Here is a 72,089-nt window from a genome sequence, read left to right on the forward strand (position 1 = left end):
AAGAAAGTAGGGTCCTTCTCTGTGAGGATTTATCCCTTCACTGATGGCTACAGACCCTGGACTAGAAAGACAGTGGATAGTTTGAGGAGACAGGTATTACTTTCTCAGGGTCCTGAGCTATCTCCATGGAAATATAAGGGTAGACAATAGTAGAAGTAATAGTCATGGTTTGATGAGCCTGACACTTGATATCTCTCATCTCTCCTTTAGATATCTCACTATTTCAACTAAACTGGTTTATCTGCCCCAGAAGCAGCAGTTTATAGGCAGTTGGTGAGAATGATTGATTTCTTTTCCTCAGGCTTTACTTTCCTAGATAATGATTAGGGGGACTGGGCTAACATGATCAGTGCTGCTACTCCATAATTCTTTGATCTAGTTGTCCGTTGGTGTCAATTAATTAGAATTGGACTTTGATGGTAATGAAGAAGATAAGTCTACATTCTATAGTGATTAATCTCCTTGACACTGGCTGAGGGTTTAGACTAAAAGTAGGGTCAATAGTCTGGAGGACATTTCTATTCCCCAGGCTCTTCTATTCAAAACCATAGGCTATTGCCACTGGGGTCTAAAGGGAAATGTGGTTACAATAATGATGGTAACTCTACTTGCTTGGTTTATCTATCATACAGGGGGCAACGGGTTGTTCTTACCGTATCATTCCAATAAATGCCTTTGCTTTGAGTTAATTTTGTCTACTGGCTGACAATTAAAAGTAAATCGCTAGTAGGGTATCATGAGCCAAAAATATTAGCTCTGTGGAACCATAGAGTACATTGAACCTAGTGTAATTGCTCCCCTGGTAACCAAACATTTGGTTGGGAGGTAGAAGGCAGCCCCACAGGAGATGCTATGTTTAAATTCAGATTACAGTGACTAGAGACTCATTGAGCAGTTGTTCTCTGTCCTAGTTGAAGGCAGGATGCCAAAAACTTCATTTGTAGCATGAGAAGTTCAGATTAGACACCAGGGAAATATTCCTATGAGGCAAGGTTGGTATAGGCAAGATAGAATAGTATAGCAGAAAAGAACCTTAAATTTGAAATCAGTAGACCTATGTTCTAATACTTGCTCTGTTGGTATTCCATTTCATGCTATTCATTCTATAAAAATTTATTAAGTTCCTATCATATGCAAATAACTGTGTGGAAGGCAGGGATGCAAAGATGAAAACCAAGAGTCTCTTCCTTCAAGTGTTTTACATTTTACTAAAATGCCCTCTTTGCCTCTTGTCTTCTTATTCTAGTATTAAAATCCATGATTAAAGTGAAAAAAAAGTTCTCTCTGTGTGACTTGGGTAAAAGCACTTTCTATTTCTGGTCCTCAGTTTCTTTGTCCATAAAACAAAAGGATGGAACTAAATGATTTCTAAAATGCCTCTCAACTCTTGAGTCCTATCAGCCTATAAAACTCTTCCTTGGATATTCCACCTGCCCTTAGGAGAGACCCATTCTCTAACTGGGCTGACCTAGAAGAAGATGCAGTGGCTCTGAGCATAGAGACTCAAGTAGCTGCTTTTTCCCCCCCTTCTGGTCTCCTGTACTGGGACAAAGGATGTGGCAGGGTAGGGGAAGTGGGGTCTGTGAGCAAATATGTGTATGACTGCTCTCATTTCCGCTTCCCCTTCTCAGTGGCACTAGTGACAGCTGCTGAATGAGGACAGAAAGACTGATACAACACATACCATGACCTTCAGCTGCTGTCTTGAACCCTGCACCTACCCTGAAGAAGGTGTGGGATCTTTTTTCCCAGATCCTCTTCTCTCTAGATCCTCTTCTCTCTGATCAACTTCCCTCCCAGAGGACAGGTGAGTTCCATATATTTTGTACAGATGTTTTATCCATGCTGAGTTGGGGAAAGTCGATTCTGGAGGGAGAAAGGAACTGATTTTTAAGGCATTCTTGAGGAAAGGGGAAGGTCGAGATAAAGAACCCTATTCTATATTTTACCTCGTAAGTCATCTAGACAGATAGGTGGCTCAATGGATAGAACACTGGTCATAAAATCATGAAGACCCGAATTCAAATCTGACCTCAGATGCTTGTTATCTATGTGACTCTAGACAAGGCACTTTAACTTCTGTTCAACCTCTATTAACTTTCAAAATTGTTTTGAGAATATGACAATATTTGTAAAGTGCTTTACAAAGCTTAAAGCACGTATAAATCCTAGCTATTATTATTACCATGATACTTAAAACTGATAAGGAATCTTGAAATGCCATTTTATTTATTCCCCTTTCTCTGAGAAAGACTATCACTAGTAGAAAATGATTTCTCTGATTCTTCAAGATCTTTAAGAAGTAAACAATGAATAAGCATTTATATGGCACCTACTATGTGCCAGATACTGTGCTAAGTGCTTTCTTTTTTAAAAACAGATATCTCATTTGAACCTCACAACTCTGCAGGGGGTTATAATGCCCACTTTACAGTTGAGGAAACTGAGGCAAACAAAAGAATCACACATATAGTAAATGACCAAGGCTGGATTTAAATTCAGGTTTTCCTGACTCCAGGCCCAATACTCTATCTGCCGTACCACTGGCATTTAACACTTCTCCTGGCTGATTGTTTCATTGAATCTGGCCATTTATAGTCTTTGTTCATTACCTCTGAGGGGTACAGATTCCCAAATTTGACCTCTAAGCTCCTAGAAAAACAAGTTTCCTTTTGTTTCAGAATCATCTAAATTATTCATTCTGAAATGATTTCGGAGAGATGCTGAGAATAATAAGTCCCATTCCAACTGTCACTATAAGGTTTATGAAATATTCTGTTTGCAAAAATCCAGGGGGGTCAATATTATATGCACTGTTGTCTACATTTATATATATATTGGAAAGTAGAGAACTGTGCCTTGGAGTGGTAAAGTGATTGTGTATGATTACACAATTAGTGAGCCCCAGATTTGAGAATGATTGCAAATGAGACAAAACAAGAGATTTTGGAGTTTTCTCTTAGGGAGGATGTGGGGAAGACTACAATATAGAATAAGTTGCAGAAAGGTCTAAGAAGACCTAAAGTTCTCTTGTCCCAGTTGTGAGCACTTTAGCTTAGAGGTGGGGGTCAGGAGTAGAGATTGGGGAGGTGAAAAGATCTGCCCACTAAAGTTTCCCAGAGCTATGATTTCTCAATAGTGACACTGGGGATCGAGGAAAATTAACTTCCTCCCAGGAGGGGACATGATAAAGGACCAGGGAAATCCTTAGGGGGAAGCTTAAAGAGTTTGTGGGCACAGAGAGGAGACCCTAGAAAGCCCTACTTGCCTCTGCTTAACAGATGTGTCTCCTCATAGTTAGAGAAGGAGTTGCCTCCTTGTGCTAGAGAAGGTGTCCCTCTACAAAAGAGTGACTGAGATGGAAGTCTGCTGGCATCTGTTATGAGGGTATATGCTTTGTTCCTCCCATTCCAGCCTACTTGAGGATCTTCAGCTCCAGCCAGAACTGCCTGGAGAATCCTAATATTTAAAATTAGTTCATTTACTCTTCTTTCCTGCTTCATTTTGGAGATGAGGATTCTCCTCCAAAGTAGGTAACTATAGGATATAGCCTTTCTTCTCCCCGGAGCAACAGAAACAAAATCTTGGCAGGAAGTAATATCTGCTTCTCAGAGTTACCTTCAAGGTCAATCAAATTGAAAATGGAGAGGAAGACAAGCTATCTTGGCGGGAGTTGTGGAGGGTGGGAGACCTGCTTCTATTCAGAAACTTGGCTTCCCATTCAGGAAACAGGCCCCTACAGTGGGATTTTCAACCACCTCTTTATCTACTTTGCACCTATCCACATAAAGTAGAATGGCCCTGGAGACACTGGGTCTTCCATTCAGCAAGATTGAACCAAGGAAAGAAATGATCTAGGGATAATTAGAAAGAAGGGAAAGGGAGTGGGAAAAGGAGAATAAAAAAAGAAGGAAATGAAAATGGAGGGAAGAAGTCTAAAGTGGCCAGCATTTCAATAAATGCGAGACAGATCTTAGATTAATAGATGTATGAAGGGGATGGATATTTGGGTTGGGAAGGAATGGATTGGGGATCCATTCCTTAGTCTTTAGACAGATAAGCAGGTCTCAGTTTTCCTCTCAAGACACAAAGACCTCATAGAACCTACTTTGAGAACTTTCTCCTCATTTTCCATTTATAATAAATCTTCAATACTTTGGACAAATCATTTAAACTATTTGTCTCAGTTTCCTCAACTGTAAAATGAGAATGCTAATAGCACCTACCTTTCAGGATTATTGTGAGAATCAAATAATGTAATTTTTGAAAAGCATTTAGCAATGCCTGGCATTTAATAAGTAAGATATAAATGCTAGTTGTTATTTCTATTATTGTTATTATTATTAATGTTATTTGACAGACAGCATGGTAGACTATTAGATGCTAGGAAGAATCCCTTTGTTTCTAAGGATTGTGAGAGTCCTGCCATGTTGGTGACCAAAGGAAGCCATGGACTCTTCATTGCTAGAAACTTCTGAGAACAGAAGTTAAATAGTCAGCCTGCTCCAGGGTAAGGGGCCTACCAACCCTGAAGTAGGGGAAGGAATAGCAAATTTTGAATATACTGAGCATTTTCCAGGTGTCATGGGATTGTGAAGTGGATGAGGAGGAAGAAGGTGTGGTTCAGGCCCTGGTAGCCAACCCATCATGGAAACCCAGTTTCCTGTTGTTATACTCCCACACTTTCTCACTCCTCATTTTCAACCCAATTTGAGAACTCTGGTGACATGGTTTTGGTGGCTGTCCCTTCCCCTATCAGAGTCCATGCCCTAGAGAAAGACCCAAGGAACAGAAGATCCAGAGTTGTGTCAAACAAAATAAACAAAAAAGACATGGAAACAGAAAGGAACAGAGACAGACAAGGAAACACAGAGACAGAAACAGAGAAAAATGTTCACAGATAGAGGGACCTACAGAGAGATAGACAGACAGAAGCAGAGAGAGAAAGAAAAAAAAACAGGCAGAGACAGACAGAGATAGAAACAGAGACAGAGAAAGAGACTGACAGAGTGACAAATAGAGACACAGAGAGAAAGACAAAAAGCAGAGATAGAGATTGGAAACAGATACAGACAGAGATAGAGATAGAAAAAGAGACAGAGACAGAAAGAAAAAGTGACAGAAAAATAGAGACAGAGAGACAGATAGACAGAGACAGAAACAGAGAGGCAGGCAGGCAGAGACAAAGAAACAGAGACAGAGAGACAAACAGACAGAGAGACAGAGACAAAGAGACAGAGACAGCACCCTCTTGCCTAGAAGTCTGTGTGGTGACCTATATATTCTGTATTATTAGTCACTGGCATCCATCCTGCTAACACTTTGCCTCCCTCCTCCACAATGTCCCTCACGAACACCCTAACCATCTAATTTCCACCTACCTACTCCATACTCTAACAGAGCCTTAACTTTTTTCTTTTCTTTCCTTTTTTTCCATCTCACAGGAAATGGGAGCAAGGTAACTCTCCATCCACTTATAACATTTTAACTGCTATTGGCTCTGGGTCAGCCAATCTATGGGGGTCACACTGGGTGTTTGATGATCAATTGTTCTCTTGCTATATTATCTATGGAGAGTCTTTAATCCCAGAATGCCTTCTTTTGTGCCATCCTTCATGCACCTGGGCACCTTTCCATCCAAATTACTTACTGCATGATTAGCACGATTTTGTACATAGTAGGTAATTAACATGTTTGTTGCATTAGATTGAAAGCTCAGGGAATGCAAAATCATTTTAACATTCAATCATGACAAAAATTGATCAAGTGTTTATGTGAAGTTGCATCAACTCTGTGTGTGTGTGTGAGAGAGAGAGAGAGAGAGAGAGAGAGAGAGAGAGAGAGAGAGAGAGAGGAGCTCCTTTGACAGTCTGGGAAAGCCTATGGACTCTCTCAGAATCATGTTTTTAAATGCAGAAGATAAAATGCTGAAGATTACAAAGAAAGCTAATTATAATTAAAAAACAGCTTATCAAAATATTTAAACAAACAAAAAAAGGACTCTAAATTAAGAAGATCTAGTCTAAACATAGTCTATTTAAGTTGAAAGATATCTTATGGAACATCCAATTTGCTTTTAGAGAAAAGGAAACTGAGGCCCAGGAAGATAAAGTGACTTTTGTCACACATTTAATAAACAAAAGAATTCAAATCTTCAGAAACCAACTTCAATAGTACACTAAGGCTGCCTTTGACTTCAGCTAAAGCAAAATACAAATAAAATAAAACTCTATTTAATAATTGTATTAATAATAAAATGGTTTCTATATTTCCTTCTAATCTGAATTATCTATGCAGCCTTTTCTCTTTCATTAGTGTGGGAGCTGAGAGTGACAGTAACCACTTCTCCTTTCTCCTCAACCCAAATTTTGTTTTTCTCTGATGGAGAGAGCTAAAATTAGTTCTTCTCTGGTTTTGTATTGTCTTTTAAATTTTTTATATGTTTATGTTTATTATTTATGTTTGTTATTGATATGTTTTTATACTATCTTCTCTCTGCCTCTTCATGTTCTGTCTTAAAAAGTTCCCAGATGGCACTGGATGCAGCATCTAGAATGACATTCTGAAAAACTCGATGTAGAATATTGGTCTTAATTCTGAAGACCACAATTTTAGGAAGGTTGATGAACTTGATGAAAGTTAATAAAGCATGTTCAGAAGAATCCTGTGAGGAAGTCTCATTTTGTGAGACTGGCAAGAAAACAAAAAAAATTGCTCAAATAAAGTAAAAATAAGAAAAGAATTAGGGAACCATGAAAGTAGTTTCAAGTATAGAAAGTGATGCCTTATGAAAAAGAATTAGATTCACGCCCTCTTCATCCCAAAAGGTAGAAAACAAGTTTTAGAGTGGTGGGTTGGATCTGAACTTAAGGAAAACTTTGCTGAGAATTTGAAATATTCCAAAATGAAATGGGGTGCTTTGAGAAATATTGGGTTACTCATGATTAGAGTCTTCTCCTGGAAACTAAAATAACTATTTGGAAAGGTTGTTCAGTGATTCCTGCTCAAATCAGTTCTGCATTCTTCTTACTCTCTGAAAGTACAGATTAAGGGAGAAAACACCTAAAAATGGAGTCATAAGACAATTTCAGCCTCAGCTCATTCAATCAATAAACATTAATTATGTACATACTATATACCAGGGACAGTGTCAAGTGTTGGGATACAAAGTAAGGCAAAACACTTTGCACAACTCCACCTCACTTAAATCCAATTCATGCACAAGTTAAGACACAATTCTTATGATATCAATGATCATCTTCAAGAATGAACAACAGTAAGGCAAATGACATTAGAAGCATTAAAGTTGCTTACAGTCTGATACAGGAGATAACATGCAAACAGTTATGTACAAAGAAGTCACATATGGAATAAATGAAGATGATTGAGAGAGAGAGAGAGGACATGAGAACCAGGGAAATCAAGGAAAGGTTTCAAGTCGAGCACAGGGTTTTAGCTGGGACGTGATGGGAGCTGGAAAACCAAGAGAGCAACTAGGATAGAAAATACTCCAGGAATGAGGGACAGTCATTGGAAATGCCAGGAGCTGAGAAATGGTGTTTCCTTATTTGAGCAACTGTAAAAAAGTCCATATCACTGGATTATAGAGTACCTGGGGGGTTAAGGCAGAGGTTGCAACATGGAAGAAGATCAGACATTATGGGAGAGGGGAAAAGACATGAAGAACTTTGAACATCAAATAGAAGGCTTTATAAATGTTCTTGGGAGTAATAGGGAGTTATTGGAATTTATTATGGCGGGGAGGAAAAAGGGATGACAATGTCAAACTTGTGTTATTTGTTTAGTGACAGTTATCTCTAAGGCAAGAATGGGATGGGGTGGGATAAAGATAGGGAAGAAAAAACAAAAGAGAATAAAAGAAATTTACATTATAACTATTATATATTTTAAAGGAATAGCAAGTTATACATAATAGATTTATAGTTTCATGTGCAATTATCTTTTTATATGTTATGGAAATTCTTATTTATTCCATAAATTATATATAGATGCATATATATTACTTAAAAATTTTAAACTAAAAAAAAAATCACTTCTAACAACTGAGTAGAAGAAGGATTGGAATGAAAAGAAACTTATGGCAGAAAGAACTAACTAGCAGACCTAGACATAGAGATAGACTACTTAAAATAAAGTGTATGAAATGCTACATTCTTTAATTTTCTTTATGACATGAAAGGTACAGAGGCATATGATAAGTAAATCATCCTGAGGAAAGCTAGGAGAAATCAGGGAGTTGTTGAGATGTTTGAGGATCATTTATTTTGATATCTACATGTATGTTTTTACCAAGCAGTACAATAATATATTATTGTTAAAAATATATTGCAAGAAATATTCCATTAAGGACCAGGTTTGGTCCCAGGATGCTTAACATTTTTATCAGAAGATTGGGTAAAAAATAATTGGTATACTAAGAAAATCTGTAAAACACACACACACAGAGATATGGATTAAATGGATAATTAACATGGTAGATGACAGTTACTACACCAAAACATCTGGACAGGATGAAATCATTTGGGGTATGAAGAAGCATAGATTCAAGGTTTTAAAGTTAAGTTTAAAACTCCAACATTGCCAGAAACAAAGCTTTTAAGACCACTTAATACCAGAATTGAAAAAGGACCTCAGAGGCCGTTCAATCCTGAAATAGAATCCCCTCTACAATATACTTGACTAAGGAATGGAGAACTCTGGTGAGGCGGAAATTATTTCCTTAATTGCAAAAATGGGGATGATAATAATAGCACCTATCTTGCAGGGTTGTTGTGAGGATCTAAAGAGATCTTTGTAAAATGTGTGGTACATAGTAGATCCTTAATAAATAATTATTTCATTCCTTTCTTCCTGTAGGAGTTCAGAGAGTAACTCTGTAGATAAAGGTTATCAGGGTAAGAGTTATAAAAGAAGTAGGTCCCAAGATAAATTTTGAAGGATGAGAGGAATTGGTTAAGCAAAGATGGGGATAAACAACAGGATAGAACATACCAGTTAGATAGAATAACATGAATAAATATTGAGCTCTGAAAACTCAAGATATATAGTTAGGATTGGCAAGGGAAGAGATTCCTTTAATTTTTTTATTTTTCTATTTCTTTACCTTCCTTAGCTTCACAATTTTTGATAACCCCAATGGGTATAGCTCAAAAGGAAAGTCTTCAGAACCAATATGAAAGTAAAAGGACATATCATTGGTCTTAAAAGAAAAGACACATCTCTCTATGGTCTGGGGTAATGAGTAGGCATGGATAATCTGGTCCAAAAACACTCTTCCAACTAGGGAAAGAGAATATTTGGCATGGGTCATTTGAAAATGTCTAGTGGTAATCGAAGTGGCTTAGTGGCATAGAATTCAGAATAGAAAAAAACACTAGAAGCCATCTAATTTGATCTCATTTTACAGATAAGAGAAAGGTGGCCTAGCAAGAGAAAATTACTTTCTTTTACATTTTTTACTTTTATTTTTAATAATAACATTGTATTTTTTAAATATATGCAAAGATAGTTTTCAACATTCACTCTTGCAAAATCTTGTGTCCCACATTTTTCTCCTTACCTTCCCCCCCCTTCTTCCCTAGACAGCAAGTAATCCTATATATGTTAAACATGTGCAATAAGTATGTTTCCATATTTATCATGCTACACAAGAAAAATCAGATCAAGAAGGGGAAAAATTAGGGAAAAAAAAGCAAACAACAACAGAAAAGGTGAAAATTCTACATTGTGGTCCACACAAGTCCTCTCTCTGGATGCAGATGGCTCTCTCCATCACAAGTCTATTGAAATTGGCCTGAACCACCCCATGTTAAAAAGAGCCAAGTACATCACAGTTGATCATCATATAATATTGTTGTTGCGTACAATGTTTTCTTGGTTCTACTCATTTAACATTAGTTCTTGTAAATCTTTCTGGGCCTTTCTGAAATCATCCTGCTGATCATTTCTTATAGAACAATAATATTTCATAACAATTCATATACCATAACTTATTTAGCCATTCTCCAATTGATGGACAGCCACTCAGTTTTTAGTTTCTTATCACAAAAGAAGGGCTTCCACACAGAAAATTATTTTCTTAAAGACAAAATATATTAATGACAAAACCAAGGGTCCTGATTTCTAATTCCATTGGGAATTTCCAAGCCTATTTTTTGGAGACACCAGAGGCCACCAGGTTTTTAATAGGTTTCATATTGAATTTTTAGCTTCATTTTACTAAGTTCTTCTCCCCCCTCCCTCCACCCGACAGCTCCTGTCTCCAATTTTTTAGTCAGATAACTATTTACCGCTTCCTCAAGAAAAGGCATCTAATATCTTATCTCCATGAAGCACAGCTTCCTCCTGCTACTACTGAGCCATCTTTACATGTGATGTTCCTTCCAAAGTTGTCCTATCAACTTGCCCCTGCTTTCAGACATAACTGAACTGAAAACATCCCAGTATGTTCCCTAACTAGATATTCATAATCGAAGTAGAGAAGGAATGGAAGCAGTTATGCAATAATTCCAGTCTTTAAATCCCCATACTCAATAGCCTTCATATGGAAAAATCCTCAATAATTATTATAGTAACAAAAATAATAATTCACATTTCTAGAGAGATTTATCTATATAAATTCACACTACAGATTCACAAAACATTTTTCCTCCCATTAATTCTGTAGTTAGATAGTGACTGTCATTGAGCCTAATAGAAAACTTAATACTTGTTGAACTAAATTGAAAAATCCTTATTAAATGTGCCATTATGTTTGGGATTATGTTGTTTGCTATGTGGTAGAAATTCAGAGACCCAACCTATCTCTCTTTCCTTGGAGAAAGCTGAGAGGGGCCATTCAAGCCAGAAAATTCATTTATACCGTGTACTATTCAGCAAATATTTATCATGTTCATTATGTGCTATATCAAAAACAGCCAGAAAGAAAAAATGCTGCAAGTAATTTATAGAAGTTTTCTGTTCTGTGGTAAATTGCCTTTTATTCAACATTCAACAAATGTATTAAGCACTTAATATGTATACAACATCTTGCTTATATACAACACAATACAGTTAACCCACCTACCTAGATTACCATGCTATTCCCCACTCTAGAACATATATTCCCAAAACAGAAACCAAAGGGAACTCTGGTTTCGTAATTCAATCATGGTGCAAGATAAAATCTGGTCTCACAGACAATCATCACTCACTCCCCAGAGATGGGGGACACTTGGAAACAGGTGAACACTGACTCTTATATAAGATTTTCTCACACCTAGTCCCTGTGTACAATGCCCTCACTATTTCCAGTGAAAGAAGAGAAGCTAGGAGGCAGAGGTGAGGAGAAAGCATTTCAGGCATCTAGGACAACCAGTCAAAGGATACTAGTTTTTGCTGGTACAAAAGAAAAAAATCTAGAGAATAGCGAGCAGACAATCATAGCTGAATTATAGAGGGAAGAAGAGTATAAGAAGACTGGAAAGGTATGAAGAGATTTAAATGTTAGAGGAATTTATATTTGATCCTAAAAATCTTAGAGAAGCAATGGAATTTATTATCTTGTCCAATTTCACACAGTGAGTTAATAGTAGAGTATAATTCAAACCCAGATCTTCTGAATTCTAGCCCACTGTTTTTCCCATCCATTGGATGAATTTCATTCTAATGTTTGCTCTAAAAGTTAAGAAATTCTTCTCTCAAAAACTAGAAGTCACAATAGCCAATTCTATTATGGTTCACAGAATGCTTTATTCCATTGTCTTATCTAAGTCTCACAAACATATTTCTAAAGTATTATAATATTGTTGTCCCTAATTTGTAGATGAGGAAACTAAGCATCAGAACACTTGTCTTGTCTAAAGTCACAAAAATGGTAGAAATGGGACTAAAATGGCATTATCATTTAAATTCATTCCTATTTAACATTATACAATATGAAGCCAGAATAAATAATCTCCTCAACTTCCTGTCCCATTTAAAGATGAGGAAACAAAGATTTTCTAACTCCAAATCCAAAACTTTTTCTATCTCATAGCACCATTTCTTTTCATTTCTTCTTCTTCCTTTTTCCCCCTTATGACAATTGGGGTTAAGTGACTTGCCCAGGGTCACACAGCTAGGAAGTGTTAAGTGTCTGAGAGCAGATTTGAACTCAGGTCCTCCTGACTTTAGGGCTGATGCTCTATCCACTGTACCAACCAGCTGTTCCCCACAGCACTATTTTTTGACAAATGGACACATAAGCTGTCATATGGACATCATATCTCCTAGTACATTGAAACAGTTCATGTTGACAAGAAGAATCCATATTAATTAAAATCATGTCTGTTTTCCATATACTATCCCAGATCTTTGACTTTAAACCCTCTGTAACCCCACTGAAATCCCAGTTACTTCCTTAGTACTTTCTCCATCCATAATCCTCATACTTTAAAGATTCCTGAAAATACTTCCCCTTACTGTTTTTGATTTTAGAACCTCTTAAAGGCTGAAATTGAACACAGAGAAAAAAGTGCACATTGTCTTTGATATTTCATGAGTTTAGAGAACATTAAAAATTCAAAAATGGAGAAACATTGAGAAGTCATTCTTTAGCCCTTCCTCCTTAAATCTAGTCACAATCTATTAGAGGCAAAGGGGAGGACAGTGAGATGCAGACAGAGAGAAAGACAGACAGGGAGAGAGAGACAGAAAGAGAGAGAGAGAAACAGAGAGAGAGAAAGAGACAGACAGACAGACAGAGAGAAACAGAGACAGAGAGACAGACAGACAGAGACAGAGAGACAGAGAAACAGAGACAAAGAGAGAGACAGAGAAAGAAACAGAGAGACAGAGAGAAAGACAGAGAGACAGAGAAACAGAGAGAATGAGAAGAGAGAGAGAGGAGAAAGAGAGAGAGAAAGAGAGAGAGAGAGAGAGAGAGAGAGAGAGAGAGAGTTTCCAATCCCTCCCTGACCATTTTATCAAATCTTTATCACCTTGAATCGTTCCAATAACAGAAAACAAGTTTTCCATGCATACCCACTTCTCATCACCAACAGTCCTCATTCAGATCCATTTATAGATTATTACTGAAGTCACATTTATGCCTACCCCAAAAGTAACAAATGAGAAAACTGCACAAAGAGGAGTCACAAAGAACTAAATCTAAATCTGATACAAGAAAAACTTCTTAATTTTAGCTGTCCAAAATGGACTGACTCTGGGTAGGAAGGGGTGAGTTCTACTTCCTTGGAAGTATTTAAGGAAAGATTAGATCACCATTCATTCAGTGTATAATAATAGAGATTCTTTTCATATGCAATTTAAACTAGAAGGCTACTGTTTAGCCTTTTAAACTTTTAACCTCTTTAAACCTCGAATTTGGTCTTTCTATGGAATCTTACAGAATAGAGGAATCAAGAATCACAGAATCTTAGAGCTTGAAAAGACCCAATTCTACCTAAACAGAAAATCCCTCTACATCATTTCTGGAATGAATGTACACCCTCTCCTTGAAGACCTCAAGTGATAGAGAAACTTCTTATGCATCTCATTCCACTTGGGGAAAGTTCTAATTATTAAAAGGTTCCTCTTTTCATGGAACTGAAATCTTTCTTTCTATAATGTTCATTCACTGTTCCTCATTCTTGCCAAACAAAGCAGAGCAATTTGAAGATTGTACTCATCTCTTTCTCTAAATTAGGAGTTCTTCAGCAGAGGGCCTGAGAATTGTTTTTTTAAAAAACATTTTGGTCACTGTATCTCCACATAACTAATTTCTTTTTCTCTTGTTCAGTCATTTCAGTTGTTTCCAATTCTTCATGACCTCTTTCGGGAATTTCTTAGCAAAAATACTGGAGCCATTTTCCATTTCTTTGTCCAGCTCATTTTATAGATGAGGAAACTGAGGGAAACAAAGTCACAGAGTGAGTAAATTATTTGAAGGCAGATTTTGAACCTCAAATAATGAATCTTCCTGACTCAAGGCCTAGAATTCTGTGCAATAATGGTACCATCTAGCTGCCCCAGTTTTCTTTGTAGTCCTTTTAATTTTTATAATAACTTTTTATTTTCCAAATACATGCAAAGACAATTTTCAATATTTACCTTTGGAAAACCTTGTACTCCAAATTTTTCTCTTTCCCTCCCTCCTCCCCTCTTCCCTAGATAACAAGTAATCTAATATAAGTTAAATATGCACAGTTCTTCTAAATATATTCCCATACTCATTATGCTGTGCAAGAAAAGTCAGATCAAAAAAGGAGAAAGAAAAAGAAAAGTAAGCAAACAACAATAAAAAGATGAAAATACTCTATTGTGATCCACATTCAGTCCCATGCATGCAGATGACTCTCTCTATCACATGTCTGTTGGAATTGGCCTGAATCACCTCATTGTTGAAAAGAGCCAAGTCCATCACAGTTGATCATGTAAGTCTCTCCAGGGCTCTCTGAAATCATCCTATTCATCATTTCTTAAAGAATAATAATATTCCATAATATTCATATACCATAACTTATTCAGACATTTTCCAACTGATGGTCATCCACTCAGTTTCCAGTTTCTTGCCACTACAAAAGGGTAGCTACAAACATTTTTTGCACATGTGGGTCCTTTTCTCTCTTTGGAGATCTTTTTGGAATACAGACTTATAGAGACATTGATGGATCAAAAAGTATTTTTTAGAACCTTGGGCATAGTTTCAAATTGCTCTCCAGAATGGTTGAATCACTTTATAACTCCACCAATAATATCTCAGTTTTCCTACATTCCCTCCAACATTTGTCATTATCTTTTTCCTGTCATGTTAGCCAATCTGACAGGTTTATCGTGGTATCTCAAAGTTGTCTTAATTTAGAGCATTTTTCTTTGAATTTTATTTTATGCAATAAGAATTATATTCTGAGAAGAATTCATAGGATCCCACAAACTATGGCCAAAAAAGTCCTGAGTATAAGAAAAAAAATTGAGAACTACTTGACATATAAAGCTCTTCTTTTTGAAGCTAAATACCCCAGTTCCATCTTACTACAGGATGAATGGATTCAACACAGTCTTACTCCAAGAAGTTCAATAAGAACAGAGTGATCTTTAAAGCTAATGTCAGAGATTAGGTGCCCTCCCGTCTCAAAGCCAATAATATCCTGTCTGACTTTGTCAGCACGAAATGAAGTTATTTGCATCTATAACAAGTCTATGTGATATGAGCTGTGGCCCAGCTGGCTTTTTCTGTGTTTATTGAGCCCATGGGGTACAAAGCAATGTCCTACTACTCAGGCAACAGAATAAAGAATTAAAGCATGTCCCTGATGCTCAGAAAACTAACTATTTACCAGGGGAGCTAATTACTACAATAAGTATATAGTCAATAAAGGAATGTGATTATAAAATTCTCAAATATAACAATAATTTTGGTTGTTCATTCATTTTAGTCATGTCTGACTCGTCATGACCCAATTTGGGGTTTTCTTGGCAAAGACAGTAGAGTGGTTTGCCATTTTTTTTTCTCTATCCCATTTTATAGATGGGAACTGAAGCAAACAGGGTTAAGTGACTTGCCCAGGATCACACAGCTAATAAGAGTCTGAGGCCAGATTCAAATTCATCATCATGAATGAATACTCCTGACTTCAAGCCCAGTGCTGAGGTTCATTGTGCCGCTTAACTGCCTGTAAATAAAAATAGCTAATATTAATATATAGCATTTAAAAATCATTTTTGTATTTTATTAATGGTAATTTTGTTTTTTAATAGATTTTTATTTACAAAATCGATGCAAAGATAGTTTTCAACATTTACTCTTACAAAACCTTACTTTCCAAAATTTTTCCCTCCCTTCTCCCAACCCCTCCCCAAGACAGCAAGTAATCTTATATTGTGCAATTCTTCTATATATTAATATATAGAATTAATATAACAAATATTACTTCATTTTATCCTCACAACAATCCTGGGAAGTAGGTGCTATTGTTAACCACATTTTATAGATGAGGAAACTCAGAAAGGCAGAAATTCTAGTTCGGGATCACATAACTAATATCTGAGGGTGGATCTGAATTCAGGTCTTTCCTGACTCTATCCATTGAGCTGCCTAATTGCTCTTAATGAAATTTGAACTTAAGTTAATATGCTAATTCTAATGGGTACATTTAAACATTAAGCTAATGGCAATTTTGTTTTTCTTCTTAGAAATGAGGGAGTCATTTTTATAGCTTAGATCTCTTATGAATACTGTCCTATGAAAGATCAAAATGAAGTCTTTGCCTTTCAGTAAATATCCTCAGTTGTCAGCTGGGAGATTAAACACAAATCCATTGACCTATAGCTGCAGCAAAAATTGAGATCCCTTTTTCAAAAACAGAAACCACAATAAGGACTTTCATGCTGAGAGTTTGAATGGGAAGTGTCTCTGGAACCTGATTAATTTAATCTGAACATTTATGAAGCATACTTCATAAATGTATCTGCCATTTATAAGTAAACTATGCTAGATCCTGGTCCTCTTGGTCATTTTTCTTTCCCTCTTTTTCTTATCTTCCTCTCTAATTTCCTTCTAATAGCAGCCCCTACCTCAAGCCCACCAATAATAAGGGCAACTGTGGAAAGAAAAGATGCTTTTAAATGGTAGTCTCTAAAAAGATGGCATAAAAAAAGAGATTGACAGTCCTTTCCATTTTCCTTGTCATTGGCAGGGAGGCAGACTTATAAAACAATGGACTGATTGTGCATGCAGGAGTTTTTAGCTGTGCTTAGCTGACTTGCTACAGCTCCTCCTTCCTCTCCAGGTATCTCCTTGCCAGGGACCAGCAACAAAGGTCTGGAAGCAGAAAGCTTCAAATAAATAAGCAAAGACAGCCAAAAGTGAACTCTAAGTGTTTACTGGGCAGTATTGTGTGAACAGCAGGAGAAAGGCAAGACTTAGGAAAAGAGTAAAGATTTACTTATTGGTAAATCTAGGAAGCTTTCCTGAAGTAATCTTGATTGGCGTCTGAGAGGAATGAGGGGAATACTGCCAAAGATCGAGAAGGAGGCTATTCTAACTAAGCATGGAGACAGAAAGATGGATGAGATCTAATGGCTCAGACTAAATAAAGCATGCAGAGGGAGTCAAAATCCATAATCCAGAAATCATCTCTACTTGTTTGGAAAATGTATTAGAGGATTTTTATTTTATTTTATTATTTTTATTTATTTTGTCATAGCTTTTTATTTACAAAACATATGCATGGGTAATTTTTCGACATTGATCCTTGCAAAACCTTCTGTTCCAAATTTTTCCCTCCTTCCCCCACTCCCTCCCCTAAAAGGCAGGTAGTCCAATACATGTGAAATATGTTAAAATATATGTTAAATCCAATATATGTATACATACATATATATACACAGTTATCTTACTGAACAAGAAAAATCTGAACTAGAAAGAAAAAAAAGAGAAGGAAAACAAAAATGTAGACAAACAATAAGAAAAAGAGTGAAAATGATATGTTATGGTCCATACTCAATTCCCATACTCCTCTCTCTGGGTAGCTTTCTTCATTACTGAACAATTGGAACTGAGTTGAATCATATCATTGTTGAAGAGAGCCATGTCTGTTAGAATTGATCATTATATAATCTTGTTGTTGCTGTGTATAAGTATCTCCTGGTTTTGCGCATTTCATTTAGCATTAATTCATGTAGGTCTCTCCAGGCTTCTCTGAAATCATCCTGCTGGTCATTTCTTACAGAACAATAATATTTCATAACATTTATATACCATAATTTATTCAGCCATTCTCCAATTGATGGGCATCCACTCAGTTTCCAGTTTTAAGCCACTACAAAAAGGGATGCCACAAACATTTTTTGCACATGTGGGTCCCTTTCCTAGAGGATTTTTAAAAATCTGATTTGCCTTATTGAATTTTAGAATCTAAAGTGGGAAGAGATCTGGAGGCATTCTGATTCTTCTCTTCCTTTACATTTTATAGATGAGGAAAACAAGGATCAGAAATATGAATGAATTTGCCTAAGGTTGTAGTGAGTACCAGAGACAAGATTAAAACCCACATTTTCTGACTCAAAATTCAGTTCATATTATCCTTCTTATATATGAATTCAGAGACTGTTATTCCAAGTAGGAAAGCCTTGGAACTCCTATACCTATACTAACTAAGGGTGAAGAAATGGACTGGAGAATGGGAGGAGTGGAGACTGATAAAAACTTAAGCATTATCTGTGGAAATTCCCCTGTTGTCAGCCTTCTCCATCTAAAACGAGCCTTTAATCTCTTTTGCCACACATCCTTTTGCCAGTCTGGGGAAACCTACAGACTTCTTAGAATGCTATTTTTAAGTGCTTAAAATAAATATGCTTATGAAAGAAAACCAATTACAATTGAAATACAGGTAGCAGGAGAGTTAAGATTGCCCTCTAACTATAAAGGACTGAAAAATTCTAGTGTCTTTCACCTCCTGTCTCTGATGTTTGAAAATTGTTCTGTCAGATGCCTCCCTCCAAAAAAAAAAAAGAAACTCTTCTGCAATCACAAAAAGTTTATGTGAAAGATTTCTTGGGAATTGTTTATCCATGCAAACTTGCAACCTTACAGCATTTGCAAAGTACATACCTAAATACTCAAATCAATACTTGTGGTGAAGAAGTTTCAAACATTTGGAAGCCTAAGCCAGATTAAAATGCAATTGGGAGGTATTTAACAAAATAAATAAAAATAGAATAGAACATAGATATTGTTAATATGTGATTTCCTTAGTCAATAAATGGCTGGTAAGAATCCTTTTCATCTTGCCCAAGTCACTTAATTAATTCAGTTTCTTCATCTGCAAAATGAGCTGGAAAAGAATATGGCAAACCATTCCAATAAAACCCCAGATGGGGCCACAAGAAGTCAAACATGACTTAACAGAGATCCTGTTTGAGTTGTCCATTGTGGTATCGTTTTCTCTGAAATGCTGTGAGATGATTCCAGAATGTTGCCATGACTTAAGTGATATACTCCTCATTCTCCTAGCACCCAGCCAATTCTTCTTCCGAAAAACTCATAAAAGGGAAAGGAAAGGGCTGAGTTCCTTGGGAACTGCAATGAAAGCCTTTTTTCCCCATCTGTTAATGAAGATATACAAGATTTAAATATTAGTTTTGATAAGGTTTAATGGAAGTGGTCCTCAATTTAACTCTGTAGCTTGTTGCTAATACCACAAATATCTCCATCTCAAGATCTGGCCAGCTTTCTAGTGCTATCTCCTCCCTTTCACCCAGTTCTGGCTTGTTTTTTTTTACTCCCATAAGCTCTTACTCTCAGCTGTTCTTATGAAATATCTGATAAGGAAAAGCTATTCTGTGCTGTTCAATCTTTTTATCTAGCACTTAGATGAAGGCATAAATACCATGCTTATCAAATTTGTAGATGACATGAAACTACAGCAGACTGTTAATACATTCAGTGATAGAATCAAGATTCAAAAGAATGCTGACAGACAGAAACCATGGGTGGAACCAAATAAGATAAAACTTAATAGACAGAAATGGAAGATCGCACAGTAATAGGTTTACATACAGGATGGGAAAAACACGACAGATTCTGAGAATTCCATGAATTGCCCACTCAAGATGGGTCATGAGTGTGATGCTATAGCCAAAAGTACACCTTCACTCTTAGGCTTCATTATTCAAATTATTGGATCCAGTTTTAAATATATCACAGCTTAGAAAGAATATTGATAAGCTGGATCCAGTATGGAAGAGCATCAGCTTTGTACAAGAATAATGGAGGGCAATGGACTAAGATTCAAGAGATTTAAATTTGAATTCTGGTTCTTCCACTAAATAGTATATAGTCTTGGGCAAAATGAGAACCATCCCTATGTTTCCATTTCCCATCTCATGGAGTAGACGATCAGAAGTAGTGTTTTGGCTTGGAGTTTGAAGGACCTGGATTCCTAATCTGCTTTGGATAATTACTGTGACAGAAACTTAACTCCTTAAAACTTCAATTTCCTCATTTATAAAATTAGGTCATCATCTAATGTCTCTTCCAACTCTCAATGTATGATCCTATAACTCAGAGTTTCTATCCAGTTCTTATCATTTGTGAAGTTATGTCCAAAAGCAAGTAAGTTGGTGAAGTGACTCAGAATTGTGAGAGTGTTCAAAGTCTGTTGAAAAAACTAAAAATTTTTACTTGGAGAAAAGACCTAGAGGCACAAGAGGAGATTTGAAAGCCTGTCAAGTGGAAGAGGGAATGTACTTGTCCAATTAGGCAAAAGAATTGGGATCAATGGGTAAAATTTGCCAAGAGGCATATTTGGCTCAATCTCAGGAAAATCTTCTAGATAGTTAGAGATGTCCACAAGCAGAATGGGCTGCCTCAAGGAAGAGTTGGTTCACCATCACCAGATAGTGACAAAGGGATAATGTACAGGAACAACTAGAAGATCTCTCTCCTGAGCAGTTTGCTTTCATTTTTTAAAGCTTTTTTTATTTTGAAAATATATGTATAGATAGTTTTCAACATTCACCCTTGCAAAACCTTGTGTTCCAAATTTTTTCTCCCTTCCTTCCTCCAACATCCTCCCTTAGATAGCAAGTAATGCAATATATGTTAAACATGTGCAATTCATATATATATATATTTCCACAATTATCATGCTGAACAAGAAAAATCAGATCAAAAGGAGAAAAAATAGAAAGAAAACAGAAAGCAAGCTAACAAGAACCAAAAAAAAGTGAAAATACTGTGTTGTGATCTACACTCATTCCACACAGTCCTCTCTCTGGATGCAGATAACTCCCTCATCACCAGCCCATTGGAACTGGCCTGAATCATCTCGCTGTTGAAAAGGGCCATGCCCATCAGAACTGATCATCGAATAATCTTGTCATTGCTGTGCACAATGTTCTTTTGGTTCTGCTCGCTTCACTCAGCTCAGTTCATGTAAGTCTCTCCAAGCCTTTCTGAAGTGATCTGAGTAGTTTACTTTTACCAAAGAATTATTCTGTCTGTCTATCTGTCTGTGTCTCTCTCTCTCTGCCTCTCTCTCTGTCTCTGTCTTTTTCTCTTTCTCTGTCTTTTTCTTTGTCTGTCTTTTTCACTGCTTCTTTCCCTCCCCCATCCTCTCTATTTCTTTGTCTCTACTCTCTTTCTGTCACTCTCTCTTTCTCCTCCTCCTTCTCCTCCTTTTCCTCTGCTTCTTTGTCTTTCTATCTCTCTCTCTTTGTCTCTGTATGTCTCTTTTTCTCCCTCCCTCTCTTTCTCTCTCTCCCTCCTTCTCTCTCTCCCTCTCTCTCTTTCTCTCTCTCTCTCTGTCTCTGTCTCTCTCTCTCTGTCTATCTATCTCTGTCTCTTTCTCTGTCTCTCTGTCTCTATCCCTCCTTTTCTCTCTTTCTCTCCCTGTCTCTCTCCCTCTTCTCTTTCTTTCTTTCTTTCCCTCTCTCTCTCTGCCTCTCTCTCTGTGTGTCTCTCTATCTGTCTCTGTCTGTCTCTATCTGTCTGTCTCTGTCTCTCTCTCTGTCTGTCTCTCTCTCTCTCTCTGTCTCTCTCTCTCTCTGTCTCTCTCTGTCTGTCTCTCTCTCTGCCTCTGTCTCTCTTTCTGTTTCTGTCTCTCTGTCTCTGTGTGCCTCTATCGCTATCTCTGTCCCTCTCTCTCTCTCTCTCTCTCTCTCACACCCACACACACACAGAATGACATCCATGCCCACACCTGGATTCATGGTCTTTAGCCAATGTGGTAGAGCAATTATTCTCCATATTGTTATGGCTTCTACTTGAAAGATTTATGGAGATAAGAGTTATACTACTCTCTCTCAGTACAACCATATCTGTACTCTGTCTCTCTCTCTCTGTTTTTGTCTCTTCTCTCTTTCTGTCACTCTCTCTTTTTCCTCCTCCTCCTCCTTTTCCTCTGCTTCTTTGTCTTTCTATCTCTCTCTCTTTGTCTCTGTCTGTCTCTTTTTCTCCCTCCCTCTCTTCCTCTCTCTCCCTCTTTCTCTCTCTCTTTTGTACTCTGTAAGCTATACTTTGCAAATATCTCTACCCCAAATATTCTTGCTCAGAGTAACAGTCCTATCCAATGGTCGGTCTTCCAGAAGGGACCCCTTGCCCTTTGTCCCTTGGCCCTTGGTCCTTGTCCTTTGCCCTCTGCTCGGATATCTAGAAGATTCAGATTAGATGGACTAAAAGGAGATGATATACAATGGGCAAAAGGCTTTATTTAGAGGCAGAAAACCTTGTTTCCAATCATGTCTCTGTCATATATAAGCTGTGTAACTTTGAGCAAGTCATGAACATTCTGTATTTTGATTTCTTCATCTATAAAAGGAGAGCATTGGATTTGGTGACTTCAAATGTCTTTTCTATTGGTAAATTGATAATCCCATGACCAAATTCATGGTTCTTAAACCATGTGAACTCACAGGGGGCATTGAAGGATATTTGAAATTTTAAAGTTCTGAGCAAACTACTTAGTAAATGGCAGTGTTGGGTATTTCTTTTGTTCTAAAGGCACTGAGAAAAATTTACAGAGATAGCAAGACACTAAGAATGAGAAAGTTTGGGAAACTGAACTCGGGACCATTCAATTATAAAATTGTATGACCTTTTCTAAGATATTGTCTACAATTGCGTAAGGTATTAGTTTTTTGAGTTAGCTAGTTAGAGAATGCTGGTGCTCACATTATCTTATTTGTTCCTTTCTAACAGACCAGAGAATCATTATTCCCTTCTTCATAGGAGACAATTTAGGCATAGAGCATCTCAATGGTAAAAATAGGATTAGAGCTCATCTCTTGACTTTTAGTTTGAAACACTATTTACTACATCTATGTTGACAATCCAAAAAAAAAGATTAAAAATAAATTTTTATTTTATTTTTTAAAAATGTATTTATACTTTTTTATATATTTCCATGTATTGGGAGAGAAAATTAGAACAAAAGGGGAAAATCACAATAAAAAAACTGAAGAAAAAAAAAGCAAAATAACAAATTTTAGTGGGAAGATTTCAGGTATTGTGAAAAGAAATTCTATAGTTCTAGGAGTACCTTTTCAGGACTCTTCAAATTATAGTATGTAAGCCATCATTTATTCAAAAGGTTGACTGTTGGGTTTCAATTTTGTCTTTTTGGAAGATGTAGGGAAGAGAAGTGTCCAGACTTGGGATCTGATTAATGTGAGGAACTCTACACATGGAAAATCCTTCCAGTGGTGGAGATCAATTATTTTTCCCAAACTAAAAATCTCCTGGAATATTAGAAGGTTTGACCAGTGCAAGGTCTCATAGTAAGTGTCTTTCAGAGTTAAGACTTGAAGCTACATTTTCCTGATCCCCAAGACTGACCCTGTTACCACTCTTTCCATATTTCCACTTTTAAAAGGAGAATACATTCTAGAATGGGACTCTGAAGACTTAGTTTATAGTCCCAACTCTGCCATTATCTAGTCGAGCAACTAGGAGGCAAGTCACAGAATAAAAAACTCATGGAATATCAGAACTAGAAGTGTCCTTCGAGACTCCCTATTTCAGCTTCTTCATTTTATAGCTGAAGTTAGTGAATCTCTCTAAGAAGCCTTTTTTTTCAGCATTATTACAAAAATTCAGTGAAATATTGTACAATATACCATTTTGCAAACTAATGTTTAATACAAATATAAGGTCAGCTACATCATAATTCTTATAGCCATCATAATTTTTATTATATAATCATTAACCATAATCAAAGAATTTTAACAAGGAGATACTTAGACAAAATTCATGTTGGAAGATTTGTAGAAAGAGAAATTAGTCTCATTCTTTCTCCCCAGTTCTCTTATTCCTTCTGGGGGAAAGCTGGCTCTCAATGGTATGGAATTGATTTTTTAATTTAAGAATTGTCTTATTTTTATAGTATTTCATTTTTCTAAATACATGCAAAGATAGTTTTCACTTTTGCAAACCTTGTGTTCCCAATTTTCTCCCTCTCTCTCCCACCTTCCCTTTGCAACAAGATAGCGAACAAATCAGTATAAGTTGAACATGTGCAATTCTTCTAAACATATTTCTATAGTCATCATGCTGCGCAAAAAATATCACATCAAAATGGAAAAAAATGAGAAAGAAAAAAAGCAAACAAATAACAACAACAATAAAAGGTGAAAATACTATCATATTTTGATCCACATTGAGTTTCTATAGTTCTCTCTCTGGATATGGATGGAACTTTCCATCACAAGTTATTGGAATTGAGTAATTGCAAGCTAAAGTGGGGTATGGCTAGGTGGTAAATGGGATGAGCTACTAGGAAGTAGAGGTTTCTTGGCTTGTCAGATAGATGTCATTATGGCTCCTCTTGCAGATCAGCCTCCCTGTAGCTGTGGAATGCTCTGAAGTCCCACTGCGAGTCATGGAGGGCTCTGTGCTCAGTCCCACATCCTGGGAAAAGCGGCGGGCGTGGCTGCAGAAGACCCACAACTGGCAGACACAGATCCTAGAAGAGGAGGCAGCAGCTGCCCTGCAAGATGTTCCAGTCCCTGAGCCTCCCAACCTGGATGATGTTTTCTTGGAAGGTGAGAAGTTAAGCATTCAAAAGGACTTGAAGCCATCAGAGTGGGCTCCTCTGGGAAAATAATGCTAGGGACAGCTGGACAGAGAATAGAGTATAAAGCCTTATTTTGACCACTGTCAGAGGGCTAAGAACAGGTGGGGATACTGGGGATACTGGGGATACTTTGTCCATAAAAGCTGGTAAATAGAAGTGTTTGGTGGATGAATGAATGTATGAATGTGTGAGTGAGTGAGTGAGTGAGAACAGATCAGAAGGAGAAGCAGACAATCAATGTTAAGGGATCTGGCAATGAGGAAGTACTATTAGGATACTAAAATATGAGAGCTCAGCCTTGCGAGTAATTAGTGCCCTAGAACTAATTTGATTTATTATAACTTGCCATGGAAAGAGCATTGTACTAGGAGTTGAAAGATCTGGATTCTTGGTTTTTTCCTCAACAATAGAATTTCTGTATGACTTTGGACAAGCACCTTTATTTCTTCAGAAATAAACATTGCCCTACTTCCCAAGGTAGTCACTTAGCTTACATTGGGAAAGTCATCCAACTAAACAAGAGAAATAATACTTTTATTGTATTGAATCTTTCAAAGAAAAGACAAGTCTAAGTACTAAAAGTACTATGTCACTAAGACTGAATTGTGTGGCTATTGATAATGAGGCAGGTAGAGGAAGGTGGGAAGATCAGACTGGGAAAGAATACTAGTTTACTTTGATTCTCTCACTGATTTAGTCTTACTGATTTCTGATTTCTTTAGAAAGTCCCACAAATAAGATTGAAGATTGGCTGCAGGACTGTGGGTAAGTACAGAAGCATGGCCTGTGGGAGGCAAGATAAAGTGAGAAAGAGATGAGTTCCCTAATTCCTACCTTAAACTTTCACTCTCTGAATTTGGAAAGAGACTGTAGGAGAGTGCTTAAGATTGAAAAGTGTATCCTACTTTTGATGCAAGACTTTAGGATTAGAACTAATGGATGGAATATGGGCCTAGAGTTTTGCAAGTTAAGATGTAAGTAAGGATTTGAGTTTGGGATTGGGATGTAGGTTGGCAGAAAGGATTAGAATTGGGAACTGAATGGCTAAGTGGCCCTGATTTGGGATTTACAATTTTCTTATTTATTATTCTGGGGATTTGTGGGCTAAAGTAAAGGGAGACAGAAATCTAAATAATTTTTCCTAAAGAATAATTCAGCTGTGCATGGAACAAGAATATTGGATGAGAAAATAAAAATTAGAGGAAGACTTTTTTTCTAGAATTAGTATTTCTGGGGAAGCTAGGAGGAGAACTAGATGGAGTGCTCAAGCTAAATATTTGAAATCTTAGGCACAGTAAACAGACATAGAAATAAATATATAGACATAGATATAGATATAGGCATAAAGTTAGAAAATATTTTTGGCATCTCCTTCTTCCATGGCATAGGACAAAGAAAATTAGATTTGGGTTTTGCTCTACATTGAACATTTTATCTCTCTGAGTTTTAATTTCCTCTTCTGCATAAATGAGTAGGCTGACCTAAATGATATGCTTTATAAGATCACTTCAAAATCTAAATCTCATCACCTTAAATTACTATAGATTAGATTGTGCTTCATGTTTTTCTTTGTAGCAAGGAAAGCTTCTGTTGTGGACGGGATATATATAAAGAAATACTGTTATAAAAAACAAAAGCATCAATAAAACATACAAATGAAAATTTCTTAAAGTACAAAAGAGAGACTTATATTAAGGTCAAAGTGATGGACTGGATGCTATAATTAAGCTTCATTTAAGAGTACAAAGTCTACACATTCTGAAACCATTTCTTTAATACCTCATGCCAGAAAACAGGCAGGCAAATAGCACTGTGGATAAAGTGCCAATCCTGGAGTCAGGAAAACTTGAATTCAAATCCAGCTTCAAACACTAGCTGTGACCCTGTACAAATTATTTAACCTGTTTGTCTCAATTTCCACATCTATAAAATGAGTTTAAGAAAGAAACGACAAATCACTTTAGTATCTTTGCCAAGAAAAGCCTAAATGGAGTCATAGAGAGTCAGACACAAGTAAAATGACTAAACAACAACAATAACAACCATCAGGAGATACTTTTGTGCCTGTGATTAATCTTTTTTTATGATTCACATTTCTCTTATTATTTTTTTTAATTAAAGCTTTTTATTTTTCAAAACATATGCATGGACAATTCTTCAACATTAGCCCTTGCAAAACCCTGTGTTCCAATTTCTCCCTCCTCTCTCCATGCCCTCCCCTAGATGGCAAGTAGTCCAATCTATGTTAAACATGGTAGAAATATATGTTAAATCCAATATATGCATACATATTTATACAATTATCGTGCCACACAACAAAAAAAGAGAAACAAAATAAAATGCAAGCAACAGCAACAAAAAGAGTAAAAATGCTATGTTATGAACCACACTCAGTTCCCATAGTCCTCTCTCTGGGTATAGATGGCTCTCTTCATCACTGAACAAGTGGAACTGGTTTGAATCATCTCATTGTTGAAGAGAGTCACATCCATCAGAATTGATGATCACATATGATCATTATGAACATCGTAATGTTGTTGCCATGTATAATGATCTGGTCCTGCTCATTTCACTTAGCATCAGTTCACGTAGGTCTCTCCAGGCCTCTCTGAAATCATCCTGTTGGTCATTTCTTAGAGAACAATAATATTCCATAACATTCGTATACCATAACTTATTCAGCCATTCTCCAATTGATGGGCAGCCACTCAGTTTCCAGTTTCTTACCATTACACAAAAAGCTATCACAAACATTTTTGCACATGTCGGTCCTTTTCCCTCCTTTAAGATCTCTTGGGGATACAAGCCCAGTAGAAACATTGCTGGATCAAAGGGTATGCACAGTTTGATAACTTTTTGAGCATAGTTCCAAATTGCTCTCCAGAATGGTTGGATCCATTCATGGTTTCACCAACAATGTATTAGTATCCCAGTTTTCCCATATCCCCTCCAACATTTATCATTATCTTTTCCTGTCATCTTAGCCAATCTGAGAAGTGTGTAGTTCTCTTAATTTGAATTTCTCTGATCAATAGTGATTTAGAGCACCTTTTCATATGAGTAGAAATAGTTTCAATTTATTCATCTATAAATTGTCTGTTCATATCCTTTGATCATTTATCAATTGGAGAATGGCTTTAATTCTTATAAATTTGAGTCAATTCTCTATATATTTTAGAAATAAGGCCTTTATGGCAGCCCTGTTTGTAGTGGCTAGAAACTGGAAACTGAATGGATGCCCATCAATTGGAGAATGGCTGGGTAAACTGTGGTATATGAATGTTATGGAATATTATTGTTCTGTAAGAAATGACCAGCAGGATGAATACAGAGAGGACTGGCAAGACTTACATGAACTTATGCTGAGTGAAATGAGCAGAACCAGGAGATCATTATACACTTCGACAACGATATTGTATGAGGATGTAATCTGATGGAAGTGGATTTCTTTGACAAAGAGACCTAACTGAGTTTCAATGGATAAATGATGGACAGAAGCAGCAGCTACACCCAAAGAAAGAACACTGGGAAACGAATGTGAACTATCTGTATTTTTGTTTTTCTTTCCGGGTTGTTTTTACCTTCTGAATCCAATTCTCCCTGTGCAACAAGAGAACTGTTCAGTTCTGCAAACATATATTGTATCTAGGATATACTGCAACATATCTAACATATATAGGACAGCTTGCCATCTAGGGGAGAGGGTGGAAGGAGGGAGCGGAAAAATCGGAACAGAGACGAGTGCAAGGGTTCTGTCAATATAAAGTTATTATTAAATAAAATAAAATAAAATATTTAAAAAAAGAAATAAGGCCTTTATCAGAACCTTTGAATGTAAAAATGTTTTCCCAATTTATTGCTTCCCTTCTAATCTTGTCTGTATTAGTTTTGTTTGTACAAAACCTTTTAACTTAATATAATCAAAAGTATTTATTTTGTGATCAATAATGATCTCCAGTTCTTCTTTGGTCATAAATTTCTTCCTCCTCCACAGATTTGAGAGGTAAACTATCCTATGTTCTTCTAATTTGTTTATAATATCATGCTTTATGTCTAGATCATGAACTCATTTCGACCTTATCTTGGTATATGGTATTAGATGTGGGTTGTGATTAGTATTAATCCAAATATTCTGCTTGCTATTTATGAGGGTCAGTGAGACAGAAGACCTGAAATCAAATCCCAATTCTGACAATTATTAGCAATGCCGCCATAGGCAAGGTGTTTTACTTATGTGTATCACATTTCCACATCTAATAAAATGGGACTGATAATACTTGCTCTACATATTCAGAGGATTTTTATGATTTGGAATTAGAAGGCAAAGTAACTATAATGAGTAAATTACTCAAGTCATAAATCCATGTGAAAATGTAAATTCTATCTAAAATACACAAAAATAAAATAATATATTGATTAAAACAAATAAGTTGGGAAGTTATGGCATGGTTAATACAAAACAATAGATCATCCAAAGGATATTTCCAGACTGATTTTAGAGTAGAACCTATGGATTTCTATGAGGTTCTAGATAACACAGTGGATAGAACATAAGATCTGAAGTCAGGAGACCTGAGTTCAAATCCAACCTCAGACATTTACTAGATGGGTGATCCTGGGCAAATAACTTACCCCCAATTACTTGGAGAGAAAGAAAGAAGAAAGCAAGTAAGGAAGAAAAAGAAAAAAAAAAAGTATAGTTCCTGTGGTATTCCTACAATGTAATCTATTTAGCTGGAGCTCATTTTAAAATCTTATGACAATCTTTGAGCACCTGCAACAGTAGAATTGTTGTAAATAAGAGATCATAGGATTACATAAGGATTTCTTTGAAGCAATAAGAAGCATATCATCCCTCCTACTCTCTTAGATTTAAAATTAGCCATGGGAAATCAACACTGCACATACTAGGGAGCTGGTTCTCTTTGTTAGTGTCAATATTTTCTCTCCAAGCCCCTTTATCTTTTCAATTGAACCCAATAAATTCTCATGTCAACATAAGAATATAGATATCCTACTGGTTTTAAAGTCAGAAGACCTGAATTTGAATAATACTATGATACTTCATAGAATCACAGTTTCAAAATTTAAAAAGACCTCTCAGACTATTTACTACTCTAACCCTACAACAAAATCAGAAACAACATCAAAAGTGTACTCAGCTTTTGCTTGAACATTTATAGTGATAGGGACCTGAAAATGTTCTGACAGAGCCCATTCCACTTTTAGGGAGCTCTAATAATTAAAACTTACTCCTATATCTTCTCCTTTGCTTTTCTCACCCACTTCTCTTTGCCTTCTGATCCTTATTCCAAATGACAGAACTTCAAATGTTTGAAGATAGCTATAGTGCTTTCTTTAGGCTAACCATCCCTAGTTCTTTCCACAAATATTTAGATTCTGAAGTCACTTGCTATCCCCATTGCTCTCCCATGGGATTTCTGCAACTTATCAATGCCCTTCCTAAAATGTGGCACAAGAATTAAACTGACATGAGCAGAGTATGATAGTACTCCCTTGTTCTGAATACCGTGCTACTCTTAATGTAGCCAAAGATTAGATTAGATTAAGTTTGGGGGGTTGGGAGTTTTAAGGGGATTTTTCTTGGCTTGCTATCTCACTTATTGTTGACTCATTTTGAGATTATAGTTTGCTAAAAGCCTCATTTATCTTTCAGATGAACTGATATCTAATCACACCTTCCCCATGTTGCCTGTATAGTTGATTATTTCATTTATTCTATTATAATCATATTAGATTCAGCTCAAAATTCTTGCCTATCTTTTCTCACATCAACTCTGTAATTTGATACAAAAGCTGCCTGTTCTAATAGTCATCATTGGCAAATTTTTTAAATGTGTCATCTAGGCCCTCATCTCTAGTGTTAATCAAAAATAAATATATGGAAAAAATAACTAAGGACAGATTCTTCAAAGGACCTTTCTCATTGTAATTTTAACTCATTACCAACCATTCTTTGAAGTAAATTATTCTTTTTTAAAAATTACTTCTTTTATTTTGAGCTCCCAGTTTACTCCCTCCCTCTCTCCAGCCTCTTCCCCACTCATTAAGAAGGCAAGCAATTTGATACCCATTATATATTTGAAATTGTGGAAAACATTTCCAAATTCACCACAATACAAAAAAAGAAATACCCATGAGCAAGAAAAATGAAAGTAGTGGGAGGGAGGGACAAAGTGGGAGAAATGCTTTAATCTGTATCAAAGTTTACCTCTCAGAGAGTGAATGGCACTTTGGAATTGTTGTAGATCATTGTGTTGCTCAGAATAGTCAAGTTTTCACAGTTAATTAGCATTACAATGCTTTTACTGTATACAATGTTCTCCTAGTTCTGCTCACTTTGCAGCAGTTCATATAAGTCTTCCCAAGTTCTGAAACCACCCTTTCTTATTTCTTACTACACAATAGTTTTCCATCACAATCAATACCTCAACTTGTTTAGCCATTCTCCAATTGATGGGCATCCCTTTAATTTCCATTTCTTTGCTACCACAAAAAGAGCTTATATAAATATTTCTGAACATATGAGTCCTTTTTCTTTTTCTTTGATCTCTTGAATATGGAGCTAGTAGTGGCACAATGAATCAAAGATATACTTACAAATTATTCTTCAGAATGGTTGGAACAGAATTCCACTAACAGTGTATTAGTGTACCCATTTTCCCACATTTACTCCAACTTTTGTCATTTTCCATTTCTGTTATATTACCCAAGATGATAAATGTAAAGTCATATCTCAGGGTTGCTTTAATTTTCATTTCTCTAATTCTTAGTGATTTGGGAGTATTTTTTTTTCATATGATTATTCTTAACTTTTATTCTTTCTTCTGAAAAAATGCCTATTCATATCTTTTCCTCATTTATCAAGTGGAGAATGCTACTTATTTTTATAAGTTTGATTCAATTCCACAATCATTTAAGAAGTGAGACCTTTGTCAGAGAAACTTACTATAAATGTTTTTTTCCCCTAGTCTTACTTTTAATTTCGGCTATATTGGTTTTGTTGGCATGTAACCAAAATTATCTCTTTACTTCCTATCTATGTTTTGGTTAGTCATAAACCGTTCCCTTATCTATAGATCTGATAGGCAACATTTTTCCATATAGAGCTAATCATTCAACTGGTTTTGAAACTACCTAATCATATAATTATATAATCATCTAGCCCATAGCTCACCACCCTTAAGGAAGCATGAAATGCTGTCAAAAGCTTTGTTGAAATCTAGTTAATCTATATCTCTAGTTTAACCTCAATCAAGAGTCAACTCAGTGGGAATATGAAGCAAACACTCCTTGCTGTTCCTTGCACAACATGAGAAACCTGACAGCTCCCTGACATGGGAAATCAGCCAATCAAGAAGCATTTATTAAATACTTATTATGAGCCAAGCAATATGCTAAGTGCAAGAAAGGCAAAAACACATCCTCAAAAAGCTCACATTCTAATAGGGAAGAACACACCCGATATAAAAAGAAGATTGAGAGAGGGATATGAACTGATTCATGAGTGAAGGCAACAAAACTTAAAGTAGAAGTGACAAAGGAGAGCATTACAATGATGAGCAATGGCCAATGTAAAGGTATGAAAAAGGGAAATTGAGTGTCATATGCTAGGAGCAGCAAAAAGGCCAGTGGAGAACTTGATCACAGTATTTATGGGAGTACGATAAAAACAAAAACAAAAACTTGGAAAGGCAGGAAGAATCCAGGAAATAATGAATGTTTGGTTTGTTTTTGTTTGTTTGTTTGTTTTTGAGTAAGGGTAGGATATGATACGGACAACCTGAATCTTTAGGACAATTACTTTGGCAGATGAATAGGGGGAGATTGGAAAGACTAAACAATGAAGAAGACTTAAAGAATGGAGAAGGCAAGAGATGAGCAGGATCTGAACTATAGTGGTGTCTGTGTAAGTGAAGAAAAGGGACATATAATGAGAGATGTGAAAGTTGAAATGACAAAATATAGTTTCTGTCAGAGAGAATTCTGAGGCTGCAAGCCTGAGCAATTGAGAAAATGATGGTATTGTGGACAATAATAGGGAAGTTGGGGTGAAGAGAGAATTTGCTGGAAAAGATGAATTTGATTTTGGATATTTTGCATTTAAGATTACTTTGGGACATCCAGTTAGGAATATCCAAAAGACACTTGGTGATACTGGTACTCAGGAGAGAGACTAGAGTTAGATACAAAGAATGAGAAGTTGGAGAAACCATCTGAATAGAAGCTCATTTTATTGTTGTTCAATAGTATTTTATTTTTCCAATTACAAGTAAAGATAATTTTCAACATTCAATTTTGTAAGATTTTTGAGTTCCAAATTTTCTTTTCTTCTCCTCCCTTACCTCCCCTCTCCTCAAGATAGCAAACAATCTGATAAAGTTTATATATTTACATTTTAAGTGTATTTCCATATTAGTCATGTTATGAAAGAAAACTCAGAGCAAAAGGGGAAAAAACACAAAAAAGAGCAAATGAATTTTTTTAAAGGTGAAAATGGTATGCATCAATCCACATTCTATCTCATAATTCTCCCTCTGGTTGCAAATAGCGTTTTCCATTCCAGGTCTCTTGAAATTGTTTTGGATCAATTTATTGCTGAAAAGAGTTGAGTCTACCACAATGGATCATCACATAATTTTTCTGTTACTGTTTACAATGTTCTCCTGATTCTGCTTACTTCATTTAGCACATGAGTGGCCATCTAGCTCCCAGGAAAATTCTATGATCATTATGATAAAGTAGCACAAACCTCAGTTTTCTGTATTTCAGATTCTCCGAGGAAGGGTTTCCTGAAGAGCTCAATCTGTCCATCTATGGTGGTGAGCACTAAATCTATTTGCTTCCTTGTTCTCTTTGTTAATTCTGACTAATTTTTTTTTAAAAAACTATGTATTTTCTGGCAAATATATGCCATTGATCTCTAGAAGCTCAGGTAGGAGATTACAAATAGCTCAAAGTATGGGTCAATTGATCTTCTCCATGTACATTTTTCAAATGACAGCATAATGTATTCTTCTTCATATTACTAATCAGTCAATAAATATTTATTAAGCACCTACTGTGTGGTAGAGACTGTACTGAGCATTAGGGATACAAAGAAAGGCAATAGATAATCCCTTCTCTTAAGGAGTTCACAGTATATGTGATTGTGGGTAATTGATTGTGGGGGCAGGGAATAGGGGAAGGATGTATATTTAAACATGAATATGCATAGATTCATGGTTCATTTGTGTGTATAAGTATGCCTATTTACTCATGAGTTTATATATAGTTTTATATATTATGATTTTATTTGCATGTATATGGTTGTATATATAGAGAGAGATCCTTCTATTTTCCTATGTCTTGGAAAAGCAAGTTTCCTTGGGCTGAGATCCTCTTGGTTTTTTGGTTTTGTCTAAGGATGTCCCAGCCATGAAGCCAGTTTTGATGATGACTTGACCTTGGGAGCAGAGGGTAAGAGCTAAAGGGTATAGGATGGAATCTAAGGGGATTATTAAGAGAACAGGTTTAGCATGTGGGGTCTGGTGAGGGATTAGGGTAATTTTCTACTTTAGATTAATGGGGTCTACCACTAACATTGTGAAATTTGAATTATGTAGAAAAGCCTACAATTCAAATACATACATACATATACACATACACACAACCCTTTTTGAAATTCTGCTATTAGAAATGTATCCCTTAGCATCCCTATATCTACGCTTTTAAAAATAAATTTAAAAATTGGTTCTCAAAGGAGTGGCATATTAATGCAAATTACTTTAAGTTTCTGTTGTTTAATAGTATTTTATTTTTCCAATTACACATAAAGTTAGCTTTCAACATTCAGTTTTGTAAAATTTTGAATTGCAAATTTTATTTTCTCCCTTTCCCTCTCTTCCCTCTTCTCAAGATAGCAAACAATCTGATAATAGTTTATACATGGTACAATCATTTTAAACATATTTCCATATTAGTTATGTTGTAAAAGAAAATTCAGAGCAAAGGGGAGAAAAATACAAGAAAAAGCAAACAAATAAAAAAGGTGAAAAATAGTATGCTTCAATCCACATTCCATCTCCACAGTACTTTCTGGACACAGATAGCATTTTCCATCCCAGGTCTATTGGAATTATCATGAATCAATGTATTGATTTATACAAGAGCTAGGTATCACAATTGATCATCACATAATCTTGCTATCACTATGTACAATGTTCTCCTGATTCTGCTCACTTCACTCAGCATCAGTTCATGTAAGTTTTTCCAGGATTTTCTGAAATCAGTCTGCTCATCATTTCTTATAGAACAATAATGTTCCATTACATTCATATATCATAACTAATTCAGCCACTCCCCAATTTATAAGCATCCACTCAGTTTACAATTCCTTCTCATTAAACTGATAGAAGAATAGAGTAGTTGCTCTCAGAGACGAAAAACAGGAATATAAAAGGTGGTCTAGGTAGAAGTAGAAAGGAACAAAGGAAGAATGACTGGCCAGTCAGATTGGGACAAGATGGAAAACTGACCACTTTTTTCATTGTTTCCTTGTTTTCCTTTCCTTTCTTCTCTACCCCTCAGCAATTCTTTTAGCATCCAATGGCAAACCCCTTTCCAGGTGAGTGATGAAGGCCATTCCAAGGAATGCTTTGCCTGGCAACCAGACAGGTGGGCTCAGGATACTTCCATCTCTCCTGTAGAACACCCCAAATACATATTCCTCATGCTACCCTGGCCTGATGTCATAGGCCTACACCATCCCACACTGAAAATACTGCCCATGGAATTCAAAAATACCCAGTGAGACTCTGTGGTCCTTCTGGCCACTAACAGCTCTTGCAAATTGGATAAATAGACTAGGTATGAGGATATCCACCAGAAGGAATGAGTTTGCTTAGAAGAGAATGAGAATACTTAATGGAGGATGAAAGTGGTCCATATGAACACTGAGGTAACCAGATAGAGGAAAAAAAGACATTAAGAGGGAATTGAAGTGATATCCAGATAAGGATTTGGAGGGTCCAATGGGAGATAGGAATATGCAGAAGGGGATCCAGGTGGCAATTAGATCATAACTCCCAACACTACTGCCATCATCCATTTTGCTGAGAATACCCTAGGGAAGAATTATAATACATGGAACTTCTTGGAATAGAGGTTGACAACAGCAACTTTAATCCTTGCAGGAGTTTCCTGGAGACAACCAAGCCAGGACATCTATTCAATCTTGGCTGCAGTATGGCATCTAGTAATATGACCAGTGGAACCAATAAAACCAGTTCAAGGTAGGAAATGCATGGCAGGCTTGGGAATGGAAGCAAAACTTTCAAGCCACTTTGAGTCTGCCTTCTTCTTTTTTCAGTCTCCTTTTAGGACCTATTTCCTGAGGTTCAAATAATCATTTCTCAATTGACAAATAGGAATTAATATAGAATGAATGATCACAACTCATTCATTTCGCGTCCCATCTCATTTTTTGAGTCCAATTTGAAAAATAAACACCCTTTGAGCATTAGACTTAATAGTCTTGAAAAGGCAACACTAACATAGTAACATTGCAGGACTGAGAGTTGACTAGTTAATAAGTAGCCTTAATGGTGCCAGTAAAAAAAACAAACAAGTCAAAATAAATATTTATAGAAGCACATTTGATTTTTAAATCACATTCCCACCTTACAATTTACGTGACCTCAAGCCAATAACTTAACATTGCTGAGCATCAGTTTCTTTATTGGAAAATGGGGAGCAAGGATACCTGAAAGACTTGGGTGCAAATACATCCTTAGAATAATAAGGGATTATTTTGCAGATGGAATTATTGAGCAGTTAAAGTCCTAGTGGCAGGAGCAGGCAGAGAAAGAACATGGGCTTAGATTTTTAAGTCATTTAAGATTTAGAACATACTTTCTTCATAACAACCTTGTGGAATTAGATTGTATAACTGCTTTTACTGGTAAAGAAGCTGAAAATATGAGAGGTGAGATGATTGGCCCAGCTAGGATGTATAGAAGCTAAGATGCAAAATGGATTTTCTTCCCTCCCTCCCTCATTCCTTCTCTCCCTCCCTTCCTTTTTCCCTCCCTCCTTTCTTCCTCCCTCCCTTCCTTGTCTTTTTCCTTCTCTCCTTCATTTCTTCCCTTCCTCCCTTCACCCCTCTCTGCCTGCCTGCCTGTCTGTCTTCCTTTCTTCTCCTACTCATTACAATGAGTAATAAAACTCATTGACGTAGGGTACTTTCACTGGCTCCATCTTTCTGTTTCCATAGCATTTCAGAGATTCTGGACAAAGTTCAGGAAGATGCAGAAGATGTCCTCTTCAGCCTGGGCTTTGCTCAAGACAATCATAAAGCCGCATCTCGAATTCCTGCCGCTTCTTCACCACCCCCTCCCAGGCAAAGGGCATTGACTTTCAGGTCTTTCTAAAGGCTCAGGTACAAAGGATAGAAATGGAAGACCCCTGCTTGATGCTGGCCAGTAAGTGTCACTGAAGGTCAGTCTTCCACTCTCCTCCCTCATCCCCCCATCAAGGCTGAATGCTCTAAGTCCAGGCAGGCAGTCTTCTTGACCATACATTCCAGTATTTCTTGGCTGGATTCCTAAAGGTCTGACATAATCTAGAATTAAATTCAAATTCTTATTTTATAGATAAGGAAAATGAAGGGAGGGGGTGATGTGATTTAGCTAAGATCATAGAGGTAGCAAGTAGCAGGATTTTGAACCAGCCTCTTCTTATTCTAAATCTTTGGGATTTTCCCCTTATACTAGGGCAGTCTTTTTGAATATAATTTAGATCCATTTTCTCTCAGTCAGGATCAGGGAAGAAAAGTGATTCGAGGCTGAATGGCACAGTAGAAAAGGCACTGAGCTTAACCTCTAAGGTGGAACTTGGAACAGCTCAACTCAGAAAAATTTCTCTAACAAGGCTTTTTAAAAGTGTAATGGGCTCTCTCAAGAAGGAGTGAGTTCCCCATTAACAAAGATCTTCAAGCAAGGGATTGAGCGACTGCTTGTTGGAGTATTTGTAGAAGAGATTATTCTTGTTCAGATACAGATTGGCCCAGATAGCCTCTGGGGACCTGGAGAACTCTGAGATTCTCTGAATTACAAATTCAGCCAAGGAAGCTAGTCAGTACCCTGCCTTTGTTTTTAATCATTCTGGAAAGTTTCCTAAGTGATTTCAGACTTTCTCCAGAGGTTTCCAAGGGGATCCTAGAAGTTATTGATGATTCATCATCATGTTCACTGCCTTCTATCCCTGTGTCCACAGGTCGGTTTAAGCAAGTGCAAACACTGGCCACCACTGCTGATGCCTTTTTCTGCCTTTACTCCTATGTGTCCAAGACCCCTGTCCAAAAGTTCATGCCATCTCAATTGTTCTGGCCCAGTGCTGCTGATGCACCCCTCATCCGGGTCCATCCCCCAGAACCTGAGGCCCGATCCCCTGTGGAGCGCCTTCGGAAAGCAGTATCCAAGATGTGCCTGTATACAACCCCTCGGGTTGGACCATCTCCACCCTCTGCTTCGACTAAAAGAAATAGTCTAGATCAAGTGGTATGGGAAGTAATGGACAGAATGAGGGAAGATAGGCTTTCTCTTCATGTGGGGACAGGTGGAAAGACTGCTCCATATCCCTGCTCCAGAGTTGAGACTCAGTGGGAAATTCCCTCAACTCTTCAAACTGGGGGACTTATCCCTAAGCCCTCCTATTGCAGGGACAAAAGAAAGGAAGAAACTGTGGACAATGGGGATCTGGAAGAACAGAGAAACACTAAATGGGATAACACTTTCACCACTAACCAACCCCCTGCAGTATTCAATCCACATATTTGGGAGGCATCTACTCAACAATCCATCCACTGCACAGACAGTGAGATGGCAAAGCCAGAGACTAGAGGAGGTCTAGAGTGGAGCACAGAGACTAAGGAACAGATGATTTGTGCTAGAAAGAGAGAATTGTGGAACCAGCAAATCAAAAAGGAGACACATTTAAGCAAGGAGCAGGATGCTAACAGTTCCCTGAAGCTTTGCAAGAGCCACAGGTATTCTGGAAGTGTTAAAGGACAAGCAAGAAGGCGGCTGTTCCAGAGGAACTATGAAGGTATTAAGGGGAGGAGAGTCAGCTCTTTAGAACAGGTCACCCCTGAGGAAGAATTGGGGAAGACCTCAATGGGCTCAGCCCTACTCCGTACCATACCTCAGAGGTTCACTGAACAGCAACGGGATTCCTTGGATTTGGAGGAGGTGAGCAAAAAAATCTGGAAAGAAAGGGTTTTTTTTTTATCCTTGTCCTAGGGTTGACAGTTATGTTGTTGAGTGTTATGACAGAAATGGAACCTAAGTATATAAAAGTCAAAAGAAAATCAGATTGTTCCCTCTCTGAGAACCCTAACTTCTACAAGCAACTTATGTAGAGCTGTGTCCTGCATCCCTAAGGATACATTTAGCTGAAAGAAATCCATATTTTGTCCTTCTTTAGAATTTGGACAGATTATGGAATTTTTAACTTCATTTCTTTCTTTATAGAGAGCCCCAATAGTAGGATTCTGCATACAAAAAGGTACCCAATCATTTGACTCAGTCAACTATGCTATATGCATATGATTCTATATATACTTCACATTTTAAAAAAATAGAGACCATGAACCTGAATTCTTTTATCATAATTCTTTGTCCCATATAAGTAAGTTTAGGCTTTCTGGTTGATAATAGTTTTTAGCCTCCCTATTACACTATCCACCAGGACCAACCTTACCCAATACAACTCCGTATGTTTCCTGCCATTAGGTACATAGCAATAGTGATGAAGAAGAGTGCAACTGGGCCCCTGAACCTGAGTGTCTCTGCCCATTATCCCAAGCCATCTCTGGATGGAAGCACAGGAGTAAGTATTCCTCAAGAAAAAAATATTCTGGTCCCTGGGAGTCCCTAAAGTGAGAGAGCCAAAGATTCAAATCCCCTTGAAACCTATTTTCAATGTCACTTGATAAGTTAACACTTGGGAAGCCAGAGGAAACTTCCATATTTTGGAATCATGTCTGATATTTTCTGGTATCATCACTCAAGGTTTAGACCTTTTTTGAAGCTATAGAATTGAGGATCTCCTTGCTCTCCTCTCTCATAACTCTTTTATCTTGAACAAACACCTTGGGTTGAGTATCTTCAGAATAATGAAAGCTATCTCAACACAGGCATGAGAATTGAGTAGAACACACTTTTCTTGTAGATGATGATAGCAGACATAAGCAGTAGGAACTGAGATTATCTTTGTCAAGTTTATTCAAATTGTCTTTGATATAGATGTCAGTCTATCTTTAATCCAATCCTTTCTCTCTATAGTTCCCTATGAAATATGTCTTTCCTACCCAGTTGTCCCCACCTCCTCCTCATAGCCCAGGCTGAAATGCCCTGATATTCCCATTCTAGCCACCAAAGAAGCAGGGGTCTGCTTTCCCAATTCTTTCCCCAGTTTAGACAGACAGGTGTTCCTCAAGCCATACTATATAATCATAGAATCCTCAAGCCATACTATATAATCATAGAATCTCTTAGCTGAAAAGGACCCTCAATTCAACCCAACCACACTGCTATCTAGAGCATATTAAAAAAATCATCATCCAGAATCCATTTGAAGATAGTTGACCAATGATAGTGAACCTATTATCTCCCAAGGCTTACTCCACTTGTAAACCATTCCAATATAGAAAGTCTTTCTTTAAATTAAGCCAAAAATTGCCTCCATACAACTTTTATTCACTGGTCTATATTCTACTCTCTGAAAATAAATCAACTCTCTCTTTTATATGATAACTTTCCAAACTTTTTCCCCCTGAGGCAAATGGGGTTAAGTGACTTGCCCAGGGTCACATAACTAGGAAGTGTTAAGTGTCTGAGGCCATTTGAACTCATGTCCTCCTGACTTCAGTCTTGGTACTCTATCCACTATGGTACCCAGTTGCCCAAACTTTCCAAGCTTTTGAAGAAAACAGTTTAACCTCTCATTGCCTCAATTTCTTCACCTGAGAAGATAGAGAAGTGGATTGTATTTATTCTCCCTTCCAAATCCAAACCCAGATCCTATGATAATGTCTGCTCTGAGTTTTTTCTTCAAACTAAACATTTTTAAATTCCTTTGACCAGTCATGGTTTTGGTTTTGAATCTTTTATCAATTTAGTTGCCCTCATCTCAATGTATTCAAATTTTTCACTACTCCTTCTAAGCAAAGGGTTTTGAACTGGGCCAGGTATATTATGACTGGGGTGGGGGGAGGGGGGGATGGAGGGGTGTCCTTCTCATTCTGGACACTATACCTTTGTTAATGCATTTTAAGGTGCATTGGCACTGGAGAGTGCTACCTCATATTGTTGACTCATGAACTGTAAATTCACTTAAATAATCTTGGAGTTGTTGTTTGATGTTTTTGCGGGAACAGGGGTGGGGATGGGGGTGGAGTTGCTGTAGTTATCACCAAGTCAGACCATGCTTTTTCATCCTGTATTCACAGATGAGTTTTTTGAACCCAAGTTCAGGATTTAAATTTGTCCATATGAAAAGTTCATTTTAACTCTCTAAGTGACATATCTCTTAGTTCTATGTGAACTCTCAATTCTTTCTTCTTTGATTTACTTTCCTTTGCCTCCTGCCTCTGAGTTCTATCTTTTTTTAATCTAGAATTCTGAATCCCTTTATTCTTGCTTCTCCAATTTCCTGATTTTGCCCAAAAAAATCTTTCTAGTCATCATTAACATTTATATAGAAGATTTGGAACAGAGAAATCCAAACTGATATGCACTAAGAAATATTTTCTACTATGCAACCCACTTTTTTTTGCAAACCCCTATACTATAGAGGAAGTGTGTGAAAGTAGGGGAACCTTAGTGGTAACAGTTAGTCCAAAACAGCAAATTATCCTCACCTTACTTCTGTTACTTTGAGATAGATAAATAAGAAGAAAGGAAGGAACAAAGGAATGAAAGAAGAAATGAAGGAAGGAAGGAAAGAATACTGCTAGTTTCTCAGAGGAACATGTTTAAAGTGAAAGGTGCCCATTCATTGAACTTTTTTACTTTGAACTTTACTTCTTTTTTACTTTATTTAGAAAAAGCAATAAGGAAAGGAGGAAGGAAGGAAGAAAGGAAGGAAGGAAGGAAGAAGGAAGGAAGGAAGGAAGGAAGGAAGGAAGGAAGGAAGGAAGGAAGGAAGGAAGGAAGGAAGGGAGGGAAGAAGAGAGGGAGGAAAAAAGTCCCCCCCCCAAAAAAAAATTGCTGTTTGGGATTATTTATATAAATCACAGGCTCTTCCAAATTGATCTATCTATATCAAAATAGAAAGACAAAAGAGACAAAAAAGGTAAAAGATAATTTGCCATTTGGGGCTATCAATTATTAATATAAATCATAGGTCCATTCAAATATATCTCTTCATATCTATGTAAAGATAGATGATAGATAGATAGATATTGACCTGTGTTTTAATTAATGTAGGTAAATCCTAGAATGGAAGCTGCCTTCATGGAGATCTACTCTGTAATTTTAAGTCATAGAAAATTGCCTGAGGGTACTGAGAAAATCAGTGTGGTGTCCTTGGTCACGCATTACGTGTCAGAGTAAGGGCCTGAACTTCATCTTCCTGATAGGCAACCCTAGCTTTCCATGCACTATTCTCAGTCTGTCTCTCTGGAATTCATTATTGGATATTTGGGGCAACTTGTGTGTAAATAAACAAAGTAGCTGCTAATGGCAATTAGAGATAAATGCTAAGAGTTGCTGCAGAGTGGGTAAACTAGACTGAAGAGAGCCAAGGGATTCATTCAGATAGGAGGCTGAGAATAGCAATGGAAGGAAAAGAAAGAACTAAGAAAGCTGATCAAAGCTAGGGACTAAAAAGAGATCTATAGCCTAAAGATTCAAGATGAAATTGTCAGATGGACAAATGTGAACACTTAGCTTAAATCCAAAAAAAGTCACCCAACAAATACAGAATGAAAAAAAAAAAAAAAACAACGTTTGCAGTCCTTCCAGTGGGAGAAGGAGTACCAAGGGATACTTGTAGATTGCCAAATAGATATCAATCAACAATTTGGCTTGTCAACTCCAAAAGTTAAGGTGACCTCAACTCCAAAAGTTAAGGTGACCTTAAACTGAATTAACAAAGTCCAAACTGAAAGAAGCATATTCTACCTTAGAGTGACCACATCTAGAGTTTCATGTCAATTTTGGTTTGCCTGTATTTTGAAAGGAGCATTAACAAACTGGAATATATCAAGATTTTGCCCACAAAGTCATCATATAAAATATTACTGAGAGACAGCTTGGAATAATATATAGATGGCCAGTTTTGAAATCGTCTTGCCTCTGACAAATATTAATTGTATGATCCAAGGCAATTGATACTCTCAGTGTCCCGAGCAACTTACTAAGACTGCATGCAAGTTACAGAAAAGACCTTTATGGAGGAAGTTCCCCCACATAGATGAAATCACAGCTTTGATTTTAATTTTCTTTTAGAAATTTTGAAGAGAAATAGAAATATTCGGGGAATTATTTGGAATGTCTGACATCATTGTAATTCTTCAACATTCCTTTATCTACTTTGTGGAATAAAGAAAGAGGATATTATGTGTGGAGTCAAGATCTATGATTTAGTCTCCATTCTCCTACTGGACAATTAAATTCATTTTCATGGGCCTGTAAAATCAAGGGGACTAGATTAAGTAAGGTTTCGTGTAGCTATTATCCTCTATGAATCTCTAATACCCTGTATAACAAGGAAAATAATTTTGAATTGACTATATATCTTAAAGTGTCCAACAGCTCTTTCCCCACAAGGTGTCAGACTTGCAATAGTAAATGCTTAAATAGATTTTTCTTGAGTTACCAGATGTAGCAGTTATGAGCTGTTCTGAGGAGTGACAAAGAGTCTCTCTGGATCCCTTGTGCAGAACTGAGAATATCAGTGAAATCTATAGGAAGTGTTCATTTATTCTCCGACCATTTTCTTAAGATATAGAAAGTTAGGAAGAGAAATTGGGTAGATCATACCCAGAAAAGGAATCATGAATGGACATCCACAGCGGAAGTTATGTTTCAGTTAGAACATATGAAAATATAATTGAAAAGTCTTGAAATGAAATAGTTAAGTTCCAAAAGGAGCAACAAAAATTCATAATGAAACATTTTTCCGTTGGAGATCTTGGAAAAATGGGAGGCAATGTGAATCAATTGATAGGGCACTGGACTTGGATTCAAAAAGACATCCCACCTTAAACACTTGCTGTTTTGTGATCCTGAACAAATCATTTGCCTTTTCTGAGCCTCAATTTCTGTAGAATCTGTGGGATGAAGTCTCTGAAGTCTCTTTTTTATCTAAATGTGTAATTCTATGTTAATAAAATTCCTCCCAGGACAAAACAACATTACTGAAATCAAAAGATCCCATTTCTGGTGCTGGTTCTATTATAAAGTGCCTGTGTGGACTTTGCAAGTAGCATCCCATCTCTGAGTTTCAGCTTCCTTCTCTACAATAGGAGACTCAGGAGGTATAATTTATAAGAAGTCATCCAAATCAAGCATTCTACATATGAACCTGCGATTCCCCTGGTATATAGTCCTACTTTGAGGAAAGGGGAGAGATAAGATGATAACTCCTTAACTTTAACCAGACCTTCTTACACTCCAGTCTTTGGTACAACCAATGCCTCTTTCCAGAAGCAGTGAGTTTTCTTCTCTTCCTTTGATCCCCTCAACCTTTCCAGGCTAAAGAGATAGTAGGAAAGCAAATAGTTCTAAAGACAGCTCTGTACTTCTAGGATTAAAGACCTATTAAAAATATGCAACAGTATTATTCATTCTGTTCCACCAAAGGCACAAATAAGTAAAGCAGGGTCTCTAATCAATGAAAAACAATCCCACCTCTGCCTCCCCCAGCCTGCAATTATCTCCCCTGGATTCATGATGTCAGAGTGCAGCTGTGCACATACTTCTAGCTATATGGCATGTCTATGTGGGGGAAGAGGTGAGAGGGGAGGTTCTGACAATTACTAACAGGATCATCTCATCCATTCCAATTGCTCCAAGCTCAGATGATTCATCTGATACCTTCTTTTCCTGAAAGTAGAGGGCCTTCTTCCATGTCTTCCCTTCTCTGAGAAAGACCCCTTTCAAACACCTCATTAGTAGAGTGCCTGGCACATAGAAAATGATTAATAAATGCTAACTGATTGCATATTCTTGAATTTGCAATATTTCCCTTTTTACTTTTACTTGAGGCAGTGTCTATTCTTTGGACAGTTCCCACCTTCAAGAGAACCAGGACAGGGCCAGACTTTGTATAATACTGAAGGCCTCAAAGCCCCAAAAAACTCAAATGGCATCGAGACCCCAGAGATCTTCAGTTCAACCCACATTTAAATATTAATCCTAACATTATCCCCAACAAATTGTCATCTAGCTTCCACAAGAAGACTTCTAGTAATAAGAAATGTATGATCTGATAAGCTTATTTCATTTTGGAAAGGTATAGTTATTGGGATGTTTTTTTGAAAACCAAATTAATTTTATCTAAAGAAACAGAATAAGAAAAAAGAAAATCAAGAAAAGGCTACAAACCAAAAGAGAACATTGTCATGTGTCCAGCAGAACATTAGGGAGGATTCAAAATATATAACAAGTTTCAAAAAATTTCAAGAAAGCATATATATATATGTAGAAGAAATTTTATTCATGAGTGTCCGTCTTTACTTCTTTGTAAATTGTTCTTTGGGAAGTTTTTATTTCAAGTAGACCTTTATCTCTCTGAATTTTCCACTGATCACACTATCAGTTCTGCCTACTAGGGCCAAGCAAAACAAGTCTAATCCCTCTTTGTATTGACAGCCCTTGAGGCACTTGAAGAAATCAAGTTTGAGATTCATTCAATCCCTAAAGTCAACTTTTGATGTTCTATGTTAGGAGAGGAGAGGCAGAGCATGCTAGCCATTCCCCAAGAGTGGATGTTCTAAAAGTATTTCTTTATACCCCTGAGATATATCATGGTAACTATTACTAGATACTTTTAGATATATTTTGACTGGGGTTAAGACTTCATTTCTAAACATGAACTGAAGATCAGCCAGAGAGAACAGGAAAGCCATCCCAAGATTAAACTTTTGCCCTAGAGGAGCCACAGCTGGAGAATCATGGGGTAAAAGAGGTTGACCACCTCAACTCCTCCGTATGGATCTCTGCTTTTTTTCTATTAAGTTCATACAATTGGAAAAGGTGATCTCTAAGGTTCCATCCAATTTGGCCTGTCTAGCATACTCTTGGGACTTTTTGTTTCTGGATATGTATTCTCCCATCTTCCAGCATGGTCTGTATCATGGCTGTTCTGCCTATATTGTATCACTTGCTATACACTCTCTCCATGGTATACAAAGGTGATACTTCTCACCCAACACCTGACATTGAACTAGGGTAGGTTTACCAGGCTCTAGCCATCCTTAGCAATAATGATACCTTACCATGCATATTAAGGAAAAAATTACATTCACACATATTACTCAAATGGGATTGTATACATAAGGTGTTTTGCAAATCTTAAAGCTTCTTTATTATTATTCTTCCATTAGACACTCATAACAATCCTCTGAGAGAAGGATTATTAATCCCATTTTACAGTTGAGAAAACTCAGGGTCAAATCTTAGATTGCATCAAAACGCAAGGTCTACCTCTCTACTCTGTCCCAGGTAGACCACATCTAGAATACACCTTTGAACTAGATCAATTACCATATTTTATATCATTATACTTTCAAATGGTACATACTTGAATACAGGAAACCAGTTCACAGAATTCATTATTTGTACTCACTGGGACTTGGATGTATTATATTTCATTCCTGGTGCCACGTTTTAGGAAAGGCATTCTGAAGCTGGAACATATCCAGAGGGTAGCAGACAGGAAAGGGAAGGGCTTAAGTTCATTCCATATGAGGACAGGTTGAAGGAAACTTGTTTAGTTTGGAGAAGAAAAGACATAGGGAAGGAAAGGTAGGGCACATGAAAAATGGGATCATGTGTCCCAAGGACTTTCCTAGGAAAGCAAGGTTAGATTTTTTTTTCTGCTTTTCTCCAGCAGGTAAAAATAAGAGCAATAGATACAGATTTAAGATTTCTATAGAAGAACTTCCTCATAATCATAGCTCTTCAAAAGTGGACTGTGTTCCCTTAGGTGACTGTTGATTACTCTACACTTGATGTATTGAAACAAAGGCCATTTTTCAGGAATATTAAAGAGGAGATATCTCTTTTCAGGTGAGGCTTTGGAAAGACATCCCCTTATAATTCTGTAATTCTGCCATCTTCTAGAGATTAGCACTCATCCAGGACAGAGAATTAGAAAATGATGGAACCAGGATCACTCCATGCTGTCAGGTCGATTCTCTAATCTGTAAAATGAAGAAACTGGACAAAGTGATCCTTAAGGTCTATGACCTGAACGTCACTCTTCTAAATCCAAACCCAGCAGTATTTCTACTATGCAATATAGGCCTGTGGAAGGGACAAAAGCAGACTGGTCCATATTAGGGTCAAACTCATGATCTTTATCTCTTCAAGCCGGTATCTAACCCCTTGGCTAGCCTGTATCTTCCTTTTTGGCAGATTCTTTTGGCTGACCATGGTTTGCATCCTTGTTAAAGAGCTACATCCATGTACAGACATTAGCTTTAAAAGGGAAAGATCTCTGACTTTGGGGAAATTTTCTATGTAAATACTGAGGTGAGAAAGGAAGGCTGAGTAGGAAAAAATAGAAAAGATTTTTGAAGTGGGACATTACTGATTAGGAAAATCAAAAGCTGTTGAATTCTAAAGTAGCTTAGATGACTCAGATACAGAGGAGTCCTACTCCTGTGTAACCTTGAAAAATATTAATAATAAATGTTATGTTTTATATCATATCATATCATAAAGCCTCAGTATCTCCATCTGTAAAATGAGATTTGTTTTTCAGGCTCTAATATTCTGGCTTTTTGTACTTCTTTGATCCTAGCATCAGAAGAGAATTCTTATGGGAGATATCTAAGTTTTCCCTGCCCTACATTTTCTCAAAATTAATCCCAGTTGCTTATGGTCTCTTATTTTTCTACAGGCTTTCTCCTTCACACCAACAGTACCCACTCTGATAGCAGTGGCTTTGTAGAGGAGCAACCCCCTCCACTTGATCATCTTTCAACTGAAAAGGTTCTCCAAGGGATCTAGTCCCTAGATTCAAGAACTTTCAGGACACCTGATATGAGCATAACAGAGCCCCAGGGTGGGCAGAAGATATCTGGACAGAGATTCATTTCCCAGATCACACTCTTCATCTAAGATAAAAGGAAAAAATGGAATGACTGATGAAAGTTGTACCTGGGGAGCAAGATAATCAAACCCTAAATTTAGAGACTGAAGGAATCAATAGGATGGGAGGAGAGAGACTAATGGAGTCTTACAGTTTCAGCCATCAACTAGTATACAAAAATCTATAAAGAAATTATGCCAGAGGAAGAGGACCAATTCATGAAGGCATCTTCCTGACACAAGTTCCATTTGATTCTACTCATGCTGAAGTTCAAATAGCATCCCCTCCTGTCATAATTCTGTTGACACTTCAGGAATAGAAATGAACCCAGCAGGAAGAGAATTAACTCTTGAAGCTTTATCCCAAACAATTCCTACCTGACACTCATGATAACTGACACAGTCATGCCCGGGAGAACATGGAAGAAGGTATGGTTCAAAGATGAAGTTGTTACTGACATTATGACAAAAATCCATCACCACCATCAAAACTTTCCATGGTCTCTGTGCTTAGACCTCAAAGAGCCAGGCACACAAGGCTCCCCAGGCATAAAGAGAACACCAGAGAACTTGGGGACATAAAGAGAAAGCCTTTTTTACATCTAAAAAGGATCATATATATGCAATGGGTGTATATACATATGTGAATATATAGGCATGTGTGTAAATATAGTACACATATACATATATCAGTGTGTAAATATACATGTGTATATGTATCTATATGGAAGAGGAAGAGACAGACACAGATACAGAGAGACAGAAACAGAGAGAGAGAAATAGAAACAGAGGCAGAACAGAGAAACAGACACATAAAGAGAGAAAAGCAGAGAGAGGGGAGAGAGACAGAAAGAAAAAGAGAAAAAGACAGAGAGAGACACACAGAGAGAAATAAAGAGACAGATACAAAGAAACAGAGACAGAAACAGAGAGAAACACACAACAGAAACCCAGAGACAGAGACAGAAACAGAAATAGAGATAGAAAAAGAGAGAAACAAAGAGAGACATAAAGAAAAAGAGAAACAGAGAAAGAGACAAAGAGACACACACAGAAAGAAACAGAGAAACAAAGAGAAACACACAACAGAGAAGAAACACACAGACAGAGACAGAAACAGAAAGAAACAGAGAGACAGAAACAGAAATAGAGATAGAAAAAGAGAGAAACAGAGACAGACAGAAACAGAAATAGAGATAGAGAAAAAAAGAGAGAAACAGAGAGAAACAGAGAGACAGAAACAGAAATAGAGATAGAGAAAAAAAGAGAGAAACAGAGAGACAGAAACAGAAATTGAGATAGAGAGAAAAAGAGAGAAACAGAGACAGACAGAAACAGAGACAGACACACACAAAGACATAAACACAGAGAGAGAAGAGAGATGGAAAGACAAATAGATGAGAGAGAAAAAGACAGAGAGAAATAGAGATACAAACAACCACATAGAGAAACAGAGAGATAAAGACAGAGACAGACACAATCAGAGAGCATGCACTTATAATCAGGAAGACTCATTTTCCTGAATTCAAATCCAACCTGCTACCTACTAAGTATGTGACCCTGAATAAATTGCTTAATCTTGTTTGCCTCAATTTCTTCATCTGGAAAATGAGCTTGAAAAGGAAATAGCAATCAACTCCAATGTCTTTGTGAGGAAATGGGATCATGAAGAACCAGACATAACAACTCAATAACTGTATATCTATATATGCATGTATGTGTATGTATAAATAGATCTATGCATGTGTATGAAAAACCACAGAGATCAGCAATCTAACCAAGAGAATTTTAAACAGAAAAAGGAAGGAGGAAGGGGTGGAGGAGGTGAACAGGAAAGAGGGACTTTTCCTCTACAAATAAAACAGAAATAATAGAAGCCTGGAGCTGTTCTACTATAAGAGAGGAGGCTTCACCTAGTTTTTGTGTTTGTTTAATTTCTTTCTTCTCTCTCATTTCTTTGTTTAATTTCTTTCTTCTCTCTCATTCTAAAGGAATTGTCTCTAATTATAGTATTTTACAAATGGTAATCCAGAAGCCCTATTTGAGTCTGTTGGTTGCAACTGGCCACAGAAAAGGGGGTGGGGGAAAGAAATGCCCTCTTCATAGCTACTGACAACATCTGCTGCTCACCACTTCCAGGCTGTCTTTGTGTCATAACAGTTTCTCATTTGGTTCCCCTTCCTCCCCTTTCCCAACATGAGATGCCCCATCATCTCCTGGATGAGTCCTGCCTTTTGTGGCTCCACAGCCACAAAAACCCAAAGGCACAGGGTGAAGTGGTATTTTTCAATGAAATCAGGTGCTCTAAGTGATTGTTTTCTCTTTGTTCTAATCCAAAGTACAAAGGAATCCCAGCATATAATGGAGACTATAGAAATACTATTTTCTAGTTTTCCTCCTAGTGAGGAGGCTGAAATATGGAGGGCTAAGAGTTGCCCCAGTCATTGTTTGACAGATCAGCTATATTAAACCTTAATATTCAGCCCCTCTCTGCCACTCCAAATCATGTGTCTGATTAAGAAAAGGTGACCTTCCTCTAGGTGATTCCCACCGTCTGCTCCTTGTAAAATAAAAAGGAATTTTCTGAAAGAAAAAAAGAAAAACTTAAAGGCTCTGATGTATTTTCTAGAGAATTAACTGAAATGTCTTACCTCTAAAGAGAAAATGTTCTTTATAATAGAACCCTTATGTGGGCCATGATCATTGTCATCCCATTTGTGAAGTGCTGTCATCTAGAAAAACAGGGACTGGGCTTATTTCATGTCTCTCCAGAGCACAGAGGGTGGAAGTTACAGGAGAGAAAATTTCAGCTCAACATAAAAACGCCCTGTAATCATCAGAGCTGTCAGAAAATGGAAGAGACTCAGAGGGTAATGTCAAATGAAAGTAGCTGAACAAAGCCTCTGACTCAATTGCCAGCTGTTAAGGGCATGGCAGCAGAGATTTGGGCATTAGGTCAGAGGATGAACTAGGTAACCTTTAAGATATCTTCCAACTTTGGGATTTAATGGGCCCATGATAACAGGACAATATGAAGTCTTTGAGGTGAAAGACTATTTTATTTTATTTTTGCTTTTATATTTCCAATATCTAGCATAGTAAAGAAAACATAAATATTTGTTTGTCTTTTTGTTGGTCCTCCTCATCAACAAACATATATTAAATTCCTGTCATCTATAAAGCATTGATTCTGTAGATGACATGATCTCTGCCTTCAAGGAGTTTGCAGCCAAACTAATGATTCAAGAGAAAGAGAGAGAGAGAGAAAAAAGAAACAGAGAGAGAGAAAGAGAGAGACAGAGACAGAGACAGAGACAGAGACAGAGACAGAAAGAAACAGAGAAAGACAGAGACAGAGACAGAGAGAGACACACAGAGAAACAGACAGAGAGGGATTTATTATAGGTAGGGAAGGCTTCCTGGAGGAGATGAGTTTTAAATTTTTCAAAACTGAAGAACCAATTAGGTTACCACAGCCAGAGAAGGATGGGAAGAAATCTTGAGAATTGATAAGAGTTTTTCCTAAATGACAGGGGCAATTATAGTAATTCTCCTAAATTAAGAAAAGTTCTTACTTGTAGGGGTTGAATATGTTCATGTTTTAAAACCACATGACCTCTCTTAGCTTCTTTTCTAGGCTAAGGATGATATTTCAATGATTCCCTGAAGAGTGATATTACTTGTCCCTCACACCTTTATATACACACAAATGAACAAGGCAATAGATTGAGCAATGTTCCCCCTTCTCCTCTAATCTCCACTAAATGATGAAGGTTCTGAAAGATTTCCTTTCTTTTTTTTTTCTTTCTCTCTCTCCTTCCTTTCTCTCTCTCTCTCTTTGTGTCTCTCTCTCTCGCTCTCTCTCTCTCATCTCTCTCTCTCTCTTTCTTCTTTCTTTCTTTTTCTTTTTTTCCATCCTACAAAAAGCACCCAGTTCACTAATAGAGACCATCCATAGTCCCAAATGCTGTAGGAAGGACGACAATAGTTTAGTTGTACAAAGGACCAGCCAGATGTGAGTATAGCTGGGGAGTGCCTCTACAATAGTAGATGATGGGAGTTATTCTCAGACCTTTTCAGATGTGAATAGCATCCAGACCTTGAGTTATCACTACAAAAATCCTCCTTTGGTGCCACATTGTAATATAGAGGTAACCTTGGGATTTAAAAAGCTACAATACCAAAGTATAAGTTTTGGTAGTTCCTATTCTGAAGATGAATTAGTTATTAATAACACATATATTTCTTTCCATTTTACATAAATGATTTCATTTGTTTTCCATAACAAAAAGTACAGCTATTATTTTTCCCATTTTAAAAATGAGAAAACTGATATTTATCATTATCATTAATAGTATGGCTTTTGATATATTTCTTTACATTCTACACAATGACCTCATTTGCTTCTTGTAACATATAGTGCAGCAATTATCATGATTCCTGTTTTAAAAGTGAAGAAATCAAGGGTTGAAAAGATTCGGAAGCTTGCTCGGTCCCCTGGCTAACATAGTGTGAACACAGGTAAACTCTGCCCCTTATTTTTCTGAGAACACAAACCAAGCTAAATAAACCAGAGTAGCTGCAGGAGGACGCAGAGCTAGACAAAAGAGAAAACTACCCCACTCCCCCAGCCCTTCCCAGATGTGGCTAGGGGTAATCAGAAGCAGCTAGGCAAAGCCTTAAACCCAAAGGATGGTATTTTTTTTTTTTTTTGGTTTGGTTTGGTTTGGTTTGGTTTGGTTTTTTAACCCGGCTGAGTTAGATGCATTACTTCCTAGAGACAAGATAGACAAGATGACCTCTTCTGGTTTGTTCCCCAGGCTGGGGAGGATGAAATTGCAATGACTCCCTGAGGCGAAATGTAGGTCATCTAGCAATTCCTGGCTCCCACAATCCCCCTTCCTTCACTCTCCACCCCCCTCCTCGAAATAGAGATGAATCTCAGAGAAAAATGAATTCGAATTAGAATCATTTGCTGCAGGGACAGTGATGTTCATGGTTCTATTCTTAGCTCAGAAACAAAGGCTTCACTCTCTTTCTTTTCTCCCCCTCCTCCTCCCTTTCCTCCTCCTCTCCTTCTCCTCTCGCCCACCCCCTCCCCCTCAGGGTTTCCCTCTCCTCTTTCTCTCGCTTCTCTTCTCCCCTTCCCTTCACTCTCCCAAAGTTCCCTCCTCCTCCATTTCCTCCTCCCTCTCTCCCTCCCCTTTTGCTCCTCCAATTTTCCCTCCTTGTCTCTTCTTTTCCCTTTTCTTCTCCCCATATACTCTCCCAAGACTTCTCTGCCTCCTTGTATATATAGAATGTGCAACATTCTTTTTCTTCCTTCCTTCCTTCCTTCTTCCTTCCTTCCTTCCTTCCTTCCTTCCTTCCTTCCTTTCTTCCTTCCTTTCTTCCTTCCTGCCTTCCTTCCTTCCTTCCTTCCTTTTTCTCTTCTTTCCTTCTTTCTTTCTTCCTTCCTTCCTTCCTTCCTTCCTTCCTTCCTTCCTTCCTTTCTTTTTCTTTCCATCCTACAAGGAACAACTGGTTCACTAATAAAAACCATCCATACTCTCAAGTGCTGGAGGAAGGAGGCCAATGGTATAGTTATGCAAACTGAATTGCCCCAAACCCAAGCTGAATTGAGGAGTTGGAAGAAAGGCTCTACATGGATGTGTGTGGGAACCTCCCTGGCAGCATCCCTGGCAGCATCCCCAGCCTCCACCCTCTGATACTGCCAACGGGAAAGCTTGAGAAGCCTCTCCAGACATGTTTGAGGTTGACATATTAGACCCAAGGCAATGAGTTTAGCTAATGGGAGACCCAGTAATTCAAAGGTTATTTAGAGCAATCATATCTCTCTCCATAGAGAGATATTTAATTGATGGGCAATATTTTTAAAAATTAATTTTATGATTAGGTAAGCATACCCAAGTGATATATTTCTTTCTGCTAAAGTCAAGTGTTAGACTAAATTGAATTTAGAACCAGACCTTTCAAATAGGAAATAGCAAAAAATTTCAAAAACAAACACATTATTCATATTAATGCAATTATCACTAATTATGAATAGTAATAGTTGAGTGAGAACAAAATACTCATATGTACGACAGGGATAGGACCTGGATCTATGAACCCTCAGATAAGAAAATTCCTTCAACCAATTGTACCTTCTCTGCAATTCATAGTTGACTTGCCCAGGGTCATTCTGCCATAGGAACTCAGCTCTTTCTGGCTCTGAAGCCAGCTTTTTATTAAAAGCCTTGGATATGCTAACTTTCAATAAATAAAAAGATTTTTACAAATATTGCTTCTTTGTTTAATATTTAAAGCACTTTGCAAAGAGTTTAGTCATGTCCCCATGTGGGGTTTTCTTGGCGAGAGATAGGAATGGTTCACCATTTCCTTCTTCAGTTAATTTTAGAGATGAGGAAATTGAAGCAAGATTAAATGACTTAGCCATTACTCAATGCTAGTAAATGTCTGAGGTCAGATTTGCACTGAGGATTTCTTGATTCCAAGGCTGGCACAGTATTCACTGTACTACTAAGCTGCCCTTATAGAGCCAAATAAATACTAACTAATATATCTCATTCTTTGCTGTTCTTACTAAAGCAACTAGGTAAAAAAATGAAGAAAAAACAGATTGGAATCAGAAGAACCTGAGTTCAGATAGTTGCTTCAAATATTTGCTAGTTATGTAATCCTGGATAAGTCATTTGACCTGTTTACTTTACTTCTTCATTTCAGATCATCTATCTCTTAAATAATAGCTATCATCATTGTGTATATTTTAATGGATATGCTACTTTAACAAAATAATACATATGTATAATTTATAAATAAATGTTTATATATTAAGGATATATGCTCAAACATATTTACTAATAACAGTGCCTAGTCAAAAAAGTTTGGAGACTACCACCTTAGAAGACAAGTGAAAAAGAGAATCATAAGATTATTTCCAACATTTATGTTTGTACTTAGTTAATTGCATATTGATTCCTCAATTAGATGGTAAGTTCTTTGTTTTTGCCTTTCTTTGAATCTCCAGCACTTAACATAGTAGGTAGAGGGCACTTAAGAAATGATTGTTGATGACTTAATTTTGTTGTTTTACCCATTCAACTGGCCACACCATGCTGGAGTGAATCATAACCCTTTTCTCCTTCATTTATACAGCACTTAACCTCTTCAAAGCCTGCTTATTTCACTGTCTACCTGTTTATGGACTCACAAAGCCTCTGAGCTAAGTGGGCCAAGGATTATTATCATCTTTTTTATAAAGGAGAATATATATGTGTATATATATATAATATTGTTATTATTTATATATATTATATTATATTATATTATACATATGTCATTATGATTTAGAAGCTCAGTACAACAGAATGCTTTCCTGGGTACTTAGTTTAATGAGGTGACACTGGATCTCATGGAAATTAAGTCTAGCACAGACAAAATTACATAAATATCACTTAGGCAAAAAAACATTGGTTAAACATTTACTATGTACCAGACACTGTGCTAAACACTGGGGGTGCAGAATGGAGGAAAAAATCCCTATCCTTAAAGAACTTTAAAGAACAATGACAAGGGAAGAGAATAAGTAAACAATTTGGTATAGCCAACATCTGTACGGGACCAACAGAGAGAAGGCACTAGAATTAAGAATGATTAGGAAAGGCTCTCTGTAGGAGGTAGATTTAATTTGGGATTTGAATATAACTAGGGAAGCCTAAGCAAAGATAAGGAGGAAGAGACAGTCAGAGAAAGTGTCCAGTGTCCAGAAATGTCTGTGCTTCTGGCTTCCAGCTTCATGAAGGAAAATGGAAGGAATCAATGCCATTTCAGGTTGCTGAATAGCAAAGAATAAGATGTAATAGCTAGTTAGAATTTATTTGGCTCCTCTAAGGGCAGCTTAGTGGTACAGTGGATACTGTGTCAGCCTTGGAATCAAGAAATTCTCAATGCAAATCTGACCTCAGACACTTACTAGCATTGAGTAATGGCTAAATCACTTAATCTTGCTTCAGTTTCCTCATCTCTAAAATTTACTGAAGAAGGAAATGGTTAATATTTATGTAGGATAAACATATATGTATATGTTGATATGTTGCAATTGTGTCTTTATGGATTTAACTGGCTTGTAGGCAGGCAAGAATAAACATTTTTACTGTCTTCTCCCTATCCAGAAAAGGAGAGGGAGAAGGAGGAATGAAGGAGTAGAGAACGAGGAAAGAAGGAAAAATGAAGGCAGGACAGCAAAAAAAGAGGAAGAAAGGAAGGAAGGAAGGAAGGAAGGAAGGAAGGAAGGAAGGAAGGAAGGAAGGAAGGAAGGAAGGAAGAAAGGGAGGGAGGGAGGAAGAAAGGGAGGAAAAGAAAAGGAAGGAAGGGAGAGAACAGGAAGGAAGGAAAGAAGGGAGAGAACAGGAAGGAAGGAAGGAAGGAAGGAAGGAAGGAAGGAAGGAAGGAAGGAAGGAAGGAAGGAAAGAAGAAGGTTCTTTTTGAAGGAACTGATTAAGTTCCTACAACAAAATATGTATATTTTACATATGGTTTGAACTGTAAAACTGCTGAGAGTTCTCCCAACTCTTAAATGCTATGATTCTGCACTTCCAGCCTCCTGAGGCCTAAGTCAGTTGAACAAAAAATCCTTTAATACATCTCATCTGGACATATAAGCCTTGTAGATGAGTTTTCTTTTTTTTCTCTTCCTTAGTGTAGACATTTAATTATTGAATGAAAAAGCATCTATGTTCCAAGCACTGTGCTAAACACTAGGGATACAAATAGAAAAATGAGATTGTCCTTTTTCGTATTCTAAATGAGGAGAGAACACATAAAAGCATATTCAATTGTTGAATAGACCCAGGGGTCCTCGTTAGTAAGGCAGACTTGGGGGTCAGGAGGATGTAGTGACAAGGCAATTGGTAAGGCCCTGTGCTTTTCCATCTTATAAGAATTGTACTTGGTAATTTCCTGTTTATCTAAATGGTTTTAGTAGTAATGTCTAAAGAGAGAAGGGGTAAATAGGAACAAATGAAGAGGGAAGGAAATAAAGCATGATAAAAGGGGACTGATTTACAATGATTGAGAAGGGGAGATTAGAGCTGAGGAGCAGAGTGAATCAGCATCTGTGAAGGGGTTGGGTTGGGTCAGCATCCAGTTAGGAAGAGAAAAATGGATAAAAAATGTTGGCAGAAAGGTTTTAGATAGGAAAAGAGCTCTCCAAAGATCAAGTTCCTATTGGACCCTCTAACTACTCATTTAGAAAGAGGTAGAAGAAACTAAAGCAAACCTTCTTCTCTTTGTAAAATTCCTAGAACTCCCAGAAGTAGCTCATGAATGGTCTTAATTCAAGGAAATATGTGCACATACAACCTGGTTCAAAATATATCCAAAATAAACAGACAATGAATACAAGGTAATTTTGGTGTGGGAGTCATGAGAGACACAGGCAGCTAGAGAAACAGGAAAGGCCTGAGGTAGGAGGTGGAGTTTGGATTAAGCCTTAGAGGAAGAAAAATATTCTGAGAGATGGGAGAGAGAGATCTCATACAGGTGTAACCTTGTATGAGAAACTGGCCTATGTCTATGTGGCAATGGAGATGTAGATACTTTCCCAGTATCCCACTAGCAGTGCTAGAATCATGAACTATATATGAAAACTTTGAGGGTTCTTTGAGAAGGTTATTCCTGACAGAAAAATGCTGAAAGGAAAAGCAAGAAGTATTTCTAGTATTTGGGATACATCTTTATCTTGGGCATGTGAGGAGGTCCCATTTCCTCCAAGCACTTTTATTCACAGAGATACTAATGGTTTGCCATTTTCTCCTCCAGCACATCTTACACATATGGAAACTGAGGCAAACATGGTTAAGTGACTTACTCAGGGTCACACTACTAGTGTCTGGGGCTGGATTTTCACTCAGGAAGATGAGTGTTCCTGACTCCAGGCCAGTAGCTAGATCCCCCACACCATGTAGAGATCCATTGATGCTGTATACCTCCTACTGGCTAAAAAAAATTATTTTATGCCAACCTAAGGTTGAATTGTCATTTGAGCTATTAGAAATTAGGATAAAAAGATTTGGAAACCAAAGCAGAAGATGCATTTAATTCTCTTCTCCTCAGTGTTAGCTACAGACTCATAGATTTCATTTTGATAGTGTGCCTTTTGTACCCTTAATCTGGACACTACATCAGAGACCAGGGTACTAAATGAGTCTAGTAAAGTAAAATAAGTATTGTATATGCAGTAAAAGACTTTAGTTTGAACTTCAGTTTTGTTGCCTAAGTGTTTTTAAAAAAGTGTTTAACTAGTTGGAATCCCCCAGTTCTTCACCTATAAAATAATATTATTGATTAGAGAAATGAAAATTAAAACAACTCTGAGATACCATCTCACACATATCAGATTTGCTGAGATGACAGAAAAAAAAATGATAAGTATTAGAGAGAGTATGGGGAAAGTGGGGCATTAATACACTGTTGGTAGAGTTGTGAACTGATCCAACCATTTTGGAGAGAAATTTGCAACTATATCCAAAGTCTATAAAAGTGTGCATAATCTTTAATTCAGAAGTGTTACAGGTCTGTCTCCCAAAGAAATCATTAAAAAATCATAAAAAAAATATTTGTAGCAGCTTTTTGTGGTAGCAAGGAATTGGAAACTAAGAGTATTCCTATCAATTGGGGGATGGCTGAATAAGTTATGATACATGAATGTAATGAAACACTATTGTTCTATAAAAAATGATGAGCAGGTGGATTTCAGAAAAAACATATGTAGACTTAAATAGACTGATGATGAGTGAAGTGAGCAGGAACAGGAGAATATTGTACACAATAACAGCAAGATTGTGCAGTGATCAACTGTGATAAACTTCCCTCTTCTTAGCAATACAATAATCCAAGAATATCCTAATTGTTTTGTGGTAGAAAATATCATCCACATTCAGAGAAACAACTATGGAGACTACATGCAAATCAAAGCATACATTTTCACTTTTGGTTTTTTTTTCCTTTCTGATTTTTCTTTCACAACATAATTAATATGGAAATATGTTTTAAATGACTATACACGTATGGCCTATATCAGATTGCTTGCTGTCATGAGGGGGGAGAAAAGGGAAGGAGGAAGAAAAAATTTGGAACCCCAAATCTTACAAAAATAAATGTTGAAAACTATCCTTATGTGTAATTAGTTAAAAAAAAAAAACCTAGCAAGTAGAAAAAAATATTAGTAATACTTTTTAATATTTTAATAAAATACTAGTAAGTAGGACAAACATTGGACTAGATGATCTTTACAATCCCTTCTAGTTCTAAATTTTAGATTCTGGTAAATCCAGATAATTTTTTTTTCTATTTGATTGTATCAGATTATCTCTGGGGGAATATCCCAAAAGTCATGGATCATAGAATGTCATCACTGCAATAAAGCAGTTATTAGCCCAGTGGTTGCCATCCTATGGACCAAGAAGCTAATTAGTTAAATAACTCGGAAAAGTAAATAGCAAACTTAATTTTGGTTTACTGAATCAATAACTCCCTATATATCCTTTCAATGGATCTGTGATCTTATTGATGTTGATACTTAAAATTATGAGGATTGAAATCTACTTGTATCAACCCATCTACTGCAACTCTTGCTCATATTTTCCTGCCATCATCCACGAGGAATTAACCCAATGTGCTAGGGGACTTCTAGTTCTTTTGGCATCTTATTATTTTAAAATATGGAGTATATGAGGTACTCAGAAGGGCTAGTACAACTGGTGTGAAGGTTTGTCAGACTCTTCAGATCTGCTTATTGACCACACCTAATTCATCCAACTCTCACCTGTCACTCCAAGAAGCTATATGGTGTGCAGCAGCCACACCTCCAAAAACAGTCTTGACAGATGGGCTAAACCAGGTTGAAAGTAACTGGCAAGCTTCTAATCTGTTTATGAGTTAAGAGGATATTTACCCCAAACATGTGAAGACTTTCCCTAGTGGAATACGAGGAAGAGAATAATTTATTTCAGTGGTCATGGAGGTAGCTGAAATAAGTGCTATGGAGCACTGAAAGCTTGGTCAGACACTTAAGACTCCAAGGTCTATCGCTATCATCAGTAATCCTGACTTTTGTTTTGCCACTGGACTTCAATAACTTAGGAAAAGAGAGTAGAACTAGTACAAGTCTGACCCACTTAAATCTAATTCAGGCTCAAGTCAAGATATGACCCATGAGGCCACTGGTCCTCTTCAAAAATAAAGGCCAAAGAACAATAATTTTCAAATAGATGTATACAGGATTGTAATTAATTTTTAAAAAGTAAAAGCAAATAAATGTAACCACAGCTATAACTAATACAAGTGCTACTTATGAAAAAATTTAAAAACATGAGTGAATTCCTAATAATTTTATTCAATACTATTTTTTTTATCAATCAATACTAACAGAGTAGCTAGCTATTATAGGATCCATACTTTAAAAAAAATTTTAAATAGTTCTTCCCAAAAATAAAATTGAAGACTGTGTAATTTTAATGACCAAGCTTAGCCCTAGAGAAGAGTTGAGAAAATATGCCTTCTTCCTCTCTTTGCAAAGGAGGGGGGGATTATTTCATATACAGTTAGATATAGTTGACATGTTAACTTATTTTACTAAATTGAATTTTTCCCCTTTATTTTTAAAGTTTTATACAAGGAATGGATTACTAGGGAGGGGAAGAAAGAGAAGTATATTCAGAAACCTAGGTAAATTAAAAGAAAAAAATTATCATAAAAAGATTTTTTAAATTCCCATATGTGAAAAATTCAGAAACTATTGACTTAGTCCAATTTCCATTTATCTTACAGATAAAGACAGTGAGTTCCAGAGTGATGAAAAGGCTTGCCTAAAATCACACAGCAACAGTTCTTGTACTAAAATCACACAGCAACTGAGCCTCTTTCAACTTTCCTGCTGGATGATTCCACTTCACTAGCACTGAAGAACCTTCAGGCCATAATAGCAGCATTAAGTTCTTTTAGTTAACAACATTCCTAAGCCTTGTATCTGCAGAGCTTCCCAGGACTGATACCTTGGTTAGGTGCTAAGGCATTGATTTTTTTCAATGAAAAGTAATTCCCTTTAATCCTGGGATCTGAAGATCAGCTCTCTCTAGGCTTTAAGGGGATTTCCCTTCTTGAGCCAGAGAGCAATAAAGGATGAGAAAGGCAACTCTAGTTGTAGATGGTGCTAAAGAATCAGTAGTCTTTACCTAACCAGTTCTTCACACAGGATAGGATGTAACTTTCAAATCAGCTCCCAATCAGATCAGGTCTCAACATCAACTTCAGAGCCCATCTTTACTAATTAGCTATACTTAGCTCCTGTCAGCTTCTCAGTTCCATTATTCTCAATTATCTTCTCTTATCTATTTGCTTCTGGCTTCTCAACCCTATTGATTTCTATTTTCTGTCTCCTGGAAGCAGCTTCTCCTGTTAAGACTTCTCTCACTGGCTTCAGTTAGTCATCACAGATAGCCCACAAGTAACTCTTCTGATTAAAGCTGGGCTTTTTCACAGAGTGATCCAGCCTGAGAAATCTCAAATCCACCTTTCTGTCAAATTCACATAAAATTACTCCGTAGAATTCAAAAGTCCTGAAAATAGTCCTATAAAATTAGCTCCTTGGAAATAATGGAATGCAGTCATCAGTCAGTATATTTCCCTCTAAGAAAGAAGTCATTTGTTTGTTTATTTGTTTATTTGTTTGTCCTCAACATTTTCATATGAGGGGTTCTCTATGACTACCATTCTTTTCAAGCTGCTTTCTATATTTCTAATACAAATATCTTTTCCCTGATCTTTTTAATAAAGAAAATATCCAAGCAAGAAAGGAGCAGTGCCTTCCATTCAATATACCATATTATTCAGTTAAAGATCCTGAGAAAGCTTAAATTCTCTCTCATGATATTACAGGGACTAAGAAAAAGTCCATTTCTAGGAGAAAGAGATCATTTTTCTTAGAAGCAATACATTTGAACATTGATTGCCTAACTGAAAACTAAGCATACAGAGGCCTGTTATTATTCATCTCTTCTCAAGATTCATCAGGTGATAAAAAGGTACAATAGGGAAGATTCAGACTAAATACTGAGAAGGACTCGCAGGTTGTCAGAATAGCAGACAGTAAGGACGATTTACCAAGAAAATGATGAAATAATCTTCCCTGATGAGGCAAAGTGAATGAAAAATTAACCGAAGTAGCCCAGAAGGATAAAAGATATCTTGAATTGCTTCAAAAAGTCTTTCTATTCCAAATAGCCTATAATTTTTTTTTTTTTGCAAACATGGGTTCTTTGTATGTTTCCTTTCCTGGAAAGGCCATAAAATGGGAACACATTTGTTCTAAGACATAAGATAGAAAGGTAATCTAACACTCAGATGAAATGAGTCAGATTCTTTTGAAAAGAGGGATGGAAATGATCAAGATATCAATTTATCTCTCATTTTGAGTTATTGCTTTGTTTTTCCAATACCTTCAAGCTGAAAGAGACTCTAAGAGGTCATTTAGCTCAGTGGTAGCACACTCAAAGAGAAGCAAAAGGTCACTAATTCATACATAGGAATCCCTGTAGACTACAAATTGACTTAGTTTTAAAATGTCTATTTTATTGTATTTTTTAAAATTTTGTTAAATACTTCCCAGTTACACTTTAATCTGTCTTGGGCTACAGTTAGGAGTATTGTAGGCTGCATGCAACCTATATATCATGTGCTTCATACCTCTGATCTATATAAGCCATTTCTCTCTCTATAGACAAAACTGAAACATCTGATAAAGATGGATGCTCAACAGTCTCTTAAAGATTTCCCAAGAAGGAAATACCACAGTAACCTTGAATCAAATTGGTATCTCACCATTCTTATTACCAGGGTATTAATGTTTGACTTAATGCCCACCGCCAGCAGTTTTAAAAGTGACTGATACTGACAAACTGAAGTATAGAGTAGAGGGGGACCGAAATATTAAAGAGCCTAGAAAGCATCATAAACTGGTAACAGCCTGGAGAAAACATATAACATATGATAACTGTCTTTAGATATTTAATGAGACACTAAATAAAAAGGAGATTATGTTTTTGCTCTGTGAATACAGAGATGCTTCATACCACTAAGATTTGAAAACACTTCTGGAAGTCAGAAGTAATGGAAGCATGGTGCTACTGGGATTCAGACCCACCAGTGGTATAGCAGCTGTATTCATGATCCATGGATGAGAAAAATCAGAGCAAAAGAGAAAAACCACGGGAGAGGAAAAAACAGAAAAAAAGAAGTGAACATAGATGCGAAAAACATTTTTTGTACATGTGGGTCCTTTCCCCTCCTTTATGATTTCTTTGGGTGGTACTTCTGGGTCAAAGGATATGCACAATTTGATAGCCCTTTGAGCATAATTTCAGACTGCTCTCCAGAATAGTTGGATCATTTCACAACTCCACCAACAATGCATTAGTGTCCCAGTTTTCTCACAACCCCTCCAACATTTATTATTATCTTTTCCTGTCATCTTAGCCAAACTAAGACGTGTGAGGTGGTACCTCAGAGTTGTTTTATTTTGCATTTCTCTAATCAGTAATGATTGAGAGCATTTTTTATGACTATAGATGGCTTCAATTTTTTCATCTGAAAATTATCTGTTTATATTCTTTGGCCATTTATCAACTGGGGAATGTTTTGAATGCTTATAAATTTGAAGCAGTTCTTTATATATTTTAGAAATGAGACCTTTATCAGAAACACTAGCTATAAAGATTTTTTCCCCAGCTTTGTACTTCCCTTTTAATCCTGTTTCTGTTGGTTTTGTTTGTGCAAAAACTTTTTAATTTAATGTAATCAAAGTTGTCCATTTTGCCTTTTATAATATTCTCTAGTTCTTTGGTCATAAATTCCTCCCTTCTATAAAGATCTGATAGATAAATTATCCCTTGGTCTCCTAATTTGTTATGGTATCATCCTTTGTGCCCAAATCATGGTATGGGGTATGAGAAGTGAATCTATGCTGAGTTTCTGACATATTGTTTTCCAGTTTTCCCAGCAATTTTTGTCAAATAGTGAGTTCTTTCTGAAAATGAAATCTGTAAGTTTATCAAATACTAGATTACTATAGGCCTTAATTATTGTGTCATGTGTATCTAATCTATTCCACTGATCTACCACTCTATTTCTTAGTCAATACCAAATGGTTTTAATGACTGCTGCTTTGTAATAAAGTTTTAGATTTGGTATTGCTAAGCTACCATCCTTTGTATTTTTTTTTCATTAATTGCCTTGAAATTCTTGACTTTTTATTCTCTCAGATGAGTTTTGTTATTATTTTTTCTAGTTCTGTAGAACTATTTATAGAAATAAAATAATATTTTGGTAGTTTGGTATATCACTGACCAAGTAGACCAATTTAGGCAGAATTGTCATTTTTATTATATTATTCAGATTCACCAATGGTATAACAGCTATGTTCATGTTCCATAGATGATACAAGTTGTGATCATGTGTAATCAATGAAGCTCCTAGGGACCCAATTAACAGAACTATTCATATGAAGGGGTCCTAAGTCACCATATATCTGAAACTCAATACAGCAAAAACATAAGTGAGTGGAGAGTGGACAATGGAAATTTGCTTCTTGGGATTCAGGCAGTGATAGCTGAATTGCTCAGGATATTGTCAGAATGTGTCTCTTTCCACTCTCTTTTGCCTGCCTAAATGGGTATGAGTTATAAGATCATTCCAGGCCTTAAAGATACAATGACCATATTGATGTTCCTTCTCTGCTACAAAGTTTCAGAACTACAAAGTTTCAGACATTTTAGACTACTGGGAAATAAAGCAGAGAGCTACAATGGCTATGTGTGGCTCTCTACTGACTGTGCTAAGTCATTGAGAGACTCTTGAGAGTGATAACCACAATGAACTGATCATTCCTTTTGTTGTGTCATAAAAAAATTCCAACTCCTACTCTCCTTATCCCAATGTTCCAAAATGAGCATCTGTGGAAGTAAAAATCTTCTGCTCTTTCTACTCTTCCCAAAAGTCTCATTCTTCTCCACTGTAACCTTATTCCTTCATAATCCATATCATGCTCTGTTTTTGCAGTCCACTGTGCCTTCTGGAATTCTTACTCCCTTGTTTTTTAATGATTCAGTTGGGTTATAATACCAATGTATCTCTGCTATCCATAGCTTTAGATTAAACGCTCCAACAAACCAAAAAGAAAGACATATGTCTTGACTATCAGAAATCAGAAGTAAAGGAATTCTGGTCAGAGATACTAAGGATATCAATAGAAGTAATATGATAGTAGCAGAGTAAGGGTTCTATGAAGTAAGGATCTAAAGCATGTCAGTCAATAAGTATTTATCAAGAACCTATGAGTCAAGCACTGTCCTAAGTACTGGGGTTACAAAGAAAAGCAAAAATGGTCCTGACTCTCAAGGAGCTTGGTCTAATGAGAGAGACAAAAAGCAAATATTTATAAACAAACTTTGTATATGACAAACAGGAAATAATGAAAAGAAGGAAGGTACTATAATTAAGGACTGGGAAAGGCTTTCTATAGAAGATGAGGATTTAGTTAGAACTTAAAGGAAGCCAGGTAAGGCAATTGGTGGAGATGAGAAAGGAAAGCATTCCAGGTGGAAAGAAAGCATTACAGGTATAGGGACAGACAGAGAAAATACTCAAGGGGAGCTGAGTTCAAATCCAGCTTCAGACACAAACTATCTGTGACCTAGGCAAGTAATTTAACTCTGTTTCCCTCAGTTTCCACATCTGTAAAATGTGCTGGATAAGGAAATGGTAATGAAGTTATAAGGACTAAACTACTAAATAATAATAACAACAATAAATCTCAACTGCACTCTTCACTGTTGCATAGAAATAATTCCTTTTTTCCCTGGTTCAACTTACATAGAACTAAAGCTAATAGGGGATCCTAGAAGCCATTAAATTTAATCCCCCTAATTTTACAGATGAAAAAACTGAAGTACTTGAGGTACTTAAGCCCAATTAAGTAGATTGATTAGTGTTTCATAACTAGTAAATGTCTAAGATAGGATTTGAACTCATCCCCCTGCTATCTCTAGATTGCCTCTCCTTCGTTATATTCACCACAGTCTATTCCAAACTTCTTTGGTTTCAAGCCTACTATAAAACCTCCTCTCCATCCTTTTAGAACAGGACCTTGCCTCTTATGTCACTGAAAAACTACTCTTCTACTGAACTTTATACTTCAAAACCTGTTTGATTTTTCTCATTTACTTAAATCTATGATGAAAGCGCTTTTCTCCTAAGGAGCTAATCATTCTACTGAAACTCTTGCTCTCATTATTTTCTGTCTCATCTGGAAACTTACTCTCTTTTCTTATGAAAAATTTTATTGAGGATTTTAATCATCTTTGAATGCAAAAGAAAACCCTGATATACAGTAACTCTCAGTGAATGTTTACCCTTGGTTTATCACAAAGGCACAGTCCTTTCTCTAGATATTGATCTAGATTTTCCTTTTCCTATTTGTACATAATTTTAAAATCAGCCTAGCTTTGTCATTTATACATCATATTCTTTTACTTGTGAGATTACAGTTTTGTTGTCAATTAGAAATAGAGATTATATTTATCTACTATAGTATGAATTTGCAGTAAGGCTTTGAGGCCAGAATTATGTCACATGTTTTAGAATTTGTTTACATTATATGTATTTGATGGACAAAATTAAATACATTATTTTCGTTTCTGAAAATTTTCGAGACTTCCCTCCTCCTCAAAATTTCCCCAAGATACTATATTTTCCATTAGCTGTTAAAGGGATGATGGGACTAGAGTATATATGATGAACTCTGCAAGTATGGTAAAGAAGAAACTAGCCTATTTGAATATTAATGAAAAGTATATCTTTTAGTGGAGAGATAAAAAAGGATATTAGTAGAACAACTAATACATAAAAGGGTCTATTTTGAATATATCTATAATTTAAAAATAAAAATAAAATAAAATAACTTTTTTTTACACAAAAAAAACTATTTTTTTCTTTTTTTATTATAGCTTTTTATTGACAAAATATATGCATGGGTAATTTTTCAACAATGACCCTTGCAAAAACTTCTGTTCCAACTTTTTCCTTCCTTCCCTCTACCCCCTCCCCTAGATAGCAGGAGTCCCATACATGTTAAATATATTAAAGTATATGTTAAATACAATATATGTATACATATTTGTCTTGCTATACAAGAAAAATCGAATTTAGAAAGAAGGTAAAAATTTTCTGGGAAGAAAAACAAAAATGCAAGCAAACAATAACAGAAAGAGTGTAAATGCTATGTGGTGGTCCACATTTATTTCCCAGTGTTCTTTCACTGGATGTAGCTGGTTCTGCTCATTACTGACCAATTGGAACTGATTTAGATCTTCTCATTGTTGAAGATATCCACTTACATCAGAATATATCCTCATACAGTATTGTTGTTGAAGTATATAATGATCTCCTGGTTCTGCTCATTTCACTTAGCATCAGTTCATGTAAGTCTCTCCAAGCCTCTCTATATTCATCCTGCTGGTCATTTCTTACAGAACAATAATATTCCATAACATTCATATACCACAATTTACCCAGCCATTCTCCAATTGATGGGCATCCATTCAATTTCCAGTTTCTAGCCACTACAAAAAGGGCTGCCACAAACACTTTTGCACATACTGGTCCCTTTCCCTTCTTTTATATCTCTTTGGGATATAAGCCCAGTAGTAACACTGCTGGATCAAAAGGTATGCACAATTTGACAACTTTTTGAGCATAGTTCCAAATTACTCTCCAGAATGATTGGATCCATTCAAAACTCCACCAACAATGCATCAGTGTTGGAATCTTTACAAACTGCTAACTCATTAGAGTTGATAGATTGTTGATCTGATCTTACAAGAAGATGTTTTGGGCAGAACCTGAAACAAGGTACTAAGTAGAACTAATTAGTACAATGCTTGTGTTTACACCTTTACTCATTGGAGTTCACAAGTATGCCAGATTCACAAAGTAAACTTTGTACCTTGGTGACTTCACACCTCCCTTAAAGCTCTTAGGGCCAGAGAGCTCTATAGGAGAAAACCCATAATCCCATTCTCTCAGAAGAGTCAGATATAAGGCCAGTGAAGAGAGATCTATTCCAGAATATTTTCCACTTGGCTGGCTGGTGGCAGAAGAAGAGTTTTCAGAGGAAGAAGCTACAAGTCGAGAGTTCAACGGACAACCAGATTCATCTTCATCTCACACCACTGTGGTTGGTGGCTGGGCTCCTGCACTTCCCCCAGAGACCAAGCTGGTCTGAAAGACTCACCAGAAAGCTAGCCGAGCCCCAAATGAAGGAGACAAGAGATTCATTCCATCTCTGTGCTGGTTGGAGGCTGAAGAAAGTAGAGGCAGAGGCTGAAGGACAAAACCTTTGGATTTGGAGACATTTGGAGGGCTCTAAGCTAACTGGGCTATATTGGAGATAATAAAAGATCTGAACTTTTATCACCTGGCTGCATTTTGAGAAGAAAAAGATCACCACACATCAGTGTCCCAGTTTCCTCACATCCTCTCCAACATTCATCATTATCTTTTCCTGTCATCTTAACCAATCTGAGGGGTGTGTAATGATATCTCAGAATTGTCTTAATTTGCATTTCTCTGATTAATGACATCAATGATTCAGAATACCTTTTCATATGGGTAAAAATAGTTTCAATTTCATCATCTGAAAATTGTCTGTGCATATCCTTTGACCACTTATCAATTGGAGAATGGCTTGATTTCTTATAAATTTGAGTCAATTCTCTATATATTTTGGAAATGAGACCTTTATCAGAAAATTTAACAGTAAAGATGTTTTCCCAGTTTATTGCTTCCCTTCTAATCTTGTCTGCATTAGTTTTGTTTGTACAAAAGCTTGCTAACTTTATATGATCAAAATTTTCTGTTTTGTGATCAATAATAAATTCTAGTTCTTATTTTGTCACAAATTCCTTCTTCCTCCACAGGTCTGAGAGGTGAACCATCCTATGTTTTTCTAATTTATTTATAATTTCATTTTTTATGTCTAGATCATGAAGCCATTTTGATCTTATCATGGTGTATGGTGTTAAGTGTGGGTCAATGCCTTGTTTCTGCCATACTAATTTCCAATTTTCCCAGTAGTTTTTGTCAAATAGTGAATTCTTTTCCCACAAGTTGGGATCTTTGGGTTTGTAAAACACTAGATTACTATAGTTATTGACTATTTTGTCCTGTGAACCTAATCTATTCCACTGATCAACTAGTCTATTCCTTAGCCAATACCAAAAGGTTTTGATGACTGCTGGTTTATAAAATAGTTTTAGATCAGGTACAGCTAGGCTACTTATATTTGATTTTTTTTTTCATTAGTTCCCTTGAAATTCTTAACCTTTTGTTCTTCCAGATGAATTTTGTTGTTATTTTTTCTGGGCCATTAAAATAGTTTCTTGGGAGTCTGATTGGTATAGCACTAAATAAATAGATTAGCTTAGGGAGTATTGTCATCTTTATTATATTCACTCGACCTATCCAAGAGCACTTAATATTTTTTCAATTGTTTAGATCAGACTTTATTTTTGTGGAAAGTGTTTTGTAGTTTTACTTATATAGTTCCTGTTTTTTCCTTGGCAGATAAATTCCCAAATATTTTATACTATTGACAGTTATTTTAAATGGAATTTCTCTTTGTGTTGCTTGTTGTTGGATTTTGTTAGTGATGTATAGAAATGCTGATGATTTATGTGGATTTATTTTGTATCCTTCAACCTTGCTAAAGTTGTGGATTATTTCTAATAGCTTTTTAGTAGAATCTCTGGGGTTCTCTAAATATACCATCATATCATCTGCAAAGAGTGATAATTTGGTTTCCTCATTACCTATTCTTATTCCTTTAATCTCTTTTTCATCTCTTATTGCCAAAGGTAGCATTTCTAACACAATATTGAATGGTAATGATTATAGTGGGCAACCTTGTTTCACTCCTGATTTTACTGGGAATGGTTCCAGTTTATCCCCATTACATATGATGCTTACTGATGGTTTTAAATAGATGTTACTGACTGTTTTGAGGAAAAGTCCATTTATTCCTATACTCTCTAGTGTTTTTAATAGGAATAGTGTTGGATGTTATCAAATGCTTTTTCTGCATCTATTGAAGTGATCCTATGGTTTTTGTTAATTTGGTTATTGATATAGTTAATTATGTTAATAATTTTCCTAATATTGAACCAGCCCTGCATTCCTGGTATAAATCCTATTTGGTCATGGTGTATTATCCTGGAGATGATTTTCTGTAATCTTTTTGCTAATATTTTATTTAAGATTTTTGCATCAATGTTCATTAGGGAGATTGGGCTATAATTTTCTTTTTCTGTTTTCATCCTACCTGGTTTAGGTATCAGTACCATGTCTGTGTCATAAAAGGAATTTGGTAGGACTTCTTCATTCCCTATTTTTTCAAATAGTTTACATAGTATTGGAGTTAATTGTTCTTTAAATGTTTGGTAGAATTCACATGTAAATCCATCTGGTCCTGGGGATTTTTTCTTAGGGAGTTGATTAATAGCTTATTCTATTTCTTTTTCTAAAATAGGACAATTTAACCAATTTACCTATCCTCTGTTAATCTGGGCAACCAATATTTTTTTAGGTATTCATTCATTTCATTTAAGTTATCAAATTTATTGGCATAAAGTTGGGCAAAGTAACTTCTAATTATTGCTCTAATCTCCTCTTCATTAGTGGAAAGTTTTCCCTTTTCATTTTTAAGACTAACAATTTGATTTTCCTCTTTCCTTTTTCTAATCAAATTTATCAAAGGTTTATCTATTTTGTTAGTTTTTTTCATAGAACCAACTCTCAGTTTTATTTATTAATTCAATAATTTTTTACTTTCAATTTTATTAATCTTTCCTTTTATTTTTAGAATTTCAAGTTTAGTTTTTGATTGAGAGGATTTTAATTTGTTCCTTTTCTAGCATTTTTAGTTGTAAGCCCAATTCATTGATTTTCTCTTTCTCTATTTTATGCAAGTAGGCCTCTAGAGAAAAAAAAATTTCCCCTTATTACGACTTTGGTTGCATCCCATACATTTTGGTATAGTCATCTCATTATTGTCATTCTCTTGGTGAAATTATTAATTATGTCTATGATTTGTTGTTTCACCCATTCATTCTTTAGGATGAGATTATTTAGTTTCCAATTACATTTTAGTCTATTTTCCCCTAGCTAAAAAACTAATTTTTAAAAAATTTAAATTTAAATCCAATTCTTGCTATGTTTAGACTTTCATCTAAGATGTCAATATGATCATGATTAGGAATAATCTTTGGGAGTTAGCATATTCCTATATAGTAGCAGCACATTGGTACTGATAAATTCAAAGACATATAAATTAGTGTTATGAAATTAAGGACCTAAATCTCTGAATGTTTAAGAGAAATTATAGCAAAGATTCTATATTCTTTGTCCTTTTTTCTGATGACTTAAGTCAAGAAAAAGATTAATCATTTAATGTATGCTTAGTTCCTGCCTGGCTCATACTTCATAATTAGAATCTATTTCTTGGATTAAGAAACCTCATTATGAGACTTGAGTTATAATGGTTTGGAAAGTTTCCTTAGTTTCTTCTGGATTTGAAGACCATGATTTTCTAGGGATGTGAGGGCCATTTAATGCAGGTAATTTGACCTTGAATATGGCATCTGACGATACAATCCTATTTCAATTTTCCTTATGCACTCATCTATATATTGTTTAATTACTTCTGAATACATAAAATTTTAATTTTTTGGAACAGCATTCTGGCTTCATTTATAATATACTCTTTTTCTCTTATGGTGTTCTCCATCTGCCCCAATGCTGCATGCCAGTTTCTTTCAATCCTGAAAATCTTGCATTATAGACTGAGATCTTCTTGTCATGTTGCTTGTCCTACTATGTCCATCATGCTTGCTCTCCTACCAAGAGTTTCAGGGATGAAAGGAGAGAGTGTCAAAAACTCCCTGTAGCCGATATGATCATAACAGGATCTGGCTCTGTAGTGGAAGCTTGCTTTCTGCCATTTTCCACATCCTTTCTTCTTTTTCTCATCTTCAATCTCTCTTTATTGACCAACACTTTTGTCATCATTTTAAAATGTGCCCAGGTCTGTTTCATCATTAAA

General features: G+C 36.5%; 1 protein-coding gene across 1 annotated transcript; it reads left to right on the forward strand.

Moving 5' to 3' along the window:
- The first annotated feature begins 1,654 nt into the window (after positions 1–1,654).
- Positions 1,655–49,040, forward strand: TESPA1 (thymocyte expressed, positive selection associated 1). Its single transcript, XM_051963604.1, is given in 12 exon segments — positions 1,655–1,807; positions 24,312–24,522; positions 25,277–25,319; positions 33,348–33,397; positions 33,981–34,034; positions 35,145–35,181; positions 35,750–35,848; positions 36,829–36,926; positions 36,929–37,036; positions 37,830–38,803; positions 39,347–39,443; positions 47,688–49,040. Coding segments are annotated over 11 exon segments (1,833 nt in total). The 5' UTR covers positions 1,655–1,807; positions 24,312–24,359; the 3' UTR covers positions 47,798–49,040.
- Positions 49,041–72,089: the final 23,049 nt, after the last annotated feature.

Source organism: Antechinus flavipes, chromosome 5, assembly GCF_016432865.1.
Source record: "Antechinus flavipes isolate AdamAnt ecotype Samford, QLD, Australia chromosome 5, AdamAnt_v2, whole genome shotgun sequence".
Taxonomy (NCBI): Eukaryota; Metazoa; Chordata; class Mammalia; order Dasyuromorphia; family Dasyuridae; genus Antechinus; species Antechinus flavipes.